This window comes from Labeo rohita, chromosome 18, assembly GCF_022985175.1.
Source record: "Labeo rohita strain BAU-BD-2019 chromosome 18, IGBB_LRoh.1.0, whole genome shotgun sequence".
NCBI classification, from domain to species: Eukaryota; Metazoa; Chordata; class Actinopteri; order Cypriniformes; family Cyprinidae; genus Labeo; species Labeo rohita.
The window spans coordinates 9,611,246-9,683,334 of NC_066886.1; the positions used below are offsets into that span (position 1 = coordinate 9,611,246).

At 36.3% G+C, this 72,089-nt stretch overlaps 5 protein-coding genes across 10 annotated transcripts in view; 4 read left to right on the forward strand and 1 right to left on the reverse strand.

The window, feature by feature from the left end:
• The window catches only part of cry1b (cryptochrome circadian regulator 1b), a 15,731-nt gene extending 12,924 nt beyond the window's left edge, over window positions 1–2,807 (forward strand). The window contains exons 11-13 of the mRNA XM_051135160.1: window positions 157–249; window positions 362–412; window positions 1,855–2,807. Of these exons, the coding sequence (XP_050991117.1) occupies window positions 157–249; window positions 362–412; window positions 1,855–1,940 (230 nt within the window). The 3' untranslated portion in view covers window positions 1,941–2,807. The remainder of the gene's footprint in view (window positions 1–156; window positions 250–361; window positions 413–1,854) is intronic.
• Window positions 2,808–5,604: 2,797 nt separating this feature from the next.
• On the forward strand, window positions 5,605–9,960 carry zgc:153031. 2 transcript variants are annotated; one of them, XM_051135764.1, is made up of 6 exons: window positions 5,605–5,871; window positions 6,606–6,655; window positions 6,745–6,850; window positions 7,300–7,426; window positions 7,502–7,617; window positions 9,808–9,960. In XM_051135764.1, the coding sequence occupies exons 1-6, from the start codon at window positions 5,768–5,770 to the stop codon at window positions 9,905–9,907; spliced, it is 603 nt and encodes a 200-aa protein (XP_050991721.1). In that variant the 5' UTR covers window positions 5,605–5,767; the 3' UTR covers window positions 9,908–9,960. The 2 variants fall into 2 exon arrangements, with proteins under 2 accessions (XP_050991721.1, XP_050991722.1); XM_051135765.1 differs by having other exon boundaries at window positions 5,606–5,871; window positions 7,942–9,960.
• Window positions 9,961–11,955: 1,995 nt separating this feature from the next.
• mterf2 (mitochondrial transcription termination factor 2) lies at window positions 11,956–18,162 on the reverse strand. Of its 3 annotated transcripts, none has more exons than XM_051134400.1 (3): window positions 16,329–18,162; window positions 15,887–15,994; window positions 11,956–14,059 (listed from the first exon to the last, which is right to left on the reverse strand). In XM_051134400.1, exon 3 carries the CDS (start codon window positions 13,987–13,989, stop codon window positions 12,859–12,861), a length of 1,131 nt encoding a protein of 376 aa, XP_050990357.1. In that variant the 5' UTR covers window positions 13,990–14,059; window positions 15,887–15,994; window positions 16,329–18,162; the 3' UTR covers window positions 11,956–12,858. The 3 variants fall into 3 exon arrangements, with proteins under 3 accessions (XP_050990357.1, XP_050990358.1, XP_050990356.1); XM_051134401.1 differs by having other exon boundaries at window positions 18,110–18,125; XM_051134399.1 differs by having other exon boundaries at window positions 15,887–18,162.
• Window positions 18,163–19,841: 1,679 nt separating this feature from the next.
• On the forward strand, window positions 19,842–26,483 carry LOC127180344 (uncharacterized). 2 transcript variants are annotated; one of them, XM_051134323.1, is made up of 2 exons: window positions 19,842–21,902; window positions 24,639–26,483. In XM_051134323.1, exon 1 carries the CDS (start codon window positions 20,207–20,209, stop codon window positions 21,899–21,901), a length of 1,695 nt encoding a protein of 564 aa, XP_050990280.1. In that variant the 5' UTR covers window positions 19,842–20,206; the 3' UTR covers window position 21,902; window positions 24,639–26,483. The 2 variants fall into 2 exon arrangements, with proteins under 2 accessions (XP_050990280.1, XP_050990279.1); XM_051134322.1 differs by having other exon boundaries at window positions 19,842–21,897.
• Window positions 26,484–28,874: 2,391 nt separating this feature from the next.
• si:ch73-62b13.1 (Carbohydrate sulfotransferase 1-like) lies at window positions 28,875–40,620 on the forward strand. 2 transcript variants are annotated; one of them, XM_051134456.1, is made up of 3 exons: window positions 28,875–29,032; window positions 36,199–36,366; window positions 38,878–40,620. In XM_051134456.1, exons 2-3 carry the CDS (start codon window positions 36,228–36,230, stop codon window positions 39,993–39,995), a joined length of 1,257 nt encoding a protein of 418 aa, XP_050990413.1. In that variant the 5' UTR covers window positions 28,875–29,032; window positions 36,199–36,227; the 3' UTR covers window positions 39,996–40,620. The 2 variants fall into 2 exon arrangements, with proteins under 2 accessions (XP_050990413.1, XP_050990414.1); XM_051134457.1 differs by lacking the exon at window positions 28,875–29,032 and adding an exon at window positions 31,665–33,029.
• Window positions 40,621–72,089: the final 31,469 nt, after the last annotated feature.

Here is a 72,089-nt window from a genome sequence, read left to right on the forward strand (position 1 = left end):
TGTTCCAAACCCATAAGACCTTTGTTCAACTTCTGAACACAATTTTTTATTTTTTATTTTTGATAAAATAATAAGAAAGCTATGTGACCCTGCATATTGCCAGTTTGGTTCATTTCAGTTATGGTTGTGTTGAAATATTTACCTTTTGTTTACCAGTACACCCATCACCAGCAAATTCCCAATCGGAGTTCTCACCGTTTCCAGTGTCATGTGATCAACAGTCTATAAACATTGTGCAACCACGACCAGGTGTGTATTGACGCAGCTACTTGGATTTTGAAATATAATAAACGCTGCTGACATGTGAAGTGTGAAACAGGCCTAAGGCTGCTTTAACAGGATGTCTTTCTTTCTAATCTAGGTTACTCAGGTGTTGGTATGGTTGGACAAGCTCACAAACAGTCACAGAGAGGTGAGTTCTGTCCAAACTATTTCAAAGAACTCATAAAAGATGGCTCAGTCACTATGGCCTAAAGTGCTTTCATTTAAAGGAGAATTTCACTTCCAGAACAAAGATTCACAGATAATTTACTCACCCTCTTGTCATCCAAGATGTTCATGACTTTCTTTCTTCAGGCGTAAAGAAATAGTGTTTTTGAGGAAAACATTTCAGGATTTCTCTCCATATAATGGACGTCTATGGTGCCCTCAAGTTTGAACTTCCAAGATGCAGTTTAAATGCAGCTTTAAAGAGCTCTAAACAATCCCAGCCAAGAAAGAAGGGTCTTATCTAGTGAAACGATAATTATTTTAAAAACAAATTGACAATTTATATACTTCTTAATGCTCGTCTTTGTCTAGCTCTGCGTGAACTCTGTGTGTTCTGGTTCGTGACAGTTAGGGTATGTCGAAAAACTCCCATCTCATTTTCTCCTCTAACTTCAAAATCGTCCTATATCACTGTTTTACCTTTTTTTGTAAAGGGTGTTTGACTCTCCTCACGCATTTACTTTGTAAACACTGGGTCGGTACTTCAGCAGTGACCCTTTACTAAAAAAGGTAAAACAGTGATATAGGACGATTTTGAAGTTAGAGGAGAAAATGAGATGGGAGTTACTCAACACACCCTAACTGTCATGAACCAAAATGCAGAGTTCACACACAGCTACACAAGACGAGCATTTGGGGTTAAAAATTAAGTTCAGAGCTCTTTGAAGCTGCATTTAAACTGCATTTTGGAAGTTCAAACTCACGGGCACCATTGAAGTCCACTATATGGAGAACATTCGTGAAACGTTTGCCTCAAAAAACATAATTTCCTTACGACTGAAGAAAGACATGAACATCTTGGATGACAAGGGGGTGAGTACATTATCTAAATTCTTGTTCTGGAAGTAAACTTCTCTTTTAACTAAACTACACTTGTTTGCTGTGATTTGTATATAACAAAAGTCAATGACAGACTAGTTCAAACACACCCAATCATGGATTAAAAAGAAGGGTTTACCTTATGTTTGTAAAGGATTATATTTTGATGAAAGCACAGCCTTTTAAAAAATCAGGGCTATTCATCAAGTTTAAGGCCGGTTTTTGAAATAAGCCTCTCATGCTCATCCAGACTCCGCTTATTTGATCAACAGTACAGTATAAACAGTAATATTGTGGAAAATAACTGTTTTCTATTGTAATATATTGTAGAATGTCATTTATTCCTGTGATTGCAAAGCTGAATTTACAGCAGCCATTAATCTAAGTCTTCAGTGTCACATGATCCTTCAGAAATCATTCTGAAATGCTGATTTGGTGTTCCGTTTAATATGTTTAAACCCCTATCTTTTGAACTGTACTGTATGTTTTGCCACTCCAACAATCATATAAAAAATATATAATCTCACATACTGTTTTTGTGTTCAGGAAGAGGGACAACTACTTTAAAACGACACCATGAAGACAGAGCTTCAAGCTGTACATCGAAGATTCAGAGGCATGACAGTAACTAGCTGCAGTGGATGCAAGGATTTACACACACCCCTCCTCAGACTAGTGTTTGGACCTGTCCTGAACCGTAGCACGAAGGACAATGTCTCTGCATGCCATATTAACTCATCCATGCTTAGCTTTACCCGTTATGCTTTATGCCATGATGTCATTCTGCTTGTAGAGCTCGAGTTAGCATTGGGGTCAAACGCGGTGGCCCGGGAAACTGTAAACTAAGCCGTTCGACATGATATAATGTGTGTAGTTACAGCATTTAAGATGTCTACGTTTTTGCAAGCTTGTGGAGGAAAGTGTTTTGTAGTATTCACGCCATCCAAATGTCAGATGTCAGTTTCTCTTTCCAAGTGTGTGTGTATCTAGCATACCATTTTATGTCCTTGTGTGCAATGTTGTTTTTTTCTTTTTGGCAATAACTGTTTTAAAAAAAGCTATGTAATATTAAGAGGGATTTATTTGGAAATTCATATCTTAATCTGGGGCATACAGGCCACTAATTGAGAATCTATAAACTAGTCGCAAAGAATTTGATTGATTTATATGTTCAATTCTATTTATAAGTAGACACGTTAAATGTCTCAAGTCCAGAGCAAAAATCTGTGTATTTAGTCAGATTTTTGCGTTTTGTAATGGAGTAACTATGATTGAGGCCTGTGGCTCTTAAGCACAAGTGGATTTGTTTAAAAAACAAACAAAGCCTACTATGTATATAAGCGTATATTGTAAGTAATTCAGTCTGCAAACCATTGTACATAACTTTTTCTTGCTTATTTACAGACTTGCTGTTATATTTTTTATATGAGAGACAATACCTTTTTTTGAATGTTGTAATGTCTTCTTTATAAATCATCATTAAAACATGATAGACCTGTTACAGTGTTGCCGTGATTATGAGATCGTTTGAAGCATGTTTATCAGTATTCAATATTATTGAACAAATTAGACATTTCTTAAAGGGGTCGTCGGATGCAAAGTTCACTTTTACATGTTGTTTGAACATTCATGTGTGTTGGCAGTGTATGCACATATCTACCCTATAATTATAAAAATCCATGCAGTGGTTTTTAATTAATCTGTAAAAATAATATCCCCTTTTCAAATCAAGCCATTCTCACATGCCTGTCGGTGTGGTGTCACACCGACAGAGACCACTCCTATGATAGTTGATTGACATGAGCGTCTTACCTCAGATCAGCTGTAACAGTCCGCCCTCTTTGTTTTGATGCCAGAGCAGGGATGTAAGTTAGACAAGAATTGAGCGATTGAGGTGTTGTGTTGCTGGATGTAATAATGAACATAGTGATCGTCATTTACTCCCGACATCTGAGCTGCTGAAGATGCAGTGGATTACGTTTGTTTGTGAAGGGAATGCGCCTCCCCATCTACATATATCCGTCTATGTTCGCGCGAATCATTTATGATCCAGCTTCACCTACAGCAGAAGTGAATATAAGGTTTTTTTATGAATCCCTGCAATCACCTTTCCTAATAACGTGCTAGTTAGCAAGTTTCGTGGCTAAACGTGCTAAAATGCGGCTGAAGTAAACAGGCTCGTCTCTCCACAGAGAGAAGAGAGGGGTGGGGCGAGCAGAGCTCATTTGCATTTAAAGCAACAATCCATCAAAATGGGATGAGTTTTGCAGAGCTTATTTTGACAAGGTAAAAAGGGTGTTGTGTTACACTACCATTGAGAATTTTTAACCAAAGTATATTATAAACTTTTCATTAAGACCCTAAAGAATCATATCAACTTGTGGAAAATGGGCATCCGATGACCCCTTTAACATTTGTTAAAGTTTCAGTGTTGGCTATTAACAGACCTATTAACAGATCAGATTACTATTTTGTTTGTATGAGTTACATATTGGTCGCATGACCTGTCAGATAACGACTATAAATTATGTAATTTACTAATTGTGAGCTTAAATTTAAAAATGTACATACAAAGTAGACACATGGAAAATATCTCTGAGTAACACAGTTCCTGCCTTCCAGACATTAATATCTGACAGTATACACTACTATTTATAAGTTTGGGGTTGGTAAGATTTTAAAATATTTTATAAAATTATATTTTATGATGCCTCACCAAGGCTTTTATTTAATCAATTTCAATAAAATAAAAAAAAAAAAAAAAACATTTTAGCAGTATATTTTGAAATATTACTATAATTTATAGTTATAGTACTGCCTATTGTATACACTACCAGTCAAATGTTTTTGAACAGTAAGATTTTTAATGTTTTTAAGGAAGTTTCTTCTTCTCACCAAGCCTGCATTGATTTTAACCCAAAATACAGCAAAAGCAGTAATATTGTGAAATAGTTTTACTATTTAAAATAACTGCTTTCTATTTAAATATATTTTAAAATGTAATTTATTCCTGTGATCAAAGCTACATCTTCAGCATCATTACTCCAGTCACATGATCCTTCAGAAATCATTCTAATATGCTGATTTGCTGATTCACAAAACATTTTTGTTATCAATATTTAAAGAAGTCGAGTATTTTATTCAGAATTCTTTGATGAATAGAAAGCTTTTGTAACATTATACACTATATAATTTAAAAGCTTGGAGTCAGTATAGCTTTATTTATTTATTTATTTTGTAAAGAAATTATAGAAATTAATACTTTTATTTAGCAAGGATGCTTTAAATTGATTAAAAGTGATGATAAAGACACTAATAATGTTACATTTTTTTTAAATTCAGATCAATGCTGTTCTTTTAAACTTTCTATTCATTAAAGAAACGTGAAAAAAAATCTACTCAGCTGTTTTCAACATAATAGTTTTTGAGCAGCAAATCAGAATATTACAACGATTTCTGGAGGATTGTGTGACTGGAGTAATGATGCTAAAAATTCAGCTTTGAAATATATTCTAAATATATTCAAATAGAAAACAGTTATTTTACACATCTACCCTATAATGATAAAAATCCATGCAGTGGTTTTTAATTAATCTGTAAAAACAATATCCCCCTTTTCACATCAAGCCATTCTCAGATGCCTGTCGGTGTGGCGTCACACAGACAGAGACCACGCCCACGATAGTTGATTGACATGAGCGTCTTACCTCAGATCAGTTGTAAGGGAATGCACCTCCCGATCTACATATATCCGTCTATGTTCGCGCAAATCATTTGTGATCCAGCTTCACCTACTGCAGAAGTGAGTACAAGGGTTTTTTTTATGAATCTCTGCAATCACCTTTCCTAATAACGTGCTAGTTAGCAAGTTTCGCAGCTAAACGCGCTATGCGGCTAAAGTAAACAGGCTCCTCACTCCTAGAAAACAGTTATTTTAAATTGTAAAATATATAATAAATAAACCATTAAAAAAAAATATTGTTCAAAAACTTATGAGTGGTAGTGTATATTTAAACATTTCAGTTTTTTCTGTTATGGCAAAGTTTAATTTTTAGCAGCCGTTACTTAAGACTGGCCACAAAAGACTACTAGTCTAGTTTAAGTAAAGGGATGTTAGTAAGTTAGTAATTAAGTAATAAGTTATAAATTAAGTAATTTTACTTTTGCCAAAACATGCACAAAGACACAGTTTAGGGCTCCGTGTGTTACTTGTTTACTATTTATACTATTTAATAATGTTACTTGTTTACTATTTATCTGGTTCTATGTAAACAGTCACCGATTACAGACAGCCACTCCCATCGGATATCACATGGTGAGCCAAACAGATGTTTATAAACTCCATAATCTAACTGGGGTTGAGGTCGAGAAGGATGCGAACACCTCATCCTAAACCCAATGGGCGACGGTAGTTTGTAACATAAACCAGATAATCTGCTCTTAGCCAAAGCGGTACACGATGAACATCGAGGGGGAGGAGATGCGCAAACCAATCCGCCTCATCGCGGCTGCTTGCAGTGACATGGGCATAGGAAAAAACGGACAGCTTCCCTGGAGTCTTTCGTAAGACATACTTACAGTCATCATTTAGTCCAGGGATTCCATCCAGTTGTAATCGATGCGTTTTAGAATTTATGTTAGATATAAATTAATTATTTGAATCAGTCAGATGAATTCATGAACGACGTGATGTGACGAATATTTGATCTGGAACAGACGTAGACTTTGGTTTCCCATTACTTTATTAGCATCTGAGAGACATTCATTGTTTTGTTGTGAAACCAATTAGATAAGTTATCATAAAAACATCAAATATGCATCATGTATACATAACAGTTGACATTATTATTTTGATCTTTTTATTTTGAGATTTTTTTAACACTTACCTTGTCATTTTTAACTTATTTTTATTTTTTTCGTGGAGTGTGTCACTGACCTTTAGACTTTTAGAAAACTGAATGTCAACAGGTTTTAGAGAGAGACCAATGCCCGCCCCATGTGAGATAAGAGATAACAACACATGCAGACAGATAGCATAGACTATTGGGAGTTTCTTTATCTTTCTAATATAAAATATTATGTTTGTATTAGCCTTTTCATCTATATTTGTTAAATAGAATCAGTGCATGCAGTATGGTGACCTTGATTCAACTCTGATTTGGGTACACAGTACTGCTTTTCTGAAAGCAGCATCAAAGATATTCGTCATGCTGCTCTAATTGCATTTTGCACACTATGAAGTTATCAAAGTTGAAACAATGTGTATCAAATGTCTAATGTGCTCATTTTATTTTCAGAAAAGAATTTCAGTTCTTGCTGGATACAATTACAGCTGTGTCAGCGCCTGGCAAGTGGCTTCAAATGTTGTGTTTGTTTTTATTTATATTCTGTTTGATGTAATTTTAACTTTTTTATTTTTTCTCTGGTGCATATCAGGGAAGAAAAATCTGGTTGTCTGGGGCCGAACCTCGTGGTTCTCCTGTCCTGAGACGGTCTTCCCTTTGGCCAACTGCTTAAATGTGATATTGAGCAGGAAGCTGAGGTAAGCATATTAATTTATGAACATTTTATGCATGTGCACTACCATTCAAAGGTTTAGGGTCAGTAAGACTTTTCATTAAATTAAACTAAAGTGACAGTGAAGACATTTGCGTATATGTTTTATATGATTTATATTTCATATAAATGTTGTATGCTTTGGAACTTTATACTCAAAGAATCTTTAAAAATGCATCACCAAAATATTAAGCAGCACAACTATTGTCAACATTGATAATAAAAAATTAGCAGCAAATCAGCATATTAGAATGATTTATGAAGCATCATTTGATGCTGAAGACTTAATAATAATAATAACAATACTAATATTTCACATTATTACTATTTTTACTGCATTCTTGATCAAATAAATGAGCCTTGGTGAGCATAATAGACTTCTTTCAACAACATTAAAAATATACTGACCTTACACTGTATTCTGCATTACTTTAGTGCAGTGCCTCCACATGCCCACTATCTGTGTAAGGATTTCGGATCAGCAATTCACCTGGCTTCTGAGCCTCCCTTATGCCATATTGTGGAGACCATCTGGATTTTAGGAGGCACAGAGGTGTATAAGGTGAGAAGCCTGATTTTATGCAACATGCATATACTGTAAAACAGTAGTTTAATTTGTTGTAACTGTGCTATTTAGGAAAGTCTTGAGCATCCATGGTGTGATCTCATCTATCTCACCAACATCATGGCCGACTTTGACTGCGATGTCTTTTTCCCAAAGTTTGACCGCAATGTTTTTCGAAAACAAAAGGGGTAGGATTATGGTCTTATTTACTTTTTGAGTTACAAAGACAATACGGTAACACTTTACAATTAGGTCCTATTTGTTAACATCAGTTAATGCATCATCTAATTAATAATAAGCTTTACATTTGTTACGGTATTTATTAATCTTTGTTAATGTTAGTTCATAGTTTATTGTTAGTTAACATGTTTTTATGTTAGTATTTTTAACTGTTAGTTCATGTTAACTAATGTAGTGAAATCATACTGTGAAGTATTACTGATAATACTTACCTCATTTGCATCAAACGCATTGTAATTTGTCTTATTAATTGCTGATTTTCTTTATATAAGCTTTCCTGGAGTACCAGATGAAATTCATGAAGAAAATGGTATTAAATTTAAATTTCAAGTCTTCAAGAAAGAAGCTTAAATCTGAAGCCAGGAGAAGACGAGACTGACAAACATAATCTTGGAATTGTTTACGGGGGACATGGTGATGGGAATAAATATGAGATGGGAAGAAAAATACATTTATTTGCGAGAAATAAATTGTCTCGCAAATAAATTGCGTTGCCCCAAAAAAACTTTGTGTTCTCTCGTCAAAGTGTTCCATTCCCCCGAAAAACGTTGCAAACATTGCATCCTTTAGCAAAACATTTGCGTTCTTTAAAATACAAAGTTAAAATACAACATCTGAAAATTGCAAAAATTACACAATTTGCTGAGAAAATAAAAAAAAAACAGACTTCCTGTTGGGTTTTGGACTTCGTACTGGGGGACTTTTTTTAGGTATTGGTGTCCACCGAATTTCGCACATGTACGTGAAATGTCCCAGATAGCACACATACATCTGCAAGATGTCTGTTAAAGATCACTTGATCTGGAAAGCATCTGCTGTGTACAAACATCTGACAGACGTCTGTAAGATATCAGTTTTTCATACATTCTAAATCATAAACATCTTAAAGACATCTGATAGGAAATGTCCTATAGACATATTGCAGATGAGCAGACACTCTAAAATATACCTCTTCCAGATGTAAATGCAGACGTCTCTGTGATGTACGTGTGCTATCAGGGGTAGCTCGAGGGGCACTTCGTTGAAATTTTATAGGTGGCGCTATCGAGCCATTTTGACACACCCACTTCTGAAAACCATATCAGATGTAAGTTTTTACTATTTATGGTGTGTGTGCAAAGCTTCATGAGTTTTCGAGCATGTTTAGGCCGTCAAAGAAGAAGAAGAAACAGAGCAATTCCAAATACGGTCCTCGCACCAATGATGCTCTTCTAAAAAAACATTTTCTGATACAACCGGACATGTCAATAAGCCCTTTGCTGATTGGCTTGCACGACAGCGCATCATGCGAGTTTTCCGTTTCAATTGAATTGTTTTAACTTGGGCGGAAGATGCAACTGAGGCGTATATTGCGTGATCGCTTCAATTGCATCACCACAAATTCGCTTCTATTCACGTCCGTGCTTTGACTTTGTATGTACTCTACTCACAGATAATTAAATATACTTTTTGGTGTGAACCCAGATAGCTTGATAAAGATCACTTGATCTGGAAAGCATCTGCTGTGTACAAACATCTGAAAGACGTCTGTAAGATATCAGTTTTACATATATTCTGAATCATAAACATCTAAGATATCTAATAGACGTCTATTTGACATCTGATAGAAAACGTCCTATAGACATATTGCAGATGAGCAAACACTCTAATAAATACATCTTGCAGATGTGAAATAGATGTCTCCAAGATGTACGTGTGCTATCAGTGAACACACCATTAGGGCAGGTTTGGGTTTCTGCTACTGGAGATTTTCCAGAGTTCAGTGCAAACCCTGCTTCAACACACCTGTCTGTAATTATCAAATGCTCCTGAAGATCTTGATTAGCTGGTCCATGTGTGTTTGATTAGTGTTGGAAGGTAGATCTCCAGGAACAAGATTGGGCACCCTGCCTTCGGGGCTCTGTATGAAACAGTGTTAACCAGCATTTTATTGTTTTTAATACAGTTATGTCAGCTTTAAAGAATCTAACAATATTGCACAGAAGAACTATTTATCTTAGTGACTCTGTTTGGAGCTACAGTGTGTAACTGGTGGTACTTCATCACCATCCAAATCATAAGCATTTCAAAGCAGCTAGTTCTATATGTAAACCATATGAAGATCATTTTCCTAATGTCATCTTTTTTCATTACATAAGAAATCACACCACACATAATCTGAAACAGCAGATGGACTCAGACAATGCTGCCAGTGATGAGCACCACTTCTCTCACGATTACACATGCAACAGTTTGTGACCACTCACCAGATCCACTGTTACTCATCTCACTGTCACCATGGTGACACGAAAGTGATGAATTGAAGCAGATCAAGGGGGATGGGACACAGTAGGAGTCATATATGGTCTGTGTATACATACCATCTGCTGTGTGAACTCAGTGCCTTACTGCAGTATTAGTTTTTTGTTGTGTGTTTTGTAGTAAGTGTATTTAACTTCTCAGATTTGTAATAACATTCTATACACTTGTTTTTGTGAAATTAAGTATTTGGTGCTATAATAAAATTGGTTTCTAATCCAAACTAAAATGTAAAGTGTGCAGCAACTTATTGACCACATATGATGGGATATTATTTTTTACATATTTGAGTAAATATCCAGTGTACATAGTGACAGTGAATGAGTTTCCCCACTAGATGGAGCAAGCAGCTAGGAAGTCCTGCAATAATGCTAAAATCAACCTTTAGGGTTTTGTTTGAGGTATATAACTGGCCTTTCCAAAGATGAGTTTGGCCCACCCGTCATTTCACACTTAATTGTTCTGTTAATAATATAAACTATTGTTCAAACGTATGGGTTCAGTGATTTTTTTTTATTATTATTTATTTTTCATTATTAAATATTATAAATTGATCATTTTCCTATAGCGCTAATACACCGGAAGTCTCGCCCATATGGTTATTTCCACGTTGACAAATAAGGTGAATAAGATTAAACTTTTACACCAATATCCTCCCTAGTTAAGGATAATTAAACTGATGAATGAATTTTTAAATCTATTGGTGGTATTCCTAGTTTTGAAATCTAAATTACATCAATAAAAACCATCTCATGGTCGCATACAGCACATTCTGATTAGGAGATCTGAGAACAGATTGCACAGAGGACAGCGGAGCGCTTCAGCATGACCTCAGACATGGAATATTTACCACCTTAATATTCCAGCATGCAAAGTCCAGGGCAGGAAATTATAGACTTTAATTGCATGTGTCATCTATTTTCATAATTTCCCTGAGTTATGCCCCATAAAATCAATGTGTAACATTTGCTAATAATACCCACTGTCACATTTCAAATGAAAAAGAGCTATTTATATCCTCGCTTATTAACCTCCTATGTGTTCGGGTATAACTCAAAGTGTCATTTGCAGGATAAAGCAGCCATCCGGTCGGAGCCGTATACTAGGAGTGGACAAAGAATGGAGAACAAAAGAGAAAGGCAAGAATTTAGAGATGTAGAAAAATCAGAGCAGCAATAAATATTAATGAAACCTACCCAAAAAGGTGATGCATAAATTTATTTTACCCTAATCAAGCTCAAAAAATATCCATTGCTTTGAAGCTATGAGAAGCTTGTGAGAAATTTAATAGTTTACCATTAAAGAAATCATAAAGTCCACTGCGTAAACAGCAGATGCCAGCAGGCAATACGTAATGTAACTTCATTATAGATACCAGTGAAGTCTTTAGTCAAATCATTAAAAAGCGTAAAATTATCTCAAAATGCTGCCCAGAGGCCAAAATATTGGGAAATGCTTGTAAATGAGATTCTGACGGCAGCGCACGGGTAAACATTCATTGATCTGAATATTTATCTGCATAATGCATACCTCCGAGAGGTATTTTATATTGCTCATTATTAGAGACTTTGATGAGGAATTTCAAAAGCTACATAAATTTTCTTGGCACAACATGTGACAGTACGACAATGACTCGGTGCCACAAATGGCAAAAATGTACATTCACGATGTAGTGACAAGATTAGCTTTTTCTGTGAGAACAATATGGGTTGACGATGTTGTATTTGGAAAGAATCACCTTCCACAACTTTAAAACATTAAATAATTTCTAGTGCATATGAATGATTACAATAAAAGTATTCAGAAAACAGACAAAAGAAGCCACGGTTAAAATACTGTCTATTTGCACTTAGAATCTCAATTATGGAAGCCTGATTCTGCTATATTATAAATTTAAAAAGGTAATACATATATATATATATATATATATATATATATATATATGCATTGACTTTACATGTAATCTACTTGCGCAAATAATTAAATTCGGTTTTGGTGTGCACACACCATAATTCTGTTATAACAAAAAATGCTGACTTTATTTCTCACACAATGCCACTGAACCAAATGAAACTCACTTATTTTACAGATTATTGCTGCTGAAAGTGTCAATTACTGGCATCTGGGATTTACTAATTGGTCGGACTGGGAAAAACATTTGAAGTACTGTAGACTGCCAAAAGTTATAACAAATCAAGGAGACGACAAGTGCAAAAAACTGCCATTTGTGGTTAGCCAAACTGGACCAGGATTTCTGAGGCAAGAATCTTGACAACATTCATGTTTGTTCTTATCCACCATGTCAACCATGCCGTTGTTTACATTCCAGTATCGCCGATATGGCTGCGCATCCGGGTAACTGACCAATTGTGACAAACTGTGCAAAACCTCTATTCTGACATTTTGCTCAAAATTGCAAGTAGTCACAGTTGTGTTAGAAATCCACATTTCGGAGAAAAAAAAAATGAATTTTGAGATGTAAATTCAAAAGTCCCAGCTGAATAGAAACAATTACCAAAATTCTAATGGTTTCCACTACATATACCATTACAAACATTATAAATCAACTTTTAACCATTCAAAATGGTTTCCTGTAGTGTGTTTTGGGACATATTCCATTAGAATTAAGTGGTAGTAATAACACACCAATAGAAGGTGACCAATTACCATTAGAGACCAACAGCCACCATTACAGTTTCCATTAAAACCCATACAATTCCCATTACAACCGGTAAAACCATTACAAATTCTGTGATGATTTCTGTTGTTGTTTTATTCAGCAGGGTTGCCAGATATAAACTCACACATTGTGAAAAAGTCAGAATTAAAATGAAAGGTAACAGTTTATTTAGTTTTTTATTTTATTTTATGACACAAACGGGCTTCCAAGCTTAATCTTCTGTTCGAAGTGGAGCTACTGGATTAAAAAGTGGTCTCTCTTGCCTAAGACGCAACTTTCCATAGCTCATCTCGAAGTCCTTCTTGGTGCCATTGAGGAATTCCAGACTACCAGAACGTACATCATAACCAAAAGAATGCAGTTTCTGAATGCGATATTGAACTATCTGCGTTGTCAGTTCTAACACTGTTGGAGTCTCCATGATCTGCTCCATACTTACTCCAGCAGCGAGAAGGCCTTTAAAGCGATCAGCTAGTATAGGCACAGAATGGTATAACAAGGCTGGACACTGAAGTACGATCTGCCTGAGCTCTGCATCTGTGCATCCTAAAGTCTCCTGAGAGTAGCTGAGGGTGAGTCTCATACTTTCAGGGTTGAGCTCAGTAACAAATCCCTTCAGTTTGGAAAGCAGCCGTAAGAGCTCATCGCCGGTAAAGCCTACGTTGCGTAGGAACGCCAAGTTATCGGGCAGGGCGTTTGGAAGCTTTAGAAGCACGTAGGGATTCTGTGTAAGCAGCTTTTGCAACCAGATCTTCATATTGTCCTCCTTCCCGCCCAAGTCCAAATAGGTTTTCTGCAGGGTCTGGATCATCTCCTCGTTTTGCTTCATGGGACGGCTGAAGCTCTGAGGGGCGCTGGCCATGAGCTTGCTAATGATGCGTTTGTTGAGATGTAACGTCTGGAAGTATGCAATGTTAGCTTTCTGGTTGTTGTGATCAGAGGACGAGGTGAAAAACGAGGCGGGGAATTTTTCAATGATTCCTACTAGATCTTTGTGGGTGGCGCACACTGACATCCACAGCTTTTTCTGCGCTTCCATTTGATCAGGATTGCAGAGGATGGCCTCAGGATAAAGTTCCAAAACACGGGCGATAACAGGCCCGCTAGCCCCCATGTCCCTCAGCAGGGTGGCGGTCTCGCTCACATACACAGGACTCTGGCGTAAGACCCAACCTTTCAGCTTCCGGACTTTACTGATGTCTACGGACAAGTCGTACAGGGCGTTTACGACAAGCTGGTTCTCTTCTTGAAAGATCACGGAGCGGGGCCTCGTGAGAAGCAAAGGTGTTACTTGAGCCCGCTGGCAGTAAAGACACAGCGATGTCGTGACTAATCTTAACATGTTTGCACAAATGACAGGTCTGTGGGCGGGGCTGTTGGGTAGCTGTTTGCATTACATGCAAGTAACGTCCCTGAAACAATTGGAAAAACATATCAGAAAACTACTTCAAGTCTCAAACACTTCCTCATTCCCGTTTACTTACGTGAACATAAAATCACATGCAGTCTTTAAGGTTAAGAATAAGCATTCAGACACTACAAACCATCTACCCACAGGATAAAGAATTGCCAGTAGAAATCAACTACCTGCCTAATTGCTAACATCAGCAAAATACCAATATCACAGAAGAGCCAAGTCATTTTACAAAAACACCTAAGATATTAGCTTTGTAGGAAACAAAATTTCACAACAACTATTAGGTACACAAACAGAAAAAAGTACAAACAAGTTAGACAGTTTCTTTATAATGAGATTGCAAAGAAAAACACCAGATAGCTCGAGGGTCAAGGATGTCCCAATAGTTTCTGAATGACATTTATGAGACAACCCTATTAACCCTCATGCTCTGTTTGGAGTCTTTCAGCCCATATAAATCAATTTTTAGACTTTTTTTTTGAGGCAATCGATACACTATTTGAGGAAAAAAAGAAGATACAGTTTACACATTAAAAATTTACAGTTTTTGGATTCTGTAAAAACAACAAATTCAATGATACATCTTGCATCAAAATTTTTGTTCAATAAAAGCATTAAAATTAGTGCTGTCAAATCAATTAATCTTGATTAATCGCATCCAAAATAAAAGCATGTGTTCACATAATGTGTAAGTGCTTTGTATATTTATATAAATACACAAACGTACATGTATATAGTTGAGTTCATAAGTTTACATACACCTTGCAGAATCTCCAAAATGTTAATTATTTTACCAAAATTAGAGTATCATACAAAATGCATGTTATTTTTTATTTAGTACTGACCTAAATAAGATATTATACATCAAAGATGTTTACACATAGGTTCAATTGCTCACTGATGCTCCAGAAGGAAAAAACGGGGGGTGAAAACTTTTGAACATTTTTATTATTTTGCCTAAATATCATATTTTGTTCATTTAGAACTGCCCTTCAGAAGCTACAGAAGATACTTACATGTTTCCCAGAAGACAAAATATGATAAATTTACCCTGATCTTCAAATTCAAAATGTTTATATGCATTGTGTTTCCTTCTGGCGCATCAGTGAGTGTTTGAACCTTCTGTAATAGTTGCATGAGTCCCTCAGTTGTCCTCAGTGTGAAAAGATGGATCTCAAAATCATACAATCATTGTTTAAAAGGGTTCAAATACACAAAAATGTGGAAAAACTAAAGAATGTTAAAAAAAGCTTGAAGAATTTTTGTGGATCATTCAGGTAACAACACAGTATAAAGAACCAAGCATATGTAAACTTTTGAACGGGGTCATTTTTATAAATTCAACTATTATTTTCTCTTGTGGACTATATGTAAATGTCTTTTATATGAAATAGCTTATTCAGGTCAGTACTAAATAAAAAATAACATGCATTTTGTGTATGATCCCTCTTATTTTGGTAAAATAACTAACAGATTCTGTAAGGTGTATGTAAACATTTGACCTCAACTGTATTTAATAAATATAGGTTATAGACACTTTTGACCACTGATATAAGATATTTAATGAATATCCTTTTCTCGAAGGACAGGAAAAGAAAAAAAAATAGGAAAATAAAGAGTTAATTTTGTAATTATATCATTACACTTACATCAAACACAAACACTAGAAAGTCAACCTCAACATGACATGAGGGAGTGTGTTATGAAACGTAAGTCATGACATCGAGGTAAAGAAACAAACAGCACAGTCTAAATGCGGCTTGCATAAATTAGTCGGGAATAATATATCTCAAACGTGTTCGTAAGACAGACTTATCAGTACCTCTACAGTGACAGTGGTCACATCTTCAGTACTTGACCTGGGGTAGACGTTCAGCTTCTCTTATTCTGTTTGTAACATCTATCCGATCTGAGAACGACAGCGCCGCCCCTAATACGGGAAGAAAACTGAAACCAGTAAATATAAAAACATTCTGATTTACACTGTATGCTAGTGTTTTCACATGACAAACTCTAAACATTAATTCAGCACAGCTGTCGGCTGTTACCTTACAAATAAATGTGCTAACCGTTCTTTTTAGGGCTTGTTAATAAAGGTTCATAGTAATAAAATGCTATATTGCCCAACTGACCTAATTTCAGAATTAATGAACTTTACATATTGAACAGAACGGATAAACACTGAGCTGACTGAAATGATTCATTAAGTGGAAAAATCAATATAGTTACACGAAGTGCTTTTATTTAAAAAATAAATGCCTTACCAATCTGATGTAATGGGAAAAGGAGAAGAATGAGTCTGGCAAAAGGCAGATTCGAACTCGAGTCGATTGCATCAAACGCAATGATTTTGCGTCAGCCACTGATACTATACTGATAAACAAGTGTCTTTTGCAGTGCTGTTTATCGCAGCCACCCATGGACAGAGTTAGGATAATGTTTTTAGATAAACAGCAATAGTTTGTAGTTTACAGTAACATGTTCATACATATAAAAGTGTTACATTTATAATTATTATTCCCTTTGAAGATAAAACATCACATGGAGCGTGTTGGGTTGTAGGAAACAGTATCCCATGCAGTGTCTTCAGAACCCGGGAATTCAATGGATACAGAAAATTCACAAACTATTCACAGTATAGCATACTGCAATACAGTAAGAGTTGTATGGCAGTATGCCATTCCAAACACAGCTTCAGTACTGATTTCAGTGTACTTAGGTTATTTCACACAGCAAAGATATTGTCGCTATACAGCTCGAGCGTGGAGAAAATGTCAAGAGTACGACGGATGTGTCTAGAATGGATACAAATAACAGAAAAATACAAATACAGTCCGACAGCGGTCATGGGCGGGGCATGAGCAAAGTGACTCATATTGCTCAGAAAATCAAAACGTTTGATAATTAAGGCTGTTCAGGTTTTTTCGGGATTAAAAAGAGAAGTGAATGGATTTTTTATCATTGTACGGTGGTTGTGTCCACACACTGCTAAGACACTATTGATGGGAAGTTCGGATAATTTTACCGACTCTTGAACGAATCTTTTTTCGAGTCATTTCGTTCATTTTGGCAAAATATAATTAAAATGTTACGTGTTACCCCCCTAACACATCTACTGCTTACACAAACGTTACAGGTTACACGTTTACACGTTACACGTTACTGCTTACACAAACTACAAACAAAATAAAACTATATTGCTATAAGAAACAGAAAAAAATAATTCATTGTTTCCACCCAATAAGCTTAACCAACGGAGTCTGAGACGGGAAAAGAACTTATTAGTTCATCTCTCGAGTCTTCGGGTTCGAGTCGTTCTTTCGTCATGTGGCAGCCCCATACGGTGAACGAACGACTCCAAAAACCCGTAGACTCGAAACAGGTGAACTAATTCCAGTACAGAACCTAATAGAATGTTGCGCATGCGCGACTGAACGAATCACGTCCCGAGTCCCAAGATTCGTTCAAGAACGACCCATCACTATAAGACACATTTATATGCAAACACCATGTAAAAGTGAATTTTGCATCCGATGTCCACTTTAAAGATCGTTTATGTCACCAGCATCCATAGAGTTCAATGCTTTTTTTAAGGTTTTATAAAACAGTGAGAAAACAGAGTTGTAGCTGAAGTCATATTTGGCAATAATAATAATTTATTCGTATCAACATTTTTGCATACACCGTAAGAAAGTTACTAAAAGCAGAACTCCGAATATATGAATATGAAACCAACCCATCCCGAAACTCAAAAGTTAGCAGCCCTAAATGAATATCCTTTTCTCGAAGGAGAGGAAAAGAAAAAACAGGAAAATTAGGAGTTAATTTTTGTAATTATAATATTATTATTATTAAATCAAACACGCCATAAAGTCAATCTAAACAGAACATGAGGGAGTGCGTTCTCTATCTATGGTGTTTATGAAATATAATTCATGAAATCGACGTAAAACAAACAGCACAGTCTAAATGCATATTGCCTTTATTTATTAGTCGGCAGTATTATCATATCTTAAACGTGTTTATAAGACAAACTTATCAGTACCCCTGGAGTAACAGCGGTCACATCTTCAAGACTGGACGTTCAGCTTCTCTTATTCTGGTTGTTATGTCCATGCAATTTGAGCGCAACATTGCCACCCTTAGTACAGGAGGAAAACTGAAACCAGTACATATACAAACATATTGATTTACACAGTTTGATGGATGACACAAACACAGCAAAGCAATATATGCATTGACCACACACCTAAACTACAAATAGTCAAAACTGGCACTAATATAATATGAACATTTATGGATGACAGCCAAACTTTTTCTAGCTAACAGATAATCCTATTTTAAGCCGCAGTCATTCTGTGTTTTCAAAACAGAAAAGTTGCTTAAAATGGCATCAGGGACTATGAGTTCTATAATCAGCACAGAGAGCAATTAGTTTGAACGGCAGTGGAGAGTGAGTCACAGTTGGAGCTTAATCACAATGCTGGATCATGCCTGCCTACTCAAACTGTTCACTCAGCCCACCCCTGAAGTCTCTACAATCTGGCGACTTACAAAGAGCTTTGCATTCAGACGGCCCCCACAGACTATTAGGTATCTGTAGGCTGACAAGGTACAGTTTAAGACAATGGATTTTCTTTACTTGGGGGCTACGATTTATTTAGATATGTTTAAATCTGTCTCAAAAAGACATGTTTTTAGGTTTTTAAGAAAACATACATTTTGCAGTCATACTGGTCACACTTAAAAATTCCAAAAAATCTTAAACGTGGCTTAAAAAATAATAAATGAACAATTAGCATGTATGATAGAATAAAAAAAAAAGATACATTACAAAAATGAAAACATGATATATATTAACATACTGTACACTAACAGTCAAAAAGTTTTGAACATTAAGATTTTTAATTTTTTTTAAAGAAGTCTCTTCTCCTCACCAAGCCTGCATTTATCTGATCCAAAGTACAGCAAAAATAGTACAATTTTGAAATATTTTTACTATTTAAAACTGCTTTTTATTTTAATATATTTTAAAATGTAATTTATTCCTGTGATTTCAAAGCTGAATTTTTAGCATCATTACTCAAGTCACATGATCCTTCAGAAATTTGATTTGCTGCTCAAAAATATATTTATTATTATTATGCTGAAAACAGTTCAGAAAAACAGCATTTATCTGAAATAGAAATATTTTGTAAGATTATAACATGCATATATTGTAACATGCAGGCTTGGTAAGCAGAAGAGGCTTCTTTAAAAAAAACATTAAAAATCTCACTGTTCAAAAACGTTTGACTGGTAGTGCATATGTACTGTAAATATTTATGTGTGTGTATTCAAATATAAGTGTAACTCAAATCAATTATACATTTCAGCTGCATCATTAAATAATTTGCCAGAAATCGCAGCATGTTGTAGTAGTACATAAGTGAACACTTGTAAAGGTTTTTCCCTGTATGCAAACAATCAGGTTCTTGCAGAGCATTGCTGAAATGGTTGACTGAAGCTGTGACTCCCTGAAAAAAGCAGATGTGTTCTTTTTGTTCAGTTTCACGTGAGAATAAACTAACACAAACTAATTTTTTACACATTGCATTTTCTCTCCTGTATGCAAACAATCAAGTTCTTGCATAACATTGCTGAAATGGTTGACTGAAGCTGTGACTCTGCAAAAAACAACAACAAAAAAATGTGTTCCTTTTTTCAGCTTCACTTAAAAATTAACGGACTAATTTTTTACACATTGCATTTTCTGTTATGCTTCAGTGGTGTGGTTGAAGTGCCGTGCAGAGTGTCTCGAACACAAAATACAGCCTAAAGAGGAAGAGCGCAAGCAAGAAAATAAACCTGTTTGTCTACGCAGTGCTTCAAAATTTCTTTTGATACAACAGATAAAGCTTTCGACGACACAAGATTAAAAGAACAACCTTAAATGGAAAGATAAGCAATAAACGTGCTCTGGGTTATAAGGGAGGTTACAGGCACGAGGAAAGCAAAGCAAGAAAAACTGCACCTGAGAAGGACAACATCCCAACGTGGGTGGATCTTAATGCCAAACTTCAGAAACAGGTTACTCAAATTTCTGAGTATGTGGAAGGCAACAGGCTGAAAGCAGTCTCACGGATGGACAGAGTAGAACAGGATGATCCAATTCAGGAGCACTGTGATACTTCTTGCTCTTCTGCTGGTGGGCACTTTTGCAGTAGAAGACCCAGAGCCCATTTTTAAAGCTCTTGGTGCGGAACTGGAGATGGGTTATTGCTTTGGCGACGACATTGCTGTGTACAGACAGACTGCTGATGGAAAGGAGCTGTTGGGTCAGTACTCAAATTCTTTTGTTCCACCACCTGATTCCTTTAAAGGTCGGATCAGTTTCTCCAGTGATGTAGAAGGGCTGCTTGGTCTGAAAATCACAAATCTTCAGTACTCTGATTCTGGCAACTACATCAGAGAGTGCTGGAGTAATAGCACCATGGATAATTATCGCAAACACTACCTCTACATTTGTGACAAGGAGTTCGGCTTTAAGAAAATTTCACTGAAACCCGGCACAGGTGCAGATATAGTATGCAATAAGGATTCCATAAAGCAAGCTACAGTGAAATGGTACAGAGACGTGCACACCATATCTTTGTTCATGGATACTAAGATTTCTTTGGAGCCATTACAAGCAGAGTTTAAAAGCCTGATTCAGGTTCAAGGCGAAGGCTCATTTTTACACGTTTCTGATGAGTTTATTCAGGACAGACCTCGATTTTTCTGTCTGGTCATGGAGGGAGAGCAATGCAGGAACTTCCAAACCATAGGACTACCAGAGGAGCCTGAACTGAAGACTATTTATCGTTCTGTGGGAGAGGACGTAGTCCTTACATGTTCAGTGGACCCCCTCAGAAAGAATCACTGGAAAACACCCCTTGGACAAGTTAACTCATCTGAAGCAAATAATCAGATGTTCTTATCGACAAGCATGAATTCTGACTATTCCCTAAACATTCAGACTCTAACTTCAGATCATTCTGGGAGCTATAAATGTTTCTCTACCTTCCTCATTGAAGATTATACTTTGAATGTGTGCCCTTTGCTTGAATCAACCACAGTTTTGTTTTCTGCATCTGATAAGAAGGTGGTCCTCCAGTGTAACTTCATGTCTTTACCAGCATTTAGCGGTAAAGTCGAGTACGCCAGCGTTCTGTGGTATCGAAAGAATGGTGAGAAGGACATCCTAATAATGGACTCAGGGGATCCTTCTTTAACCCCACCTACTGACTTACAAAGTCGTGTAAAATTATCACGGGCACATTACTCTCTCATCATTACTGATCCCAGAAAGGAGGACAGTGGGACGTACTTGTGCGTGGTGCTGCTGGATAATGATGAGACTGATGAGGGCGATGATGAGGATGCTTATGATGGTGATGATGGAGGTGATGAAGATGATGAAGTGGAATCCCCTTCATGGATAATGGAGGAAGAATACATGGACATGTGTCTCTTCAGGCAGGTCACCAATCTAAAGTTTGACCAAACTTTAATAACGAAAGTACGAAAAGTGGATCAAACACCTCAGCCTGAACCTGAACCTGAACCTAAACCTAAACTTGAAACTGTACCTGAACCTGAACCTAAACTTAAACCTAAACCTGAAACTGAACCTGAATGTGAGACTAACGTGACAATGTATGCTGTGTATGCAGGGATTGCAGGCCTATTATTACTGGCTGCAATCTGTATTGTGGTGTTTCTAAAAATGAGATCTAAGAAAAGATCTGCTATTCAAGGAGGAAGTCCTAAACAAGCTGAAGAGGAAGGAATAGCACTTAATTCAACAAAAGCGTAGAGTATAATGCTTTTTATTACACTATATGTGCATAATGTTCATGAAAAGTGTAATGTAAAGGGATAGTTCACCAGAAATTCTGTCATTGTTTACTTACTTGCATGTAATTCCAAACTTATATGAGTTTCTATCTTATGTGGGACACAAAAGAAGGTATTTTGAGAAATGTCAAATCAAAATCAGTGTCCACCAAAACTACCTGGTAACTAACCCTGCTGAAAAAAAAAACAGAACCATCTCAGAAAATTCTAATGGTTTCCACTACAAATACCATTACAAATATTACAAACTATCAACTTTTAACCATTAAAAAATGGTTTTCTGTAGTGTGTTTTGGGACATATTCCAGTAGGATTTATTGGTTTTAACAAGCCACCAATAAAAGGTGACCAATTACCAGTAGAGACCAACGGGGTCCATTACAGTGTCCATTAAAACCAATACAAGTTCCATTGTAACCATTAAAACCATTACACATTTTGTGATGGTGTCTATTGTTTTTTTATTGTTTATTGTTTTGTTTTTTTTCATTCTTCAAAATAATTCTCTTATGTGTAAGTAAACAATTTTTCAGTGAACTATCCCTTTTCACCTTCACACGTGAAAGATGAAAAAGACTTATTCAAGTGTTGCAAAAGGGTGTTCAGTTTCACCATTACACATTTGATGATTGTTCTTCTTGTAAATGTTGAAATGGATCACAAGAGTGTCTTTTGGGTAATCACGCAACAAGACAGACATGAGGGTAATGTAAAACAGCTACTGGCACGCGTGACATTTTCTTGTGCAACGAAGACAAGACCAGCTGGTTTGTTTCCCTGTCAAATCTTGAGCACACGCTAAGCAAATGGTGTTTTAAAAATAAACACACAGTAAAGCCTATATCATAGCTGATTTCGCATGAAGACAAACATACGAGTTTACACAAAAAGTTAAAAATAATTTACTCACCCTCATGTCATTCCAAACCTGAGTTATTTCTGTGGAAAATAATAATACAGGTCATACTGGTTCAGAATGACATGAAGGTGAGTAATAAATGACAGAATATTCATTTTTGGAGGTGAACTATCCTATTAGCTATATGATTTATCCACATTTATTTTCCTAAACGCTTAAATCTGGCCTGACAGGATCAGTGCTTTACATTTCCGGTCTCGGATGTTGCTAGTCAAATTAACGCATATTACCAGACGATAATATAAAGCTAAACCTATGAAAATGGTTTAAAGGACATCAGTTTCATCTCTTTACAGTGTCACAATGACAGCCTTTTTGAAGTAACTCACCTGTCATAGTTTAATGAGTTGGTTTATGATGAAGCGAAGCGAGGTTAACCGTAACGTTAACGTTAGCTGCTTTGAAAACAGATGAGGGCACACACACAGCTAGCAATAGGAGCAAATTTCGCAGGATTTTGTTCACAATAATAAGAGCACACATTAGTTCAACACATTTTATTGTTTCACACTCAGTATTTTAACTATTTTAACACTTGCCATGCACGTTTTTTGTCTTCGTTTAAGCAAGGCATACGCGCCAGACACGGCCAGGTTTGCTGGTGGGCAAAACAAGTATTTTACAGGAATTTCTTACGCTTATTGCTGTTACTGTGGCAGCCAAAAACGGCACAGCTTAACCCTGCGCACATTTTTGTATATAGATATACTGAAAAGGTTTTAGTTTAATTAAGTCGATCGTTTTTACTCCGTTTTAACATGAATTTCTATGGAGAGCGGAACACGAGAGCACCCAAACAGAAGTTAGAATCTATCATGTAGGCGCCCAAGGGTTACTCAGAAAAAAGTGAACAATACAATACTTATACATGCATTTGCAACAAGTCTTGTTAAAACACATCCACAATCATGTATCCCACACTTTCAGCTGCAAAGAAGCTGAACTGTTACCATTAGAACATCATCTCTCCCATGACAGAGATTTTAGAAAAGATAAACAACAGATGCGCAAACATATCCATAAACATTTTCATTTTTTTCTGACTGGGGACGTTTAGAACATTTCCTCTTCTAATTTCTTCAGTTTCCATTAATGTGTCAACAGAGTTTGAATCTAACAGCTGGCTGTGCAAACACCGGCAGTTAGTGAGAGAAAGACTGACAGTGTCTAGAGAGCACTGTGTGGATTTGATGGACACGGTTATGTCATGTTAAACTGCACTGGTGGTCCTGTGTGGTTGCACAGATTAGGGATAGAGCTGTGTTAATGTGCACGCCAGATATGACCAATGTGTTTTGCTGTGGTTGGGCTGAGAGCCAAAGTACCATCTTTGTTAAATAGGCATTAAAAACATTTGAGTTACAATGGGATGGATGGAATTGTTTGAAAGCTTTAATCTATGTTTGTGTTTTTATTACAACACAGGTGCGTTCTCAACTGGATATAAATGATCCAGCGCTTTGTTAATGGAGTTTTCTTTGTATAATAACAGCTTGATTGCATTCAAAAATGCTGTCAAAAAGTGATTTTGAAACATATAACGATCTTGATAATTAACTGAACATGTCATAGCAACATAACCATAATAACAGAACATGCTGAGTGAGACTTAAATCCACATTTGAAGAGGTGTTGATGGTTACCGCTAAATAAAAACAGTGCTTATTTTTGAAAACAACTGATTAGAGTGCCTTTGCGTGATTGAAGCCACTTTGACACATCTAATCTTTACTCTGTTTTCTTTTCTTTTGATATCTGTCAATGATTCATAACGAAGTCCCTAACCATGAATCATCCAGCAATGAAGACCAGTTCGACAGGCAGGTTTTTTGGATGGGCCATGTCTGCTTTCACTTGTCAAAATAGGCTGTCAACCTCCCTAACTGTCATTATGCACTACGCCAAGAGGCAAGAGTCATATTTCATGGGTGTCATTTGTGCTCCAAGACACGTTTGTATTTGCCTTAAAACGTACACTTCTGTCCCTTATTTTAAAACATCTGTAGCTTTATTTTATCTAAAGAATTCACTCTGACTGTCTAGGTTGTCTTATATATTAATATTTCCCATGTTATCTGGGTTCTGCATGGTCTTGTCTTGTTTAAACCTTTTTTAACAACAGCATGCATTGAAAGACATTATCTAAGCATAGAAAAAGACATGTCTCAACCCTCAGATATAACAGTTGCTGCACCCTGCCGATAAAACAGCTGCAATTTTCATCTGCTAGATTTGATCAGGCCTGTAATGAAGTGCATGTCCACTGGGGGGTGTCCTTATTTGTAAAGAAAATTAAGCACTGAGTTGCAATCTAAACCTTACAGGAATGACTTATTGATTTTTTTGCATTAAAAATGACATTTTGCATTAAAAATGCATGCATGAAAAACACTGTTTTTCGTTCTCACTAACCTGTGAACCCTCTGTTTCTTTTTCTATAAAGCATTACATGTTAAACATGACACATAATATGACTGTTCCAAAAATATCGTTTCCTACAGACGAGCCACGTTTATAACTCAAATATGTGTCATAAGGCAATGTGACTTTGCCGTACAGCAACACTAAATCAAAAAAATCACATTAATAAACTCAACCAACCAAGAGTATTTGTGTAGACAGGATATGCCCCCTGAAATAGCCCTGGAACGGCCTAAGCGCAACAAAAGCGCACACACACAAACACTATGAGCTAGGAGTGACTTCTAGGACAAAAAAGCCACTAGCAGCATAAGTCCTCTTGCTTTCTGAGGGGATTCAAATTAAGGAAAAGGGATTATCAGGAACGTCTGTCAGTTAAAGTGATTTTAACAAGAGTGTGATGAGTGCTGGACTTGAATGATGAATGAGGTTTACAAACCTGAAATATAAATCAATCAATGTGTTAAAAGCAGGGTTATTAAACAATTTAGCAGTTTAATTGAATAATTACATGTTATGCTTATTAAATAGTATTTTCATTTTCAAATGCGCTGAGGAAATCCCCCAGTTTAGAATAATTGAAAACATTACAGTGCAGTACATCATTGACTAGACATTGCAAAAAGTGATTTTAAAACACGCAGGTGGTACTTCAACATTTTTCTTATGGGTCAAGGAGTATAATTATTTTTTAAATAATTAATTGTATGTCATTGTACATTAAATTGACAGCCCTAGTTAAGACTTTTATTGTTTGATTTAGTACATACTCAATTTATTTTCACACTGTTGATTTCATAATGTTTACTGTTGCTCTTTTGAAGTATTGTGTGGCTTTTTGTTTCATTTTTTATGGGACCGGCTGCCTAGTGTAAATAATGTGTTTGTCCTAGTCTTCTTGTGTACACTGCCTCCTCAGGGTGTTTGTAGACCTGCAGGTTCAGTTTCCTGCTTCCATGGGCTGCGTTTCTTTCTCCTTGCATGCTGTGTGGGTATAATTATTGCACCTAGCTTGTTTGGTGGGTATTTGTGTGTGTGTGCTTATCTTTCCACAGGTTCTGTGTTGGTGGTGAACTCCTCTGAGGTGATTTGGAGTCTGGCATCTGGGGTCTCTCAGCTCTCCCTTTGGTGGCTATCAGGACAGTAAAGACAAGACTTTAGACTTTATCTTGTAATAGGCATCATAGTATAGTGCCCTACCTTTCCAATAAAAATCAGTCATTAATAATATGTGTGTGTGTGCGTGTTTTTGTGACATATCAGGACACAAATTTGTATAATGATATGGGTATGACATAGGTATTACAAGGAAAGGGTGACTTATGAGGACATTGCCCTATGTCCCCATTTTTTTAAAAGGCTTAGTAAGAATGTGCACAGTTTCCTGTGAGGGCTAGGTTTTGGTGTAGGGTTGGTGCAGGGCAATAGAAATTACGGTTTGTACAGTATAAAAACCATTATGCCTATTCACAAAAACAAACCTGTGTGTGTGTTTGTGTATATATAGACCCATTAGGGTTGCAACTAAGCGTAATATAATACTCTAAATGAGAAACTGATGTAAGGAAAATTATATGCAAAATCACCATAAAAGCATGGGCCCACAAGCAGTCCACACAAATTGTTTGCTGCTGTATCAAATATTTTATGATAGCAATTCTGTGGGAACAGATCACATTATTAAGTTATTTTTCATTGAAATCTTTAAATTTAACCCAACTTTCTTGAAATTGTTCATGAACAATCAGTACAAGAGAACTAGCTATGTTCAATTAGTGAACAGATTTATTGGAGTCAGTCATAAATTGTTTGATCAGGTCCTAATCTGAATCAGACTAACCTGATTCTTGCGTTGACATGTATTTCTACTACGTTTGCATGCTCTTCATGCAGGTTTTTTTCTACACAGAAAGCATTGGTTTGATAAAACCATCCTCTGAAAATAATGTAAACTTTACTCTGTTTAAGGAGGTAGGAAAAAGCTGTTTGCACTACAAACCAGTGTGTTCATAATTAGGATAATACATTAAAACAATATGGTAAACCATTTTGCAATATCAAGAAGCAAAACAAGTTGTTGTGCAGCTAAAAATAGCTGGATGTGAATGAGACTGGAAGCCAGACAAAAAATGTAAAAATGACCTCGCCAACTCTTACAGGAAGAAAAAGGTGGATAGTCTGGAAAAAATATTTTACTGGCGCTGTTCAAAATTGCGTTGCCAAGGTTGCCAGGTTTTCACAACAAAACCCACTCAATTGCTACTAAATACTAGCCCAAAATGTTCACGTCTTGACCCTTCGCAAACAGCTTGATTAACAGGTGATCTGACCAATCATAACACAGAATCCACTATTATGTCTGATAAACAAATCAGACAGGAGAGTAGATTAACTTCTGTGGACTTCCACTTGAAAAATTGTGTGTATTGACGTATTTCCGCAGTTGAAATAAAATAAGTTCTGATATCCACTCATGTTTATATTGTGTTTTAAGTAAATAAGAAAAAAATTCTGTTTGCGTGTCGATTGATCTAATAAAGCAATACAGGGATCTGAGCCAGAAAATGGTATATATAGTTTGAATTTCTTGGTTTGAATACCAGAAGTAACCTGCTCTGTCTTCTGGCATGTCTGTTGTCGTGTTTCCTCTTTGTTCCGTGATATATTTTTCACCGCGGGGGAACATGATCTGTAGTGTGAGAGTGCCATTGTTTGTCAGACATAGCAGCAATAACTAAAGAGGGCAGGTTTTTGCAAAGGGCGGATTTTTGCAAAAAAATATGTCATGGAATGTATTAGAACGTATTTTATTTCAACCGCAGAAATTCTACTCTCCCGCAGGGTTGCCAGGTTTTCACAACAAAAGGCCCAAATGCTTCTCAAAACTAGCCCAAAACTAGTCCAATCACATCTGTTGGGGTTCCCCTGGTAAATTCGCTGCAAGAGTGATAAAGTAGCCCAGTTGCGTAGGAAAAACGCAGACTTGGCAACACTGCTCTACCATCTGATTTATTTGTCGGACAGAATGGCGGATTCGGCTTTATGATTGGTCAAATCGCCTGTCAATCAAGCTGTTTGCAAAGGGTCAATTAAGCCCTTGCATTAACCGTTTTGCTGTTGTGCAGTGCAGGTTATCATGAAAAATGTCGCTCTGTTCATTACAAATGGTATCATATGGCTTTTGAAAAACTATATCTGTAAGTCTTGTGCACTAAGATTACATATCGCTATTCATTGTCGTTGCATGAAAAATCTTGACCAGCAGGCTACATAGCCTACTTAGAAATTGACTAGTGATTTTTCCATATAAGAAAGATTTGAAACAACATGAAGCTGAGTAATACCGTTTTTTTAATGAACTGTCCCTTTAATAAAGTCATATACAAGCGAATTACTAAATGAAAGAAAGAAGCAACTGGTTTCTGCGTCAGATACAAACAACCAGAAACTTCTTGTCTTCCCTAATGCCCGTTTTCAGCGGTTCTCTCTAACTGAGTAAAGGTAGAACGCAGACAAACCAATGACAGAGGAAGAGAAAACCCCACTGGTTATCCACGCGCGATGCCCACCCCCTGCTTTTACAGAAAGCCAACATTATCCATCTGTCACTTAATACAGACGCTGAGCGCACGTATCGTTTGGCTGATATAGGTGGGCTGACTCGAGAACCGCAGGACTATCTGGATAGCAACTTTACTGGATCGAGTCCATGCGTGTTTTATTGAGGAATATTTCAGCACGTCGTGAGTGGTAAGAAATGCGCGGATCGTCCTCTTGTCAGCGTCCGTTCTCATCTAACTGCTTTCGTCAGGTTTTATCAATGTTGTGATTTTTAGACTAGCGGTACTGGTCTTACTAACTTCTAGGCTGCAAATGCATTTGATACAGCTTTCCTCAGAGCTCGGGCAAGAAGTTGTGTCAGCGGAGGCTGTGACTGTGAGACAAGGGATGCTCTTGACAGATGTGACTGGATTCAGTGTTGTAAACAAGCTAGAGATGCAAACTGTGTAAATTTCTAAATATGTACCAGTAAAATATTTTATTAGTTGTTAGTGTAATTAATTTGCCAGCCTTAAGAGTTAGGCATGGTTCGTTTTATCCGTGCAAAACGAAAATATCCAATGCATTGTTAAACCATGATTTGAAAACATAGGGCTAAATATCATTAATTGCATAATATATCTATAAAAACATCTCAAACCAGACTAAACTGCATTGCTGGTCTGCAAACCTGGTCATGCTGGTCTTTTGAGTCAATTGGTTGAAAAGGGTTTCCAGCACTTTTCTTGATCAGACAAGCAAACCAGCTGAATACCATGGTTCTTGCAAATTACTCAGGAAAGCTATGGGGTAATGCACTATAGACATTTTGATGGTTATTTATTGAGCGATACTGTATTTATGGTTTTTTGGATATTATGGATTGGTTGCTCACATTAGTGTCTTGCCTGTAGCTGTATTGGCCATAGACACACATTAACCTTGAATAGTAGCCTGCTGTGCCTGTAGGCATACAGACACATGGAGTTTAGACACATACGTAATAGTAAATAACGTATCATACCTTGGAATTCTGCATATCTTTCTAGTCTTGTATTAACATATTCATTTATGTTAATAAAAGTAAAAAAAAAAAAAAATGTGATTTAGTTCAGAGTGCTTAAATATCTGGTATAGATGTACCACTGCAGATTGAGACCTTGGCTATAATTAAAACTTTAAGTTTTAAATTGTGGTGAGTTTGAATAGTTGCATGCATAAGTATTCAGATATTAAATGAACTACTCTGACATTTATTAAGTGACATAAAAGAGATCACATTATTTAATCCTTTGGTCATCTTTGAAGACATTAACATGGCTGAAATGAGTTTTTAAAAACAGATTAATATTTCTAGGTCAAGATACCCAGACATTTACATAGGAGAAATGTGAGAGAGAAATAGATATCAATTTTTCTTCCAGTAGCTGACGGCTGATAGTACCCGTGCTTGATTGTGTTGGTCGATGTGGCTGGAGTGATTTCGTCAAATGGCAGAGAAAGCTAATCGTAGCTCTCAGTGTTCACACTGATGGAAATAAATTCTCCCTCTACATTGCCTGTTCCCAATGTGGTAATCAGTTTGTTGAATGAAAAAGCAGAATCATAATAGAGTTTATTGTAAGAGACAACCCTGAAAATCCTGTAAATGCTACGAAAAGAGCTGCAGCCAATGAGGCTTTCAAGATCGCAGTGATTGAAAAGAGAAAGACCATCTTTACAGCAGTCTAGACGCTGAAGTATATGTCAGATTTGATTCATTTTTTATTTCAAGGGCCATCGTAATGTTTTTGACCTCTTTCGGAAATGAAAGAGTAATTATGTTACAAAACAGGAGAGCTGACATAACCAAAGGTTTACAAAAATACAACCAGCTGGTCACATCCAGCTGTAAGTTGAATGATTTCAATATATTGATTGTCACAGATACAAAACACTAGAGCTTGACTGTTTCTTATGCCATTAGCTGTATATAGCCATCATTATATACAGAGCTGCAGCGGTGACTAGTCCCTCTCAGGAGCTAATAAAAAGCGCAGGGAAACCACCTCATTGAATGCTCAATTAGCAGGCCAGCAAGAGCTTTTCATGCAAAGTTCAAGGAACCTGAGGCAAGCAACATGGCTGTTCATTGATAAGAAGTTTGTTGAGTGCCTGATTGCCGTATCTGTGTTTGAAATTCTGAAAACGTCCGAAATAGCCATGCTACATTTTTCTGACGTTAATTTATATTAGCTACAGAAGAGAATATGCACTATGGCATTTCTGCTTCTTACGTCTTCTGAAATCACTAATACCATAGACTGTTTTCATTTAGGGAATAACAGAGAAAATTGTACTTGGGGGCCATCACTGCCAGTTTTGTGGCACCTATGATTGACAGAATGGTTCTTAAGGGCTTCCTCAAAACATGTGGCAACATACATCACAGCTAAGATAGGCACTGCATTATTTACGATGGTATTTTCACCATTTGAAGAAAAAAGTCGCAGATATTTCTAATGCATTTCTAATAGCAATAGAAACAGTGAGAACTGAAAACTGCAGCAACACATTGATTTTGGACCAGGTTTGGGCAATTTTAAATGTTTTTTAGCTGAGCAAAGACCAATCTTGGCGTGTCATCTGTGGCTAAAACTGAGATGCCATAAGTTGTGAGCTGAATTCTGGGCATTCAGAAGTAGTTAAATTCACATTACTGTTTTAAAGCGCATACAAATGGACAGAGATGAATGCTTCCAACTCATTAGTCTTGCGTTGCCAGATCTTTGACAAAAAGGCAAAAAGGCTGGTTCACATCACAGCTTATTCTAGCCAAGAACTGCTTGCATAAACAGGAACATTGTTATTTTAGGATCAATGAGATACTATCATAGTTAGTAGTTAGTTAGATGTTTTCCTTTTTCATTTTTACTTGAGCTAAAGTTGTGTTTTTGTCTATAGTTTTTTATTCATTTTCATTATGAGTTATTTTAGTACATCAAGTTAAATTAAATATAATGATTCAGTTAAAGGCACAGTATGTAATTTTGGCCACTAGAGGGCGCATATTTAAAACAAGCAAAGAAACAAAGGTGTAGTTTGATGATGCCATGATTTAGTGTGGAATCATGGGAGTTGTCATCCCTGCAGTCGATGCAATCCTATGGGACTCAGGCAGAAATTATGTTCATAGGTAAGCTAATGTATTCATGTTTTATTAACGTCATTAGGATGAAGCAGGGTAGGGCTGAAAGCCATTGAATCGGATTGCTAATGAGAGTTTTTTATTGTGTCACAGTCAACCGCTTCTGCTCCTTCCGGTCATTTGTTTGTGGGGTAAAGCAGCGTTTTTTTTTTAAATAGTAGATACATTTGAGTGTGTTGAAAGTTTTGTTATAATGCTTCTCTGTGTGTTCGTCACCTGTCTAATAAAATGCATAGCAAGTCAGGTTGTTTTGGTTTTGTTTTGGATTTGCTTTGCTGTTGTTTTCTTTGTTCCTATAGGTTGCCAGCTAAGAATCAACCTGTTCTTAATTGGAGAACTGGATATTTGAGAGATCCGTCCTTGTTGGGAGGAGGCTGCTTCTTTTGTTGACATCCTCTTGTTGAGCTCCGCTGGACAGTTGGACCTTTTACCGTTATCTTTCTTTAAAGTGCCCCTATTATGGATTTTTGAAAATTACCTTTCATACAGCTCTAAATTAATGAAAACATCCTTCAAAGCTTTAAATCTTAAAGTGCTCTGTGTATAAAGTTATTTTTGATTTAGAGTCATGAAAACAAGTTGTTTTTAAAACAAATCTTAAGCTGTTTGAAGTTGACGTCAACGTTAGTTGAACCCCCCTCCCTCAGACACTGTAGTGGATATGTGGAGAAGACTCTGTGCTCTGCACTGTGAGGGTAAGTCTGTTAGGGTGCAGTTAGGGTAAGTCGAAAAACTCCCAACTCATTTTCTCCTCCAACTTCAAAATCGTCCTACGTTGCTGCAGAAGTACCGACCCAGTGTTTACAAGGTGAACGTGCAAGGAGGGTCAAACACCCTTTACCAAAAAAAGGTAAAACTTATTCCTCGGCTGGGATCATTTAAAGTTCTTTGAAGCTGCACTGAAACTGCATTTTTACCCTTCAATCCTTTGAGCACCACTATATGGGGAAAAATTCTGGAATGTTTTCCTCAAATTCTTTGTGACTGTAGAAAGACATGAACATCTTGGATGACATGGGGGTGAGTAAATTATCAGTAGTTTTTTATTCTGAAAGTGGAGTAATCCTTTAAAAAATTGTTGCTCTCATGTATTCTGTAGTATGCAAAATACATATTTAGTTGTGTGTGTTGTGTTCACTCCGTGCAGCTTGTAGGTCTCTGGCTAACCGGCTAACAGCAATATCCATTTGCTCGCAATTATCTAGAAATGTGTTGTTGAATAGTGAATGTTTGTCGTTGGTATTACTTGATGTTCTAAAGAATAGAGCAGGTGTACAAACTACAGTGCTTTATCAATACGTTTCTGCATTGGGCTTACGCATATACCATGGCTGTTTGGGTGTTTAACGTAATGCTAATGATAATGGGCGGTCGCGATAACCGCAATATTGCAATACCGCGATATTGACGAGCATGACTTCAGAGAAATGCAAGAATCGCCATATTTGTGTTTTTCCTAAGGTTATACCCTTCTCGTTTTACACTTCGTGCATGTGTACTGAATTTTAAATAAGTTTTGATAACGTGTACCATGCTGATTTGTACAGAGGCTCAGTAGATTTGCACTTAACAAGCCTAAACAGACAGCAAATGAGAGAGAGATCGACTGATCGCGTGCGATTTTACTTGCGTCTGTCCTTCAGGCCGAGTCATGTACTGTATATTTGTGAAAATAGGTTGTCGTGTCCAAGGAAAGCGAAATCTCTGTCTTAGAATCGACGCTCTGCTGGTCAACTGAGCCTTTAAAAGTGGCGCTCAAAACTAAAATGATTTTAATCTCTCTGAATGAATCAGCGTTTTTAAACGTGCAGTTGAATGAACGGTCTAAAGACTCAATGCGGTCCCTTGCCACCATTGTTTTTGTGGCGTAACAATGACGTGGGTGGAGCTGGTTGCTGGTCGCCTAGCGCGACGGTAGTGACAGCAGCGGCAATCCACCTGTCACTCAAGTGGCCACGCCCTTAATTATGCAGAACTAGAAGGCTTAATATAATTTAAACGGATGAGTTATACAAAAAATTCACCCCCCTCACAGTTGACATGAAGGGCAAAATTAGCTATAGACCAAAACCACTTTTTGTACCAGGCTGTAAACATTTTTTCTGCTGTAAATTTGGGCATTTTAACATGGGGAGTCTATGGGATTGACTCTTTTGGAGCCAGTCTCTAGCGGCCAGTCGATGAATTGCAGTTGAAGTCACTTCCGTGTTTGTTTCAATGGAGAGAGCGGGAGGTTGCCGCTTGGTAATATCGCATATCGCGCTATTGAGTCACTCAAAATTACCGCAAGGTAAATTCCTTCACCGCGACAGCCCTGGGTAATGATGGGCGTTCCATTTCCGAAATGCGCTGCATGCAGTAGACCAGGGGTGGCGAACGTCGGTCTGGAGAGCCGCAGCCCTGCATTGCTTAGCTTCAACCCTAATAGCATCTGAAAAAGCTAATCAAGGTCTGAAGGGTAACTAAAAGCAACAGGCAGGTGAGTTTTAATTAGGGTTAGAGCTGAACCAGGACCGGAGTTCGCCAGCCCTGCAATAGACCAATCACAACAGACTGGGTCATTGGACCAGTCACCGCAGATTAGCGTCACGCACAAGAGGGGTTTGGACAAATGATTCTTTGAGTGAATCTTTTGGGAGTCGTTGAGCAAAAAAGGTAAAAAAAAAAAAATATTATAAGAGAATGAAAGTGTTTTTTGACCTTAAAGGCATGTCAACCTGTTGTTGGGGACTCCCAAAACCAAAATATGAACCGTTCATAATCCATAATAGGGGCAATTTAAATCTTATTTCTGTTCAGTATTTGTTTATTTGCTATTATTAATCCCTTATCTCTATGTGTAACCCCTGACCAAATAAATGTTTTTGACTTGAACGATAGTTTTGGACTGTTGTTTCCTAGAGTCGAGATGTAACAATTGGGGGCTCGTCCGGGATAAAACGTCTTTGGTGTTTCCATGCTTTCTACAAAATAAAAAATTGCCACTACTTAAAATGGCTTATTTCTATGAATTTAAACATTCTTGGAAATATTTGGGATAATCTAAGTACACAAGTCAACAAAATATATAAAACTATTCTAGGGTTTTTTGGATATTTTAATACAAAATCTTACATATTGTGCCTTTAATGTTGATTTATTTTTTTATTTTTTTTTTTTTAAGTAAGAGAACATTTTTATAGTTTTAGTTTATTATAGTTACATGTGATCCTGAACCACAAAACCACTCTTTAGCAGTACAGGTATATTTGTAGCAATAGCCAAAAATACATTGTATCCGTCAAAATTATCGATTTTTGTTTTATGCCAAAAATCATTAGGGTATTAAGTAAAGATCACGTAGCATGAAAATATTTTGTAAATTTCCTACCATAAATATATCAAAACTTAATTTTTGATTAGTAATATGCATTGCAAAGAAAGTCATTTGTACAACTTTAAAGATGATTTTCTCAGTATTTAGATTTTTTTGCACCATCAGATTCCAGATTTTCAAATAGTTATATCCTGTTTTTTACAGTCTTTGGTTATATCTTATAAAGGTAAATCATACAATACATCAATGGAAAGCTTATTTATTCAGCTTTCAGATGATGTATATATCTCAATTGACCCTTATGACTGGTTTTGTGGTCCAGGGTCACATATAATAACCCTGGAGAGGATCAAACTACCTGATCAACATGTAAATCAACATGTAAAGCACCAAGAATTTGAATTATTAAAAACTATTTAAAACTATGAATGATGGTTATGAAAGGTGCTTGTTGTATCAGGTTGGTACCTGTAGACACAAATTTGTTCCCTGGTGAACTAATAAATCAGATTAAAGCTTGACAGATCGAGAGAGAGCTGCATGCATTAGGTATCCGGCCAGCGAATGGACTGCTCTGTGGGTGTTGAGTCCAGGTGCAGAAATGGCCACTTTGTTATTGTGGTTTAGGTTACGATTTTGCAATTATTTAAATATGGAAATACTATGGTAATAGGGCCAAGCAGCCTATTCTGTGATTGTGAGAATGATTAAATGTGAAAAATATGTAATACAGTCCCACAAAGCACACTGTTTTCAATTTTAAAACAAATCTTGAAATGCAAGTCAAAAAATAAAAAACAACTGACAAAGAAAAAGTGTAATCCTTCCTAGGTTTCTTTAGTAAATAAGTGTCCATGCTTGCCTTACTGACAGAGTGAAGAATGTGATGGTGACGGAGCATTATGGAGTGCTCGTGGAAGACTCTGCTGCTGCTCGTCTGCACGTCTTTGGGAGTGCAGTACACTGCTATCCGCTCCCTCCGCGACTCCTTCAGTGGCCCATGCCAAGACTCCGCCCACTGCCAAGGACGCCAGGGTAAAGGTGAGTCGCTGTCCTGTAACACAAAGCATTAGATTTTCGCTATGACATTTAAAATTGTATGAGAATCAGTGCTGTCACTGGAAGAAAGGAAATGAAACTTGGATGTGGAAATGTGTGGTTTTATTCAAATTGTATCAGATTTACAATACCCCACTGATGGATTGTATTCACATCTGTTCTGATTAACAAATCAAAAGGTTTTCATCTATCTGCATCTGAGTTATGTGAATTATGCCTGTACAGATTCATGTTCCCATCATGCAATATATTTATTAAAGCTGGGATGAAACTGTTGAAATGACAGATCTTTGCTAGAGAAGTATGTTGCTTCAGATTGAGTTTAAAAGTACAAGGTCAAAAAAAACAAAAAAACAAAAACATGCATAGATGAAATCAATAACATGCATTTTAAAATAGATAGGGTGAATTTTCATTTCAAGCTGAAATATATTGGATAAAATAAACCTAGCAGTGATTCAGTAAAATCTAATTAAATGACTTCTAATGCACACACACAAATCCTCAAGAAATATTCCAGACATTTTATAATTTAATTAAACTCTAATTAAAATATTTCTTAGGATAATTTGTTTTTATTCTTCAGAAAAATCCTTCAGGTCGCACAAATTCTTTGTTTTTTCAGCATTTTTGTGTATTTGAACCCTTTCCAGTAATGACTGTATGATTTTTAGATCCATCTTTTCACACTGAGGACAACTGAGAGACTCATATGTAACTATTGCAGTAGGTTCAAACACTCAATGATGATCAGGGTAAATTTAACTGGTTTTATCTTCTGGGAAATGTGTAAGTATGTTCTGTATCTTCTGAAGGGCAGTACTAAATGAAAAAAATATGATATTTAGGCAAAATAAGAAAAATGTACACATCTTCATTCTGTTCAAAAGTTTTACCCCCTGGCTCTTTATGAATCGAGATTAATAATTAATGATTTAACTTATTTTGTCTTCTGGGAAATATGTAAGTGTCTTCTGTAGTTTCTGAAGGGCAGTACTAAATTTAAAAAATATATGATCTTCATTCTGTTCAAAAGTTTTCACCCCCTGGCTCTTAATGAATCGGTTTTCCTTCTGAAGCATTGGTGAGTGTTTGAACCTTCTGTAATAGTTGCATATGAGTCACTCAGTTGCCCTCAGTGTGAAAAGATGGATCTCAAAATCATACAGTCACTGTTGGAAAGGGTTCAAATACACAAAAATAATTTTTGTCAAATACACAAAAATTAACTGTTCAGGGCAAACAAGGAGCTCATGAACAACTATCACTAAAAAAACACACAGCTGTGGATCATTCAGGAACAACACAGTATTAAGAATCAAGTGTATGTAAACTTTTGAACAGGGTCATTTTTATAAATTCAACTATTATTTTCTCCTGTGGACTATATGTAAACATCTTTTATGTGAAATATATTATTCAAATCAGTACTAAATAAAAAAAACACATAAATTTTGTAATGATTCCTCTTATTTTGGTAAAATAACTAACATTTAGCAGATTCTGCAAGGTTTATGTAAACTTCAGACCTCAATTGTATATCTCAAAAACATTGAGATACAGAGCTCAAAAACCCATCTATTCATGTGTACTCAATTTCATCTGCATTCAGGTCCAAGTGCCAGGATGCATTTTTAGACAGTTTAAGCCCTCCATTAAATTATAGTTTGCACAGAGACTTAAATTCAATTATAATTCATGTTTGGTTATGGATGTAGCTATAGCTGGTTTGACAAGATCATCCTAAAGGATTTGAATGACATTCTTTCTGTAGGCTTATCTCTCTCAGGTCATCACTTCTGTAATGAGTAAGTTTGTAAGAAAAGACATTAGCAGGGAAATGTTAGAAATGCAACCTGGAAATTCCCCCCTCATTCGCTGTAAGGAGCGAGAGATGGAATATCAATAATTAATTCTACAATTATCTCATCATTAATCTGCCGTAATATGTCCTCACGGACCAGCTGTTTGCACTTCCAGCAAGCGTCGACTTGCACAACCTAATGTGCCACGCGCAATCAGTCTCTCATCAGCCGTAATTACAAGCGTTATCAGTCTCTCCCACCCTCCTGCTATATATAGTAATTGTTCATTTTGAGCAAAAGTCACATAATCTTTCTTTGCATGTGAAGAAAAGCAGTCATTGTTCATATTTCAATTTTAGACGCTTTTTCAAATATTGCTTGAAAATGGTGAAATGATTACCACCACAGAAGGAGGCAATCCAAGTCTTCAAAACAACATTATTACTGCTCTACGTTTCCTCTCTGTGGGCAGAATAGGTTTTTGAATTCCACTGGACTTTATTAAAGTTTTTGTGAAGATTATATTACAGTGTTTTTTCTCTAAATTAAAGCTCCAGGTATTTCCTTACCCAAATAACTGATTGATTAAAGATGAAGCTGAACTAATTAGGTCTTTTGTGGCCATATAATGTCCTCTTGAGGTTTCAGAGCAGCGTATTATCTCACTTTCTCTTCTTCTCTTCCCTAGAGCAGAGATGGAAATCTCTTTGCGATGACAGCCATGGCGTCCCTGATGAGACCGCTGCTAGAAAGCACATCCTTCTGTTTGCACAAACCCGCAGTGGCTCCTCATTTACCGGACAACTTTTCAATCAACATCCTGGCATGTTTTATCTTTTCGAGCCCCTTTTCCATGTGCAACAGGCCTTTACCAATTCTAGCAGCCGTCTGCAAAGAGCTTTGGATGGCAGAGCTCTTCTGGGAGCTTACCGAGACCTCCTTCTCAATCTCTACAACTGTGACTTCAGCTTCCTAGAAAGCTACATTCGCCCCGAACCACAGGATCACATGACCGGGGCCTTTTTCCGCCGCAGCTCCAGTCACGCCCTGTGCACGCCGCCTGTCTGCCAGGAAGGTGGTGAGGAGATTCTAGCCGGGCAACCGGATGAAGTCTGGTGCCCGAAAAAGTGCCAGGCTTTGAACCTCACGCTAGCCTCTCAGGCGTGCCAAGCACGAAGCCACATTGCCATAAAAACGGTCCGTATCCCAGAAATAGGCGACCTCCGTACGCTTTCAGAAGACCCTCGTTTAGATTTGCGAATCGTCCATTTGGTAAGAGACCCCCGAGCCATTCTCGCCTCCCGCATGACTGCTTTTGCTGGTAAATTCAGGGCTTGGAAGATCTGGAACGCCACCGGCCGCCAACCACGCTACGTGGACCTCACTCAGATAACGAGAACATGCAGAGACATCAAGTATTCTGTGGAAACCAGCCTGCAGAAACCCACATGGCTGAGAGGGCGATATCTTTTGGTGCGCTATGAAGACTTGGCCTTGAATCCTGAGGAAAAGGCCAAGGAGATATACAGATTTCTGGGCCTGGACCTGGATCAAAGAGTCCTTGCGTGGATTGCTCATAACACCAATGGCACTGGTGCATCTTCTTCAGAGTGGAACTATAAGTACTCCACTACAAGAGACTCGAAAGCCACAGCTCAGAGTTGGAGAATACATCTGAATTTTGATATTGTTAAGACAGTTCAATCTCTTTGTAATAGAACTCTTGCTCTCCTAGGCTACAAGCTTGTCCGGTCTGTAGATGAACTGAGGAATATAACAAAAAGTTTAATGGAGCCAAGGACGTAGTAAAGCTCATTTTTAAGTGAACTACTTAAAGTGACTTATATTGCTTTGAGTGTATGCACTGAATCAAACAGGACTCAGCAAAGTACATTGGTTTTTCAGTTTGTTTTGACAATTTGCATACTAATTGTCCATGCTGTGTAAATGCAACATTTTAGATCCTATTTGGTGAAAACTTAGCTCATGAATAATAATCAGATCATGAATATGATGCTTGGTACTTTTTCTTAAAGGTGTAGTTTACACAAAAATATAAATTCTGTCATTAATTACTCAACCTCATGTCGTTCCAAACCTGTAAGACCTTCGTTTATCTTCTGAACATGAATTAAAGGATTAGCTCACTTCCAGAACAAAAAATTATTGATAATGTACTCACCCCCTTGTCATCCAAGATGTTCATGTCTTTCTTTTTTTAGTCGTAAAGAAATTATGTTTTTTGAGGAAAACAGTTCAGGAATTTTCTCCATATAATGAACTTCTATGGTGCCTCGAGTTTTAACTTCCAAAATGCAGCTTCAAAGGGCGATCTCAGCCAAGGAAGAAGGATCATATCTAGCGAAACAATATGTACTTTTTTTGAATAAATAAATATTTATAGACTTTTTAACTGCAAATGCTCATCTTGTCTAGCTGAAAATGAAAATGAGATGGGAGTTTTTCCGACATACCTTAACTGTCTTGAACTATATCCAGTTCAAGACAGTTAAGGTATGTCGGAAAAACTCCCATCTCATTTTCATTTTCAGCTAGACAAGATGAGCATAGGCCTATTGAGAAAATGTAAATGTTTTCCTCAAAAAACAATTTCTTTAGGACAGAAGAAAGAAAGACATGAACATCTTGGATGACAAGGGGGTGAGTACATTATCTGTAAATTTGTGAACTAATCCTTAAAGTTATTTTTGATAAAATCCGAAAGCTTTCTGACCCCGCATAGACAGCAACACAACTGACAAGTTCAAGGCCCAGAAAGGTAGTAAGGACATTGTTAAAATAGTCCATGTGACATCAGTGGTTCAACCTTAATTTTATGAAGTACCAAAAACACTCTTTGTGCACAAAGAAAACAAAAATAATGAGTTTATTCAAGAATTGTTTTCAAGCAGAGGAATGCACATGTATGCGTCATAGTACTCTCATGAATGGAGGCGAAGAACTTTTTACTAAAGTTATTATTTTTGTTTTCTTCGCATACAAAATGTATTCTCGTAGCTTCATAACATTACGGTTGAACCACTGATGTCACATGGACTTCATTTGTGTTCTGAAGAAGAACAATTGACTTACAAGTTTGGAATGACATGAGTGTGAGTAATTAATGACAGAATTTTCATTTATTTTTGGATGAACTATCCCTTTAATTATGTAAGGTTCTTAATATCCATGAGCCAGGCCTTTAGAATAGCATGATGCTAAATAAGCACCCATGCCCAACAGTTTCAGCCTGTAAATGCGCATTAATGCGACCAAAGAACCAAAAGCACAGCAGGCTTGCCAGTGATGAACATGCCAAAGCTGGTCAAATGATCAAATAAATAACATGTATTGTCTGGACGAGCCCTTAAATGGCCTTAAGTATGAATGTTGATAAGCGAATATGTCCTTACAACCCCATAAACAGCCAAACAAAGATCTAAAATGACTGAAATGTCACTCACTGCTATTGAAAAGCCCTCTTCAATGTTGTCTTAAAAGCAAAGTCCCTAATGAAACGAAGTCAGCACAGAAGGTCATGTTGAGTTTTAAATCACTGACAGACAGTTCAATGTGTTTCCATCCACTGAAGTCCTCTAATTTTTATTTTTTATTTTTTGCAAACTCTAACTTAAAAAATGATCTCCCTCCGATGGCTTTGTGAGTCAGAGTCAGTGATTATTTCTAAGAGCGGTGTCAACATTGAGAAAAGCACTTTGGAGCTATGCAGCCACTTTGCAATTTGTGGATAACAGATATGAAACTATACAAATCAAAATCCTCTTTTAATTAATATGCTATCTCTTGTTCACAGGGCCCCCTTGAGGCTGAGCCCTTGGCTGCAGCCCATGTGATCCCTTGGGTTACTGTGGCCCTGCTAATTACTGTTTTAGTTCATATCACGGATTAAATTACTAAACCCATGAACACATCACATTTTGGAGCTCAAATATCTGCCAGTATGTAATGAAAATGTCATTTCATTGCATACATGTGTTGCATTGTGTACATGTGTTGCATACATGTCTCTGCATAGAAATGCAGTATTGAATTGTGTCAGTCTTTAGTCTTAAATACTTGGATTTTAGGTTGTCTTGTTAAATTTGTGTTGTTGTACATGCCTTTCTGTCAGCTACTTTAAGGAATTTATTACTTCTATGGGAAACATGCCCTTAAATGCTAACACTTTTACATATTGGAAATATGCTGTATAAACAACTGTTCCTCATCTCAGGTATACAATGATTAAATGCAATTTTCAGCCGCACTGCCGATTAATAAATATGCAGAGAAAAGAGGAAAACTATATGGGTGAATATATTATTCCTCTTCACACTGTTTTGGATTTTTTTTTGGTTCACATTTATATTATGTGTTTGTTTCATTCAATTATTTATTAATGGAAAATTATTTATTTATGGAAAAAGGTGTAGAATTATGCGAGACACTGTTCAACTGTTTTGTAGAAGTATTAATGATAGGTTCTGAGTGCTTATTTGTTTATATGAAAGCTTTCTATGTTACACATGAACACGTTGACCCGTGTTATTAATATTTAGGCAGGACTGGTGACAAATAGAAATTAATCTGAAGCACTAGTTTTGATGTAGGTGTTTGTTGCTGCTGTATGGCCTGCTGTTCTCATCAGTTTTCCACTTTCTTTCAATACTTGACATTGGTGGTGTTCTGCTGAGGCTGGAGCATTTGGTGAAGTGCTGATCATCTTCTCAACGTCAGCAGTCCAGCTTTAGCTTGAAAATCGAAAAAGTGATTATCAAGGGACATGGCCATAATTCAGACTCTCCTTTTTGTAAGTTCCTTTTGTTTCCAAAGACAAGGACGCCTGACATTAACATATTAATGGATAATAAGCATTAGATTGATGAATACAGAGTAGCTGTTTCCTCACGTAGATACACAATCATCAAAAAGATATTATTAATTTTTGGAAAGATATATGGTGAAATCAGTGGCGTTTAATATAATTTTGAGCATACAACATAATAGGAGATTTGCGCAAGGAAGAATTAGTGAATCGTTCATTTACATGCAACTGTTCAAATGAACTGATTCATTACACTGAATCAGATTTCCTAGTGCTCAGTACGACTGAAAACCCAGCACAGCTCAGGTGAGTTTAGTTTTACAACATTATACTGCGAATATAGGAGCTTTTGTGCAGTGAAGAGTCAGTGAATCGTTCATTTACGCAAAACTGTTCAAATTAACTGTTTCATTAAAATGAATCGGACATCCTAGCGCTGAGTACGACTCAAAACGCAGCATAGCTCAGGTGAGTTTAGTTTTACAACATTATACTGCGAATTTAGGAGATTTTGCACAAGAAAGAATCAGTGAATCGTTTATGTACGCAACGTCGGACTGGTCGGACCTCCTAGCGATGAGTATTTGGCTCTGCAGTGAGCAGTATTGTAATAATTTACTCACCCCCTTGTCATCCACAATGTTCATGTCTTTCTTTCTTCAGTCGTAAAGAAATTATGTTTTTTTGAGGGAAACATTTCAGCATTTTTCTCCATGGTGCCCCGATTTTGAACTTCCAAAATGCAGTTTAAATGCGGCTTCAAACGATCCCAAATGCGGTTGTAAACGATCCCAGCCGAGGAAGAAGGGTCTTATCTAGCATAACGATTGGTTATTTTAATAAAAATAATACAATTTATATACTTTTTAATGTCAAGCGCTCATTTTGTCTTACTCTCCCTAGCTCATGACAGTTAGGGTATGTCGGAAAACTCCGACCATGTTTTCTCCCTCAACTTCAAAATCGTCCTATATCGCTGTTTTACCTTTTTTGTTAAGGGTGTTTGATCTATGCATGTTCACTTTGCAAAGTCTGGGTCAATACTTCTGCAGTGATGTAGGATGATTTTGAAATGACTTTTGAAGTTGAGGGAGAAAATACGATCAGAGTTTTTCGACATACCCTAACTGTCTTGAGTCAGAAATTGAAATTGTATTTTTTTTAAATGAAAAAAAACGATCGTTTCGCTAGATAAGACCCTTCCTCCTCGGCTGGGATCGTTAACAACCACATTTGGGATGGTTTGAAGCCACATTTAAACTGCATTTTGGAAGTTCAAAATCGGGGCACCATAGAAGTCCATTATATGGAGAAAAATGTAGAAATGTTTTCCTCAAACAACATCATTTCTTTACGACTGAAGAAAAAAAGACATAAACATCTCGGATGACAAGGGGGTGAGTACATTATATGTGAATCTTTGTTTTGGAAGTGGACTTCTCCTTTAAGTTTACAACATTATACTGCGAATGTGGGAGATTTTGAGCAAAGGGAGAATTAGTGAATGGTTCCTTAACACGCAATTGTGAAAATGATTTCATTAAAATAAATTGGACTTCCTAGCGCCGAACACAACTGAAAAGGCAGCACAAGTCAGGTGAGTTTAGTTTATTAATACCTCAGCTCGCTCGGTTCTAACACTTTGGCACCCAAAGGACAATGTGACGATTTGTGAGACTACAAATGAGCTGCTTTTCAGATTCAGTGTTTTGAATGGAGAGAACCAGCGTCACGCTGCTCAACAAAGCAGTTAATTAGCTATCAGTTGCTAATTTTAGCTGGTTACTCCCTTGCCTTGTAGTCTACTTATAAAAGTGGCAGGAAAAAATATTAGATTTTCTCATTTCATGACAGTGCAATATTATTGCTTCCAGTTTTGGATAAAGAAAAAAACAAGTCTGGCTCAAGAGAGGCATTATGAGTAAATGGCTGCAAAAACACCTTACCACACGGATACTGCGAGATGAGTCACTATCTTCTAAAGAAAGCCCAAGTAAATGTAACCACTAGGTTCTATGCCAGGACATACTTTCTACCCAGAATCCAAGGGGTTAAAAGCACCCTGAGGGAGTAATCCTCCCTCATTTACAATCACTCTCTGCCCTGCAGCTGCTGACTGCAGGGTTATTTCTCAGAGGCCCTGAGAATATATCCATAGAAGAAACTCAATAGAAACGGGATTTAAGATGGAGGGAGAAGAGAAGCCATCTCTCTTTGAACTTAATCTGCAAAGGCAACACAAACCGGCAATAAAGCAGAGTTTATGACACCCTCTGAGAACTGTTTCATTGGCTTTTCCATCGCACCCTGACATACAAAGACACCAGCCGCCTGAGTCAGCCTCACAGTTAATCGCCCATCTCTTCACAGCCAATATCAGCCCCCTCTGTCCCTCTTAACCCCGCTGACAAATTTAGACCTCCGAGGACGGCGGTAACCGATGTTCAGAACGAATCCACAATGTGTGGGGGTGTACAGTGTGCTTTTGTACATGTGAGTAATGTATTAGCATGAAGAGATGGAAGTGAAGTGGCCACAGGTCAAGAGTCTAGCATATGCTCAGTTGCCAAGAGAGAAACAAAAGAGGAAAGAATCAACCTGCTCTCTACGAATGACCCCTTTTTTCTTAGAAAACAGTCACATAAAGGTCAGGCACAGACTTGTGGGAAAAGAAAAATTAGTCTGCTGTAGAATGAACATACACTCTAAAAAAATTCTGGGTTATTTTTTTTAAACCCAAATGCTGGGTTCAGCCCATTGGATCATTTCATTGGGTTATTTTTAATATTTTTTACCCAGGTGCTGGGTAGTTTTTCTGTAACTAAGTTGCTGGGTCATTTTTAACACTGGGTTATTTTTTTCTACCCAACGGCTGGGTTAAGCCTGTCTCTGATGAAACAACCCAGCTGCTGAGTTACAGTCAGTCAGAGAGTATGAGGAGACAAGAGAGACCGGTTCTTAGTGGTGCCGATTTGCACTTCAGCGAAATAAAGGTTTGTATACATTTTATTTCTTTTATAAAGTCATTAATATGCTGTAAATTGTGTTATTTTATGCAACGCAACACAAGGACGAGACGCCAGCTGCGTCAAAATAAATGGATTTTATTCGTTATAGTACTGAGTTTAATCTTAAAATATGTTCTCTAATGTCAGTACTGTTTGTTTATGGGCAGTTTTTGGAGTCAGTCATGGAATCTTTCAGCTACGAGTGAAACACGAGGCCACGGTCTGAGGTTCGCAGTTAACCTGGCGAACATCGGCCCTTCACCGGCTCAGATTATGGCAAAACACACCGGCATGAGAATTAGCGCTGTTTCGGTAAAAAGTGATTACAGAAAACGGTTGAATACACTAAAATTAAAATTCTACTTTTAAATGTTACATTTTTTATGTCTAAAATGTTTGTTAAACGAGTTTAAATGTATATAATAATGTAAGCTATGCTGTATTCGGCCAAATAAATTAAATTTGTCTTGTATTTTGTCCATGTGTTCTTGCGTAATAATAAATGTTCATCTTTTGATTATTGCTGTTGTTTTCCAGTTCCAGTCCATTTTAAACCAGCAATATAATAATTTTTAAACAATAGTTGACTTAAATAAAGTAACGCAGCATGTTTAGTAAAAACATTTAACCCAACCAGCTGAGTCAAAATCAAATTGTGTCTGTCCAATATTTACCCACACTGTAATAATTTATAATAATTAATAAATTAATAATGTAATAATTTGTAACCTGGCTGCCTAAAAATTGTAAGTTCAGTCAACTCAAAAAAAGGTTATTCAACTTGAAATGTTAAATTATCCTAAGTGACAACTTAGATATTTGAGTTGAATCAACTTAAAATTTTAAGGCAGCTGGGTTACTTACCCATCTTTTAAGTTTAGCAAACACAACTAACTTCAAGTTGAATAAACTTATTTTGACTGAACTTAAAATTTTAAGGCAGCAGGGTAACAAATTATTTTAAGCTGACTCAACAAATTGTGTTTTTTATTTTTTACAGGGCAGCGCTGGGTTGCCAAATAACCCAAGTTGGGTTGTTTTTAACACAGCGTTTTTTAGAGTGTGAGAACTGAATGTAGAAAATATTATGGAGATAAGTATTGTTTATTTATACAGCTCTTCTGTCAATACTTAAAATACAAAGTTACTATATTTACGTGTGTGCTGTAGTCTCTCAAATCAAATATTAATCCTCATTTCAAATCATTTTTTGCTTTTACGCCAAAGGCATCTGTTAGAAAAGGCAGTTTTCCAGGCACATCGGTGCCAAAGGTGTCAAACCAGGAAAATGTTTCTATTTTAAATTTCACATTACATATTCTCAGCATAGCATTTTGAATACATTTAACTGCTTTGAACTCTCTCGTTTGCTAGATTGAGAAAATTTTTCTTCTTTGATTTGAATGCATTCAAATTCTAGTTTTTATTTCTTTCCCCCATGTTCAAAGAAAATCCCTGAATTTTTATGTAGTTCAAGGCTTTTGGACCAAACTGTGCAGTTTTCAAATACATGGCAACCACGTTTTATTGAAATAGACGATGAAGCATGAACTGATCCTAAAAATTTTGAGACAAATCCAATATTTTCAGCCCTCTCCATCATACCAATTTGAAACTGCATCTCCATCCATCTCACTCTCAGATTTTCAATATCCACAGTAAAACTTAAGATGAATCACTCTCTAAGCTAACTGTGTTTAACGCTATGATTCGCAAAGACTGATTTGACAAATACTGTGCAGGCAAAAAGCTATACGAGTAGGGTACAAATAAAAATATGTGTAATTTATGAACGGCCAAGACATAATCTTCAGACCATTTCTCTGCATAACGACGTTGCTTTGAAAAAAATTATTTGTGTTATCTATCTCGCTTGTCTCCTTTTCAGAATAAACTGGTACATCTGGAAAGCTGTACGAAAATGGATTCAGTACCCATAAGGAAAGCATAGCCTTACGAAAGACTTTCAAACTGCCTTGTTCTCTCCATCTGTGAAGGTAAATCATAAGTCCACATAATTAAAATAATGAAATGCTCAATTGACGCCCCTCAGGTGCCATTTGCTTGAAATTTCGTCTGATGGGGGCATGAGACAATTGCTGAAGCAATTCTACACGGCGAGGAGTAATTAGCCATATTACAATTTGCAGTAATAGGCACCATAAAATTGAATCCCGAACACTCTCTATATTTCATGAGCCTGTATCTTTTTATAGTCTCTAGTGGGCCCAGGGCCATAGAAGGAGTGCATGATGTTTCACTGCTAAAAAAGGAGAGAATCTCAGTGCAGGAATGGAAGAAATGCAGCTTGAGAACAGGATTGAGCAGTAAAGGGGTGTGTAGGTGTATGTATGTGCGCATGTGTGAGTTTGTATGTGAGTATACAAGTATGCAAACTTAGCATCTGTTCTGTCAGTGTTTTTCAGCAAACCCGGCACCCTCACTTTCACTCCTCCCACACTTTATTTTCTCTAAAAATCACATTCTAGGCATTTCGAGACAATTTTTTTTGTTCATGAAAAGATGATTACCTACAAGTCAACTTTACAAACCGTAATATTCTCCAAAGTGCTCCAAAGCTAGTTTTTAAGTGTGTTTCAGTCTGTCTGTCAGTACATCAGTAGCTTAAAAGCAGTAATGTGCATTTGTTACAGTAAATGGCACGCTCACGCAATGGCATGCTTCATTTTGACCATTTCACCATGAACTTTGTGTCAAGAATAGCTATGCTGCAAGCTTGCTTGTGAACCACAGCTTGCGGCGAGACAATGCATTCTGACAGCATACCAGTCAATTTCTTTCCAATATTACCCTTTTTTCACACTCCTTGTTGTTTAGATATTTTTGGGTTTCTTTTCTGATGTTGTTTTGTACAGATTTTATATTGCCAGTAGATTTCGCGCAATAAAATATTCTATTCAGAGTTTTACTGCAATTCAGGCTAGGTCATAATGTGTTATAAGTACTATAAAAACAATAACATATTATGCTGCATTGTGGGATAACGCTGTGAAGGGTTTCGTTTGAAGTCACCATTATGATGACTACTGTTCCCTCTGGCTGGGAAGTTGTGTTTACTTTTAATTAATTGACTCCCAGCAGATGTGTCTCAGAACACAATCGGTTCCACTGTATTACACGGAGAAAACAAGCTCTGATTGTAGGTTAACTTGCATTCTGCAACATGCATAGGACTATTATATGACATGTTCCAGAAACAATATAATCTTCTATAAATAATTAAGGGTCGCTAAGGTGTTTGCAATGCTTTTCTAGTATTGTCAACCAGAAATGCCAAAATATCAACACTTGACTGATGTATCTCAACAATGGTAATGATTTTAGATCTCAACATTACATAGAAAGTAATTTAAAGAGATAGGTCACCCAAAAATGAAAATTCTGTCATTAATTAGGCTTCATGTCGTTCCAAATCGGTAAGACCTTCGTTCATCTTCGGAACACAAATTAAGATGTTTTTGATGAAATCTGAGAGGTCTCTGACCCTACATACACTCATTTACACCCATAAATGATGGGTTAAAAATAACCCAACTTGGGTTATTTGGCAACCCAGCGTTGGGTAAATATTGGACATGCTGGGTTATTTTGACCCAGCTGGCTGGGTTGCATGTTTTTACTCAACACGCTGGATTGTTTTATTTAAGTCAACTATTGTTTAAAAATTATTATATTGCTGGCTTAAAATGAGCTGGAAATTAAAAATCAGACAAAGAATTAGATGCAACAGCAATAATCAAAAGAAGAACATTTATTATTAAGCATGAACACCCATGGACAAAAATATAAGTCAAATTGAATTTATTTTGGTGAAAACGGAATAGTGTACAATATTACATACATTTAAACTAATTTAACAAACATTTTAGAATTGAAAAACGTAACATTTAAAAGTAGCATTTTAATTTGTTTATTCAACCTGTTCTCTGTACTCACACTCTAAAAATGCTGGGTTCAGCCCGTTGGGTCATTTTATTGGGTTATTTTTACCCAGGTGCTGGGTTATTTTTTAACCCAAATTTTTACCCAGGTGCTGGGTTATTTTTTAACCCAAATGCTGGGTTCAAATTGTTGGGTCATTTTTACTGGATTATTATTATTTTTTTTTTTTTACCCAGGTGCTGGGTCATTTTGAATGCTGGGTTATTTGTTTCTACCTAACCGCTGGGTCATTTTTAATGCTGGGTTATTTTTTTCTACCTAACCGCTGGGTTAAGCCGGTCTCTGGCGAAACAACCCAGCTGTTGAGTTACAGTCAGAGCGTGGGCTTTTTGAGTCTTCTAGGAGAGAGCAGTTATCATCACCCGGATTTGGTGCACTTTTTGAGCGAAATAAAGGTTTGTATACATTCTATTTCATTTATAAGTCTTTACTGTGCTGTAAATTGTATTATTTTATGCAACGCAACATAAGGATGAGCTGCATCTGCAGCATCACTTTGCGTGATGGAAACGCCTTTTGCCTTGCATAAAATAAATGGATTTTATTCGTTTTAGTACTGAGTTTAATTTAATTTGATGTTAAAATAAGTTCTCTAATGTCAGCACTGTTTGTTTAAGGGCAGGTTTTGGAGTCAGTCACACATCTTTCAGCTATGAGTGAAACGCGACGCCGCGGTCTGAAGTTCGCATTTACCCCAGCGAACAGCAGCCCTTCACCGGCTCAGATTTCAGCAACACACCAGCATGAGAATTAGTGCTATTTCGGTAAAAAGCAATTACAGGGAACAGCTGAATACACTAAAATTAAAATGTTGCTTTTAAATGTTAAAAGTTGTACTAAGTGACAACTTAGATATTAAGTAAGTAACCCAGCTGCCTTAAAATTTTAAGTTGAATCAACTCAAATATCTAAATTGTCACTTAGTACAACTTAACATTTCAAGTTGAATAAACTTTTTTTTTTGAGTTGACTGAACTTAAAAAGGCAGTCGGGTAACAAATTATTTTAAGTTGACTCAACAAACAGTTTTTGTGTTCCATGTGTCAATGTGTGTTGCCTCTAGTAATTCTGTGTGTGTTTTTTTATAAGTTCCAGTCCATTTTAAGCCAGCAATATATTCATTTTTCTAAACAATAGTTGACGTAAATAAAATAATGCAGCATGTTTGGTAAGAACATTTAACCTAACCAGCTAGCTCAAAACAACCCAGCATGTGTTCTGTCCAATATTTACCCAGCGCTGAGTTGCCAAGTAACCCAAATTGTGGTTATTTGGCAACCCAGTTTGGTTGTTTTTAACCAAGCATTTTTTAGAGTGCACTTTTCACCAAAGTAGTGCTAATTTGTGGGGCACTGTGTCGCTAAAATCTGAACCCGTGATGGGAGGCTGCTGTTCCCTGGTGGAATTTCACTCGTAGCTGAAAGATGCCATGACTGACTCCATAACCTGCCCATAAACAAACAGTACTGACATTAGAGAACATATTTTAATATCAAATAATATTAAACTCAGTACTATAACAAATAAAATCCATTTATTTTATGAAAAGCAAAAGGCGTCCATCATGTGAATTGACCGCTGCTGATGCAGCTGACTGACATCTCGCTCTTATGTTGCGTTGCATAAAATAATACAATTTACAGCACAACAAAGACTTTATAAATGAAATAAAATGTATAAAAACCTTTTTTTTTAGTGTGTATCGAGTAATGTAGCCTACTGCAAATTCACGCTTTCACACCTACATTTTCTAGACTGCAACTTACCACACGAGCCTTAGTATGAACTTCGGCTGTATATGAAGATGAATGTGGAGAAATGGCAGGCTCCCAGAGGCTGGTATGTAGTGGGAGGAGATCACATTAGATTGTGTGTGTTATTTATTCCACTGTATGATCAGATTATTTTATCCACCAAACATATGCAGCACAGGGGATGAAATGATTGGACGGACTAGTGGAGGGTTTGCACTATATGGCAGTGACTATTGTATGATGAAGGGGAGAGGATTTACAGTACTTCTCTCCCCAAACGCTCTCTATTTCTCTCTCGCTCTCTCCCACTGGATCAAGGTGCACCAGAACTGTCAGCAAATCCACAATGAATTCCATACAGCACTCATCTTTTGAGTGAACTCATCCATAATTCAGCCTCGACGTCAACACACAACTTCACTCAAAGAAATCTTTCGTCCACATTTACCTTGTGTCTGTTAGGCCAGACAATACACACGGGAGAAAGGAAAACTCTCGGACTGAAATGTGTCTCTGGGGGAGTGATGGGTGATGTGAAATACTGGAATGATTAGCTATATAGGACATGTTTTATGGTTTAAGGACCACCAGAACTGGAGTTTTCAATGTCGTATTATCTTAAAAAGTTAAGTATACATGCATTTTAAATGCAGGCTTTGTCTTCCATGTTGCATATTTCTTGCTCCTGGCAACCTTCTGCCCTTAAGATGGAATGCTAATTAATGTCTCTCTCCGGGACTTCCTTGCAACTAAACACAAAGATAAACTGGTTTACTGTAATATCTATAGTGATGGTGATGAAACTGTCAAGCTAGGATTTTTCCTGAGCTTTTAGAGGACAGTAAATTTCACTAATAATTTATAATCAAGCCCAATGGGATTTTTTTATGAGAATGTATATTGTTTGGTGTCCTCAAGCACTTGCTATTAGCTGCATCTATTAAATTGTGTTGACCTCCGATGAGCGGGAAGGCAAGCCAGTAAAGTCTGTGCTCAAATGCTGTTGAGTGCAAGCTAAATTGTGCACTGTGCTTGCAAATATAACTGAGAAAAAAATAGTGGTTGTTGATTTATAAACTCATTTTTAGAAGATAGCCTAACTGAGAGGGCATTTACACAACACCATTTTCAATAGTGTTTTTGGGGACCTGAAAACGTGAACTTTTAAAAATGGGTTTCAAAGTGCAAGTTTTTTAAAGTTATACTGTTATTGTCTCTTGAGTTTGTAAAAGCTGACATCATGCACATGCGTATTGCATGATTGCGTAGTGTTTCTTTAGAATGTGACGGCGCCAACTACTGGCCTGATATGCATAATATGAAGTTTCAAACGTAGATTTGGGAGGAGTCTAATCATTCAGTCCTGTCAATCATTGCTACCGCTATTTCCTTTATTGTTTCCTTTAAACTGTACAGTCAAATGGGGGGTTCTTAAAGGGAATCCCGTATTGACTTCTATAGCTTAATATAACATAAATGATGTCTCTTACTGAAATATGTAGTAGAAAACCCATGAAAGATTTATGTTATTTTAAAAATTCACATTGTTTTATACAATACTTTTGGGGCACCATTATTTCGATGATGTGAAATGGTTGCACTTGGTGAGCTACTGCCGCTACCTGTTGCTATTTTTACTGCAACACTCTGAAAATAAAATACTGATATGATGCCATATTGTCCGGCTTTTCTTGTCATTTTCAGTTGTAGCGCAACAAGAGAAGCGATGTATGTCTTCACTGCTTTCCTAGCGATAAGAAGAGATGAAAAGAATGTCTGTAGCCAAATAAAACTTCCTAAAGACCTGCGTCTTTGTTCTCTACTCTAGCCCTGATACCTTTGAGGCTTTTAGAAGACCACGGATACTGAAACTGCTTGTAAATGGCAGAGACAAGAAACACTAGATGCCATCCTGGCCGACTTTACTCGATGTCTGGGGGTGTTTAGACTCCTTGTGGGAAAAGATTTATGGTACGGCATTTGGTGTATGCTTATATCTATCACCACCTGTAAGCTCTTTCAGTAGCTGTGGTCATCGTATCAGTATTTTATTTTCTGAATTGTGTATTCTGAGTTGTGGTAAAAATAGCAGCAGGTAGCGCCAGTAGTTCACAGAGTGCAACAGTCATCAAAAATTAAAGGCGCCACCCCATAATCCAAAATATGTATAAAATGATGTGGATTTAAAAAAAAATTGAATCTTTAATGTATAAAACATATTTCAGTAAGAGACATTATGTACGTTATATTAAGCCATACAAGTCTTAATACCCGAGGTTCCCTTTAAGGCCTATTCACACCAAGACTGATAACTATAAAGATAACCATATTAGCGTCCACACCAGCAGACAATATCGTCTGTTTATTCTAAACACATGCTCGTTTGCCACTTTAAATTCTTGAGCTCATTATAGCAGGATTGATTCTGATTGGGTGTCAGTGTCTTTATTGTTCAACAGCTGAAAAATAATCATTCTAAAAGTGATTCCAATGATATTGTTTCTCTATGCCTTTATTGTTATAGCTGTGGTGTGGACTCTGCCATTCTTTAATCTTGAGAACAATTTTTAGAACTCATTAATGGAGCTCAAGCCGAACATCGGGTTCAAGCCTCTTTTAAAGACAACAAGCCAAGTTGGTTTACCATTATTTGGCAAGACTGAATGCTCTGTAAAAAACTATTTGTTGAGTCACCTTAAAATCATTTGTTACCCGGGTGCCTTAAAATTTTAAGTTCATTCAACTCAAAAAAAAAGTATTAAATTAATTTATTCAACTTGAAATGTTAAGTTGTACTAAGTGACAACTTAAAATTTTAAGGCAGCTGGGTTACTTACCCAGCTTTTAAGTTTAACAAACGCAAATATCTAAGTTGTCACAGGTACAACGTAACATTTCAAGTTGACTAAACGTATTTGAGTTGACTGACCTTAAAATTTTTAAGGCAGCAGGGTAACAAATTATTTTAAGCTGACTCAACAAATTGTGTTTTTTGTTTTTTACAGTGTGGGCAGGCAAACTCGTGAAACAGTGTTTTTTGACAGCATTGTGGTCTGTACATGAAAAACGTGTTTTTAGCACATCGTTGTCATGTCGGTCTACCCTAATAGCCTACTCATCATTAGTTAATCTACTCATACAATGTTTATTGTAGAACAGTAAACAAAAATGACATTAAAATCAAACACTGAAGTGTACTAATATTACTAACTAGTGCTGCTTCTTTTAATGTTATTAAAGACTTTAAACATCTGGTTTCATGTTCTCAGCAGCCAATAGTGTTTTCACAACAAGTCATCAATCGGCCATATTGACAGCACTGAATGTAAGCAATGCCACTGAACGTAACTCGCATATTTTGCTGATTACTGCTGCTAAAAATGGTCCATTATTGTCCGGGAAAAACATTTGGAGTACTGTAGACTGCCAAAAGTTAAAACAAATCAAGGAGAAGAGTGCAAAAAACTGTCTGAGGAACAAAAGTTGTTTGTGGTTGGTCAACACATACATTTTAACAACAACACAAGTCAAGTCACATTTATTTTTATAGCACTTTATACAATACATATCATTTTAACTTTAATAAATTGTGAGCAACTTCACAGTAATAAACAAAAAATAACATAAAATGTTAATGTTCATCAATTATGAAACTTCAGTTTCAGCTAAAGCAGCTCCACAGAAGACTAGTGTCATTATTCAGCTCAATTCAGATTCATTGTTTATTCAATTCTGTTCAATAAGTGTCAGTGTCACGGTTCATTAATTATGAAACAACTTAAAAAGCAACTAAGAAAAGTCCATGAAAATAAAGCTCACATTGTTTTGTTGTGTTTTAAGGTTAAACTACAGAGAAAATGACCTGGCAGAAAATGACCAGTACATTTATTCATTTTTCTATAGATTTTTTTTTCTTGTAGTGTACAGAACACAATAGTGTCATTATCCAACCTTAAGTTTTTGTGTTCTCATCCAATACTGTCAGTTCAGTCGGATCGATAATACTGGCAGCAAGGTTTGGGAAGTACTCCTCTTTCCTTTATTTTGCTATGCATGATTGCATGCTTTGTTGCATTCTATTATTGGAATTTAGCCCCTATTAGAACAGATCTGTGACCCACTTTTGGCTCTCCTCCAGTTGGGACCCTGTGAATAATACATTTGCATCATTAATTATCATGAACAATTAGACATCATAGAGTATGGCAGATTCACATAACTAGTAAATATGAGCTTGCATATTATGTAAGCACACTGCATGAGTTAGCAATTTGATTAGAACAGTTTTTAAAAAAACTTTGTTCTTTTGTTTGCAGCTCCAGAAGCCCTTTAGCCTGACACAACTGTTGACGGTAACAAACGACAGGCCTCTCCTGGACAAGCAGTCCATCTGTCTGTGTCAGAATAATTGAATTCCGTAAATACAATCAGAGAGCTCTGTTATGATAAATTTTGAATGATTCCTACCTCTGTAGTCTGTTTTATGGAGGGTATGACATATGATTCAGACAGATATTAAGATATGGACCAGCTTTGAGGCAAAAAATAGGCCAGTAATCCTTCACAGTCCAAATACACTGCTCTGTTGGTTCACAATGATTACCAGATTGAATATGAGGTCATTTTTATCAAAGAACTTCTGTGCTTGTTTATATTTGAGATGATCTGCTATTGGCCATACAGTTAGTGCTTCAAATCTGATTGGACGAGAGGCATTCCGTGCACTGACAAAGTTCTCTGAGAAGAGTTTGCTTTTGTACTAAAGCATATTCAGTTTAACATATCAAGCTGAAGGGAGTAACAGAGTTAGAAGAAACTATGATGTTTGTTTTGATCTATGGCTAATTAGATAATTTGAATATCTGTCCATTTTCAGACAGATCCTGTTGAATATTTATACTCCATCTGCTTTAGATTTCACTAGTCATAGCTTCCAGCATCACGTACTGTATAGATTTTCTCTGATCCATTTTTTCCAAACCACAATAAAATTCAGTGCTAATTGTACACCTGAACTATAATTAAGTTCACAGCCTGATCAAACGAGTTAAAAAATGTTAAAAGTTAAAATTAGTTCATTTTACTCTGCATTAGTCATAACACCCCGTGTATCTGATCATGCTTCAAAAGAGCTTTGTTTAAAAGCCAGCCATTAATTAGGGTTTACTCTAGGCGGGCTCAAAGTGAGTCCCAACACTGATAATCCCATCTGATGCATCTGAGCTAGATAGCTCATTGATTGAGAAGCCCAGCTTTTGTACATGGGAACACAATCGACCAGACTACCAGAGCTTCAATGCAGTTAGCTGGTGAGGACAGACTGACAACAAAGGCACAATTGATGTTCTGTGGTGCTTTAGAGACAGTGGTGTTTAATTAGCCTTCGTTGAAAGGCAAGTAAGAGCGAGCTTTACTTGGAGGGATATTTTCACCTCAAGTGATCTAGATTTATTTTCACTCTGCTTTTAGTTTTAGCACGGCATGCATGTCATGTTAAGATCAATCTATTACGTTCATTTTCATTGCTTCTTTCAGCATGTGATGCATGAGTGTCATCTAAAGCCGTAAACTCAACATGTGATCAGTTCCCAATAGAGCTTCGCTGGCTTAAGGCTCATCCAACATCACAGCTCCTTGGTTTTTCTCCTCCAAACCCAGTTAAAACCAGATGCACATCATATGAACTAAATCCCCTAATACGCCAGCGCGCACAGTTATGTGCTCCATTCAGACAAGTGTTTCCCAGAGCATATGCCATTTTAGGAGCACGGGAGCATATGGCACGTTTAATTAGTGCAAGCTCGTTTAATTTACAGACACACCTTGGTCTGTGGGACCCAGTTTATTGTGCTCTGGTTCTTTTGTGCTCGATAACAGAGGGCTTTGCTGGGGTTTCCAGATTAGTGAATCTGCTTTATCTTTGCCATATTGCATTCGTTTGAGCCACCTGAGCTAGTCTCACACTTTTTTGTATCTGTTCCTGCTCAGTTTTTGATCTCGGGTGACACTGGGGGTCAAGATTTGGCTCGTTAGCAAGGTCTAGTTCAACCCCTGTTGCACCATATGGCTGCAAAAGGCAGCTTTTTTATTGCCATTCATAAGTTTTGACTGAATTGTTTTTTTTCAAGTAACACATAAATCACAAATATTTCAGGATATTACAGGTGATGTTTTACCAGTGCCTGATTTTGTTGGGAGGCCCTTCAAAGTGTGAAATGGACATCATTTTGTCTGCCTTTAGGATATTCTTTCTGTTTCTGTGGTGCCATCAACCAGTCTGCACTATCATTGCATCATTTTCCTGCAGCTGTGAAATAGTTCAACTCAGGGCAGTTTTTATGGTAGGGATGCTCAGTATATAGGTACCATATCACATAACATTAGAGTTTTTAATATATACTGTATTGGGCTATATTGAATATGACATTCAGAATAGCAGATATTGGCCAGACAATTGCAGAATTGGTCCAAAGTCAGTTGGAAAAAAAAAGTATTTTTCCAAAAAATCTGTATGTATGCAAATTGTATAATATCAAAGGTACATTGTGCACTTAATTCTCATATTGTATTTTCAGAAAGTTTTTGAATATTTGTCCTTTCCCTATATTTGTCACTACCGAAATACAGTAATAATAATTTAATTGGAAGAGTTATATTGACCTAAATATATATCGTAAAAATTTATTTTTTGCTATTTTATTGCATTTTTACGAGGTAAATCAATAACAATTACATTGTAACAATATTTCAAGTGTAATTTGTAAGATTTGTTGTATTTTGAATCCAATTTTTCTTTGTAAAAGGCAAAAAGTTGATCATACTGATTTCAAAGTTAAGGATTCATTAGTTTGACTATACATTTAAATCAAAAACTATCATAACATCTTTGTTGATAATTCATTATACTTTATTTCTGACAAAACATCTCATGATTTGGTCGTAACAGCACATTTTTGGTAGTGACAGTAATGCTTTGGTAGCGAACCACATCACATTACAGAATTTTAACTTGCAAACTAAAACACTACTAAAACATACTAAAATACAAAAAATTGCATAACTGTACTAAAATTTTGTTTATTTCCCCCCACATATGAGGATTTATGTTTTATATGTTAAGGGATAACACTCAAAAAAGTGCTTAATTGCAGAAAAAAGGTGTTCGGTTGTGACATTCCTTAAAGTTACACACAGATTTTTCATACTTTTGAACACATTTACCTCAAAATGATGAGGCCTGTCTACTCACACCTTGTAGCTATGAGAGAGGGGGCACAGGAATATTTCCTGATCATAAATGTATGGATTTAGTTAAAATCAGTCTCAGCAAATGGACTAAAACATACACCGTTTCGGTAGTGACAAAAAAAAATGCGGGACACTTTTTTTAAATGTAAAGTTTCCTAATTTACGAAGAAAATATAAAATTAATATTTTTTGAACTTCAGTTTTTAAGGAATCAAAAAGATAGTTTTAAAAGCAACAATGGAAAAAAAATACAAAAGTTATTTCAATATAATTTTCATAAGTTGAAATTTAGAGGTTAGGGTTTGGGAGAGCCACCTCCCAGTTAAGAGTACCCAATAAATGATGATTTTATATATATTAAAGGGGTCATCGGATGCCCATTTTCCACAAGTTGATATGATTCTTTAGGGTCTTAATGAAAAGTCTATAATATGCTTTGGTTAAAAATTCTCAATGGTTGTGTAAAACAACACCCTTTTTACCTTGTCAAAATGAGCTCTGCAAAAATCATCTCATTCTGGTCGAGGCTTGTCCCGCCCCTCTCTTCTCTCTGTGGAGTGACAAACCTGTTTACTTTAGCTACGTTTAGCCGCTAAACTTGCTAACTAGCACATTATTAGGAAAGGTGATCACAAAGATTTATAAAAAACCCTTATACTCACTTCTGCTGTAAGTGAAGCTGGATCATGAATGATTCGCGCAAACATAGATGGATATAAGTAGATCCGGAGGTGCATTCCCTTCACAAACAAATGTAATCTACTGTATCTTCAGCAGCTCAGATGTCGGGAGTAAATGATGACCACTATGTTCATTATTACATCCAGCAACACAACACCTCAATCGCTCAATTCTTGTCTACATCCCTGCTCCGGCATCAAAACATGGAAGTCGGACTGTTACAGTTGATCTGAGGTAAGACTCTCATGTCAATCAACTATCGTGGGAGCGACCTCTGTCGGTGTGACGCCACAATGACAGGCATCTGAGAACGGCTCGATTTGAAAAAGGGTATATTATTTTTACAGATTAATTAAAAACCACCCCATGGATTTTTATCATTATACGGTAGATTTGTACATACACTGCCAACACACATTAATGTTCAAACAACATATAAAAGTGAATTTAGCATCCGATGACCCCTTTAAGCTTACTGGTATTTTAAATATTATTGTGGGTATCTAATAAACATCTAAGATTTGAATACTTAATTGCTTTTTAAATGTGTATTTTGGTTGTGGGACAGCAGTTTGCACCAATTCTGTAGAATGGCCCATATAAAGATTTTAATTACTTATAATCAATTTACAACATTACAGTGTTTGCTTCATAACATTAATGTACTAATGGATAATAATGGATATAATTATATTGTACATTATACAGTAGTTATGTTGCTGTCTATGCAGGGTCAGAAAGCTCTTGGATTTCAATAAATGGAAAATATCTTAATTTGTGTTCTGAAGAGGAACGAAGGTCTTACATGTTTGTAACGACACAAGGGTGAGTAATTAATGAGAGAATGTTCATTTTCGGGTAAACTATCCCTTTAAATCAATCTAAGCACACTTTAACTTTCAGCTAAAAACAAATACAAACACATCTCTTATCCTTCTACATTACCCGATAGTATTGTGAGATGGACATGCTATCTGCTTTTTATATGGCATCTTTGTCCAGTAGCAAGTGACTAATGGATCTAAATAGATCAAGGGACATTTATTGGCTTATCTGCGCACATACAAGGCTGAATGCATGTGTATATGAAAGGCATCTTAAAAACAGAGCTAGTTATCTGTAATGGGAAAGATTAAATGCTCCTGCCCCATTCTGACAATGTGATTTAGGCAAAATCAACGGAAAGATGTGGCAAACAATACAACTACAGACTTCCTCCCAAGCTTTTAGGTAATCAGTTTGTGCATGATTTGGTTCTGTCACTCCTAAAAGCCCTTTTTTTAGTCCTTTTAACCTTTTTGACTCTGGGACATGTGTCATGGTCTTCTGTTGTTGCTCAGTTCCCTTGTGGGTATGACAACTATCTAGTCATTATATAGTCATTTCTACCCCAAAAAAGACTGATGATTTGCGTTTGAAAGCATAGCGGCCATTATATATACAGAAGTTGAATGTGAAGAATACATTAATACTGCAAAATATGCTTTTTGTCACAAAAATGCTAAAGCAACATTCTTCCTCTGGGAGACATGGCCCTGATCCTTCAATCCATTTTCACGCTAGATCCGTGTGCCCTTGAGCATTGCATTCAGCGCTGCTGCGTATTATACTGTTTCGTTGTTTAAAATCAATGGAAATTTGAATTGTTCAATACAAAGAACAAAGAAGAAATTGTTCTTGTAAAACTGAATAAAATCTTCTGCTGGCAGAAAATGAATTCAATCTGAAGAAGTAAGATTGTTGAAATATATTATTTAAATGTATGATTAGTTGTGCTTGCACAGCATATATTTGAGAGAAAGTATGATCCGAATCAATACGCTCAATTAATGCTCTAAGTCTGTATGGATGGCTGTGAAATTCTGTGCTCTAAGGTTTTTAGAAAGGTCATACTATATGTAAATGTTTATGTGAATGTGTTTTTCCGATATTTGTTGTTGTTTTGTTAGTTCGTTCATTATAAAGACAAAATATTGAATGAAAGATCAAAGGCCGTCATTCCCTGGCTACAGTGTTTTTTGATTTTCCAGGGAAGTGTGTCTAGCGTGACAAGTGACTGACAAACTTGCTTTTGCCCCATTTGATTCTCCACATCTGAGCACAGCTATATGATGGGAATGTGGGTCAGGCATTTAAACCAGGGAACTAAAGATCCAAGCGTCTCGCCAGAATTTGTTTTTGATAGTCAAGAGACCTATAGAGAGAGCATGGATCATTAAAATACTTTTTGTTTTTTGCTAATTTACTTAGAAAATGTTTAGCCTCTAGCTTTGTAGTCTGGCCTCAAAAATCTTTGATGTTATAAGTTGATTAAAATTTAAACTTAAAGGGATGTTTTCTCAAAAATTCTGTCTTTAATTACTCACCCTTATGTCGTTTCAAACCCATAAGACTTTCATTAATCTTTGGAACACAAATTAAGATATTTTTTCATAGACAGCAGTGGTACTACCACGTTCAAGACCCAGAAAGGTAGTAAGGATATTTTTAAAATAGTCCATGTGACATTAGTGGTTCAACCTTTTAATAAAGCTATGAGAATACTTTTTGTGAGCAAAGAAATGTATTTGTTTATTTTATTTTATTTTTTAAAAGAAATATTCAGGAAGGAAGCATCAAACTGATTGAAAGTGATGATAAAAATATTTATGTATAAGGTTAGAAAAAACTTTTCAGCATTGATAATACTAAATGTGACACTGAAGACTGGAATAATAGCTACTGAAAATTTCAGCTTTGTAATCACAGAAATAAATTACATTTTAAAATATATTCATGTATGTAAAGTTATTTTAAATTCTAATATAATTCTAATTTTATTTTATTTTTGATCAAAGACCCCAAACTTTTTTTTTTAAACTATTTTATTTAAAGCTTTTTACAGACCCTAAACATTTGAATGGTATGGAAATAGTCTGCACTTTTGGACTAGCAGAAATTATAATGAAAATTTCAGGTTATATGCATTTTCTGCAGTTTTTTTGTTTTCTGTGCAAGTGTTCATGCCATGCCATCATGCAAATAATTTTTGCCATGTCAGTCCATAATTCTGATATATACTACATAATTCCTTTTTCAGGAAAAAAAATGCCCCTAAACCTATAAAAAGCAAAAAAAAACTGTGATTGGTCACTTGAAATGAGTCATGACAAAAGACTACAATTGTCCCCTGCTCTCCTACTATTAAAGGGTTAGTTCACCCAAAAATGAAAATTCTGTCATTAATTACTCACCCTCATGTTGTTCCAAACCTGTAAGACCTTCATTCATTTTCGGAACACAATTAAGATATTTTTGATGAAATCTGAGAGCTTTCGGACCCTCCATAAACAGACAAGGGTCCTACCACATTCAAAGCCCAGAAAAGTACCAAAAAAATCAACAAAGTAGTCAAAAAAAAGCATTATTCAACAATTTTGCGTTATTCAACAACTCTACATTACCCTAGCATCGTTTTGGAGAGTATCGCAACACATGTGCGCGCTTTCCTCTAAATGTAAGCGTGTTCTACATCAGCAGCATGCGTAGTTTAAATGCAAGGAAAGTGTCCATTAAAAAAAAATAATGCAATTAAAATATTTTAACACAGTTAATACACTGGCCCCACCCCCAGATTGTATATTTCATACAGTTGACAAATATGATGCAGAGCAACAACTCCACAAATGCAGTTTTGCCCTAAAATTCAAGATATTGGTGCAAAAAAGGCCCCTGTATGTGTTTTGTTTCATATTTATATATATCACACATCACACAATATTACACGGGCAGCAAGAGCAATAGACATGAGTACTGATTTTGTCCTGATCTATCACAAGCTTAAATGTGATTTTTTTACAACACTTCAGTAAATAAGAAGTTGATATTGTGTATATTTTAAACACAATATTATTTCTTTTTGCTCAATTTTGCAGATAACATATCACCTTTGAAGCCATCGCAGAATTGTTGCATGTGTCCGACCAACACAGCGGTGTTTAGTTTCTGAATGAATCCACGTTTTTAACGAATCGTGTGAATCAATGATTCAAAAGCCTGTTCATAAAGAGAGATGTTTAATTAATTCTTGAATCAATCAGCCATCTAAACTAAACGAATCAAATGAGTGAATGACTCATAAAGATATTTACCATCACCTGCTGATTTAGTTTCTTATTTAGAGTATCATTTCATTTAAAAATAATAGTAATGCAATTTGTAATGTCTATTTGATACTCATTTAACACAAAAATAGCTTAATCTTTTGTTGGTTTTTTACATTCAAATTTATTTTGTGATTAATTAATTAATCAAAACATCATATAATTTATTAGATTTGAATCGACTGGCAGCCCTGATCTTAATTTGTGTTCCGAAGATGAATGAAGGTTTTACAGGTTTGGAACAACTTGAGGGTATGCAATTAATTATATAATTTTCATTTTTGGGTGAACTATTCGTTTTTATGTTTTGTTTTTCTTTTTAATCATTGTCTTATTAAAAATAATTAACATTTCTATCATTTTAATGATTAAAGATTACTAGACCCATTGAACAGTTGTCTAATCAGCACATCTGTGCAGCCATTCTGTCTCATCAAGCCTTAGGTAGAGTTTTAATGAATGGCTCTTTGCACTCACGATTCTGTCATTCATGTGTCAGTCTCTAACTGTCTTTCTCTTGTCCTCTCCTGACGCTGCTTTAGGAGAGCCCCGCTGTTCCTCCCAATTAAGACAGTAGAGCTGCCCGGTCACCCGCCGCTCACAACACTTTCTGACTTATCCTGTTTTTCACTTTGACTTCCAGACTGATGGGGGAAGGAGACGTGGAATTGCGAAAGCTTTGACATGGGCATTTATTTAAAGTAAATCACCCTTCCAAAATCCAGTGTACCAAACGGAAGAACTGACATGCTGTCCATGAATAAACATGATGAAGTTTGGAGAAATTCAGCATTGCATCACTTGCTCACCAGTGGATTCTCTGCAGTGAATGGGTGCCGTCAAAATGAGAGTCCAAAATGCTGGTAAAAACATCACAATCTACAAGTAATCTACATGACTCCAATCAGTCAACCTTGTGAAGTGAAGAGCTACGTGTTTGTAAGATATTTATCATTAAGATGTTTTTAACTCTCGTCTGAATAGAGAAGAGAAAACTATGCACAGATCCATAATGTTTTACAAGTGAAAACTGTCCTAAACAGTTACAAACAAATATGTCAGTAGATTTTGATGTGACGGGAAAAACAGGGGATGGACTTTTTCACTAGAGGAAGCATTATTGTGGGTTATGGATACATAATTTGGCCAGAATCGATGGTTTAAAGTTAAAATATCTTAATGATGGATTTGTTTATTACAAACACCTACACTGTAATGTATGTAGTATTATAAACTATGCTGTATTCACCCAAATAAATTCAATTCGTCTTGTATTCTGTCCACACTGTAAAAAACAAAAAAACACAATTTGTTGTGTAAACTTAAAATAATTTGTTACCCTGCTGCCTTAAAATTTTAAGTTCAATGAACTCAAATAAGTTTAGTCAACGTGAAATGTTAAGTTCTACTAAGTAACAACTTAGATATTTGAGTTGACTTAAAAAATTTGGTTTGTTAAACTTAAAAGTTGAGTAAGTTACTGTAAAAAACTATTTGTTGAGTCAACTTAAAATAATTTGTTACCTGGCTGCCTTAAAATTTTAAGTTCAGTCAACTCAAAAAAACGTTTATTCAACTTCAAATGTTAAATTATACTAAGTGACAACTTAGATATTTGAGTTGATTCAACTTAAAATTTTAAGGCAGCTGGGTTACTTACCCGTCTGTTAAGTTCAACAAACACAAATATCTAAGTTGTTACTTAGCACAACTTAACATTTCAAGTTGACTAAACTTATTTTAGTTGACTGAACTTAAAATTTTAAGGCAGCAGGGTAACAAATTATTTTAAGCTGACTCAACAAATTGTGTTTTTTGTTTTTTACAGTGCAGCTGCCTTAAAATTTTAAGTTGAATCAACTTAAATATCTAAGTTGTCACTTAGTACAACTTAACATTTCAAGTTGACTAAACGTTTTTTGAGTTGACTGAACTTAAAATTTTAAGGCAGCCGGGTAACAAATTATTTTAAGTTGACTCAACTAATTTTTCACAGTGTAGCTTTTTACATCACAAAATGCTAATGGGTGGACTGGAATTGCGTTTGTGGATTATTGAGATGTTTTTATCAGCTGTTTGAACTCTCATTTTGATGGCACCCATTCACTGCTGAGGATCCATTGCTGAGCAAAAGAAGCAAAATTTCTGTTCATATTTGGAGCTTGACAGAACCAGTCTTGATTCACTTTCATTGATATTAGCATTACTTTTAGAGTGCATAATAATTACATGAATATAGTATCGATGTTTGTGCTGTTTCTGAAAAAGTGAGACCTGTAGATGGAGACATTCATTATCAGATGAAAGCAGGACACTAGATGTGGATATTTTTATAAACTCTTTGCATTCAAGACCTCAAAGCTTTTAGCATTTACTAGTATATGCAGAGATGTTTCCGAAAGATCCGGCAGCGTTTTTCTTTTTCTTCATAATGATGACCCCAACAAAATCATATTATGCCCCAGACTTTTGTGTGCTACATAAGTAAATCCATTAGCGCTAAGAGAATTTCCTTTTCAGAGCGATGCAGAAAAGTAGGGGTTCATGAGCAAGCCCAGCAGTTCTCAAGGATGTGATGTTTTTCAAAATACCTTTCATCTCTTATGAGTTAATGTAAAATGACAAAAAAAAAAAAAAAAAAAAAAAAAAAAAACATTGCAAGATTGCTAAAAGCCACATGGGAGCTGTGGATGCTCATAAGAGCATTTAGATGGAATATCATACGGCATTGCTAAATGACTTGTGCATGGTATGTATAGCATAGCAAAACCACAATTTGCCAGAAATACATCAGTGAAGTACCCTTGTGACCAGGTAAATCCTGTTCTTCGAATAATTAGCACATGGCTCTCTGCAGCCTTGGGTACAGCTTGAACTTTGTGAAGCTTTCTGAGTCACACAGCTGATGTAAGAGACTGATCAGTTGTATAAACCTCAGGACATCTGGCCTGACCTTGCCTCCATCACTCAGCTAAACACATATAGCATTTAATGAGAAAAAGGGAAAAAGTTGAGTAAGAGAAGCCTGGGGAACAAGGTGACCACACCATGACACTGTAAATTTAGGTAACGCTTTAGATTACAACCCGCAAAGAACTACGTAAGTAAACTGAATTTACGGTGTATGTTTCTGTAATTATAGTGTACCTATAAAGAACGTACATGTAGGTATAAGGGAACAATATGTTATATTTGGGTAATAAGGGGATAACAAACCAGATATTCAACCTGCAAAGAACTACATAAGTATACTGAATTTACGGTGTACGTTTCTGTAATTATAGTGTACCTATTAGTACGTATGTGTAGGTATAAATTCGGGGGTAACAACCAGATATGCAACCTGCAAAGAACTGCGCAAGTAAACTGAAGTTACAGTGTATGTTTCGTATTTATATTGTACCTACGTGTAAGTATAAGTGAGCAATATGTTACGTTTGGGTAATAACGGGGTAGCAAACAGATATACAAATAATTTATAATGGATTAATTTAAAAAAAACTTAACAGGTACCTGTTCTATTAAATCGTAAATTTGGTGTATCTATACGTAAGCTTTTTAAAATTACTGGGAAATTATACTCTTGTTCCATGTAGTTACAGGGTAAGTGTGACATCTGCGGGCTGTAAATTAAAGTAGCGATTGTTCCCCCCTTGTTCAAGGAAGTTACACGGTAGGTTCAATACATAAACACACAATCTAAAAAAAATATATCTAAAAATATTTTTTTATAGTCGCTAATCCCACTTCTACCTCTAAACCTAACGTTAACTATGACTGAACAGTAATAAAAATATAAAAAACAGGAAAGTGGAATCACAATCATTTATTTATTGCAAAAATGTCAACAGCCATACAAAAAAGTAATCCAAATAACGATGCGTTTGCAGCCGCAGTCCTCTCTAGCGGAATACAGTAGGTTTGAGGTGCAGTAGGATGAGAGCAGAATTTAAATTGTTAATCGCTGAAAATATTATCCAGATTATTGTCTTGATCCACTCCTCGAAGGCGCCCGCGCGTCATTCCAACACATCTCACCAGAAACACGGCATGTCGTAATCTGTGACGAATGCAGGCGAGAGCCAATGAACGTCCGATTTTCCTGTCGCAAAATGCACTTTCGCTGCTGCTGGACTCGCTGCTAGAGATGGAGATGAAGATCGCCGGACAAAGCCTTGAATTTGGTTCTGGTCCTCGCAAATCGTATGGATTCTGAAGATCTGGGTTACAGCACACAAATACAATTGTTTAATTTGTAATTATGATGCGTGTTCGGTGTATTTTATGGTTCTATTGTTAGTCACAGCATGTTAGAGAAAACGCCTTTGTGTTCCACCACGGCAAACGAAGTTAATATTACATGAATGATTAAACGATTGCAGAAATATTATTTATTTTAAGGGTTTAACGTGTAGTCATGATAACATTGTGTAGACCTATTCTTGGAAACGAGCTGGCAACAGAAATCACACAGAACAGAATGAAATGTTATAATTTCATATTAAGTAAACGTTAAATGTTAGATGATGTAAATATGTCAGTATTGTACATTTAGTGTCTGTAAAAATGTAAATAAATGTACATTTTGTAGAACCACATTTTACGTCGCGTTGTTATATGTATTGCGTTGTTATATTGTATACCTACCCTGTAACTTCGTTGAACAAGAGGGGAACAATCGCCACTTTAATTTACAGCCCGCAGAGGGCACAATTACCCTGTAACTACATGGAACAAGAGTATAATTTCCCAGTAATTTTAAAAAGCTTACGTATAGATACACCAAACGTACGATTTAATAGAACAGGTACCTGTTAAGTTTTTTAAATTAATCCATTATAAATTATTTGTAGGATATCTGTTTGCAACCCCCTTTATTACCCAAACGTAACCTATTGTTCTCTTATACTTACACGTAGGTACAATATAAATACGAAACATTCACCGTAACTTTAGTTTACTTACGCAGTTCTTTGCAGGTTGTATATCTGGTTGTTACTCTCTATTACCAAAACGTAACATATTTTTCCCTTATACCTACATGTACGTTCTTTATAGGTACACTATAATTACAGAAACATACACCGTAAATTCAGTTTACTTACGTAGTTCTTTGCGGGTTGTAATCTAAAGCGTTACCTAAATTTAAAATCTGGAAAAATGATTGTCCAGTTATTAGGACTTTAATTTGGAATTGACATAACATAATGTAAAACATTATGTGAATGATTTTCACAAATGGCTTTTTATTATTAAGTTTAGATAGTCATGTAGTTTATGATGAGTTTTATTATTGCAAGATTGAAAGTCTGTTTTAATGTGACCTTTGTATAGCAAAAATTAAAGAGCTAAAATGTGTTAGTTTAAATAAAGATCAATCCCTGGGACATAAAAGTGCCAGTAACTGAAGAAACACTTTGAAACAGATTAAAGTATGTGAACTGAACCAGAGAAGATAAATTGGATTAGCTAAAATTTTATTACAAGAACAACAAAAAGAGAAAATAACAGGTAGGCACTTTGCAATATAGAAAATTGGTCGCCGCATCCCCATAACTCAGTTACTATGCAGATGTAAAAAATCTCATATCCATAAACAAAATTAGTCAAATAAGTCTGTACATTATACTATACCTTTGGGTTCCACTTGTGTCCTCATATCCTCTTGTTGTATGACTGTTGATGGCAAAAGAGAAAAGCTTACTAACTCTGAAAAGATTTAAAGGGCATTCACAGAGGCCATTTATATTTATTTCAGATCAGTCCTTGGAAATGATAAAAGTTAATGTGCACAAACTGGATGCAATAACAGGAATCCACTGCCGTGGAACTGGCACTGATCATGCATTCAGACAAACTAAATCATCAGGCCTTTTGGAATGAAGTCCATTTGGCAAACTACAATGACAATGACCCCAAAGATTCCTCCAAGGATAGAAAACAAAGAAATATATTTACACCATGCTGTTGTGAATGGGTTGTGACAAGTTTTGAATCATAGTAACATGAAAAAAATAAAAATTACAAAACCCATTCACAACAGCATGCATGTTTAACAGCACATCACTAAACCGGTTTTCTTAACGGTTCCATGTTGCAGTATGTTAATAGGCTCCATTACTGTTCAGTGAATTGTTTCCCATGCTTTCTTGATTTCGCCTCTAAGTGCCTTGATAATGAATGCAGTACACGTGGACATTTGCAGAAAGCAGAAAAACAGAATGCATTAAGGCACAGCTTTTTATAAAGCAGAGAAATCTTTCAACTATGTTGCATCTGTTTTAAGAAAGGTTTAGCTAATAGTCATCATAAGGGTTTAACTGGTAATGCCAATATCTACATTCAGTATGTAAGTGATAATACAGAGTTAATTGTATATGCTGTATATTAAAGTGGATAAGTGGAAGTTATCCTAGCAGTAAAAGTGCAGTTTTTAAGCATGTTTCATAAATTGTATTCTGAAGCACATTATAAAAAGAGATATTTTTTATCAAAATTAGAGGACACTTACGGATACCTCCAAGTTATTAGTGTTAATCTGGCATCTGGTGCTAATTTAACTGGCAGAATTCCTTTAATTTTCACTGAGATTGCAAGATGGTGGGCTGCTCTAGGGTGACTGAAACCCTGTGACATGAGGTTGTCCAGATGAAGGACAAAGGGATAACCCTTTCAGACATTGCAAGAGAAGTTGGATATTCCAAATCTGTGATTTTTTTTTAATTTTGCAAGCTTATAATGACACTAATTCAAGTCCACCAAAAAGGCAGGTCATCCACGTAAGTCAAAAAATGCACAAGAACACAGGATACTGCAGAGACTCTCAATAAAGAATTGGTTCAACACTGCAGCTGGAACTGCTTTCTAGTTCAGAGTTGAACAGGGTAAGTATCTGTTAAACATCGCAGCATGTTTAAGAGAAGTTGAACTGAAAGACCACTCTGCAGTGACAAAACCTCTCATGTTGTATGGAGAGAGGAGAACTGGTTCAAAGTTGGGAAACATTTTGTTCAGTGTCAAAGTCCAAGTGCATAAAGAAGTCAGTGAAAGGTGGAGGAGAAAGTGTCTTGCTTTGGTGGATGTTTTCTGCAGTAGGAGTTGGGCCTCTTGCAAATGTTTTTCAGAACTTCCTTCAGCAACATAAAGTTCTTTCCCTGCAAGCATCTCCCAATCAGCCTGCAATTTTCATGTAAGACAGATCTCCCCGTCACACTGCAAAATAGGTAAGGCACTTCCTTGAAGCTTTGGACATTAAAATAATGAAATGGCTGGGCCAGATCTAAACCCAACTGAAAATCTCTGGAAAATCCTTACAGACAAAATTCTGGCTAAGGAACCCACTACATTTACTAAACACTGGAAAAGAGTAGAAGAAGAGTGGAGCAAGGTCACATCAGCGCAGTCTGAGAAACTAGTGATGTCCTGCAGCCACAGATGTGGTAAAGTCATTCAAACCAAATGCCTCTACACTTCCTTCTAATTTCTGACAGCTGTAACCCTCTAAAATTTTAGTTGTAATCTTCTTTCATGTTACAGTGGTTAATGTTGTCTAATTTCGATCACTGTGTCTTCCACAAAATAAAGGTTTTTGTTGAAATGCCTTGGTTATTTTGTCAAACATGTTAGTAGAACAGTGGTATAGCCTACCTACAGCCTACCTACAGTGTTTACATGACCCGTCGTCAGTTGCCCATGTTGGCGGCACTGAACGTAAACAATGCCACTGAACCAAACAAAACTTGCATATTTTGTTGATTATTGCTGCTGAAAATGGTCAATTATTGTCATGTTTTGGGTTGTACTAATCGGTCAGACCAGGAAAAACATTTGGAGTACTATAGACTGCCAAAAGTAATAACAACCCTGGTGAAAAAAACAGCTTATGCTGGTTAGGTATGTTTTGATGCTGGTTTAAGCTGGTCCTTAGCTGGTTTATGATGGTCATTTGCTGGTTTATGCTGGTCATGCTGCTGGTCAAGGACCAGCATAAACCAGCAAAGGACCAGCTTAAACCAGCATCAAAACATACCTACCAGCATATGCTGTTTTTTTCACCAGGGAAATCACGGAGCTCAAGTGCAAAAAAACTGTCTGAGGAACAAAATGCATTTGTGGTTGGCCTAACTGAACTGGGATTTCCAGGGCAAGAATCTTAACATTTGTGTTTGTTCTTATCATTTTCAGTCAGGTAGGTGAAATATTACGCTAATGTATTTCTTATTACTGTTCGTTCATATCTATTAACTTTATTTAGTCAAAAAATTTCACACTTTTCTGCT

Coding starts and splice junctions, on each gene's coding strand:
- si:ch73-62b13.1 (XM_051134456.1), top strand. CDS start 36,228: ATGGAGTGCTCGTGGAAGACTCTGCTGCTGCTCGTCTGCACGTCTTTG. Junction 36,367..38,877: donor CCAAGGACGCCAGGGTAAAG/GTGAGTCGCTGT, acceptor TCTCTTCCCTAG/AGCAGAGATGGAAATCTCTT.
- mterf2 (XM_051134400.1), bottom strand. CDS start 13,989: ATGTTAAGATTAGTCACGACATCGCTGTGTCTTTACTGCCAGCGGGCT.
- zgc:153031 (XM_051135764.1), top strand. CDS start 5,768: ATGAACATCGAGGGGGAGGAGATGCGCAAACCAATCCGCCTCATCGCG. Junction 6,851..7,299: donor ATATTGAGCAGGAAGCTGAG/GTAAGCATATTA, acceptor GCATTACTTTAG/TGCAGTGCCTCCACATGCCC. Junction 7,618..9,807: donor GTTTTTCGAAAACAAAAGGG/GTAGGATTATGG, acceptor TCATTACATAAG/AAATCACACCACACATAATC.
- LOC127180344 (XM_051134322.1), top strand. CDS start 20,207: ATGATCCAATTCAGGAGCACTGTGATACTTCTTGCTCTTCTGCTGGTG.